At 30.9% G+C, this 60948-nt stretch overlaps 2 protein-coding genes across 3 annotated transcripts; one reads left to right on the top strand and one right to left on the bottom strand.

Annotated features, from left to right (window-relative positions):
• The first annotated feature begins 6119 nt into the window (after positions 1 to 6119).
• On the top strand, positions 6120 to 35843 carry LOC147066139 (aromatic-L-amino-acid decarboxylase-like). Of its 2 annotated transcripts, XM_085955731.1 has the most exons (6): positions 6120 to 6281; positions 15682 to 15766; positions 25661 to 25895; positions 31149 to 31398; positions 34105 to 34253; positions 34599 to 35843. In XM_085955731.1, the coding sequence occupies exons 2-6, from the start codon at positions 15687 to 15689 to the stop codon at positions 35340 to 35342; spliced, it is 1458 nt and encodes a 485-aa protein (XP_085811857.1). In that variant the 5' UTR covers positions 6120 to 6281; positions 15682 to 15686; the 3' UTR covers positions 35343 to 35843. The 2 variants fall into 2 exon arrangements, with proteins under 2 accessions (XP_085811857.1, XP_085811856.1); XM_085955730.1 differs by lacking the exon at positions 6120 to 6281 and having other exon boundaries at positions 15660 to 15766.
• A 2831-nt stretch (positions 35844 to 38674) lies between these two features.
• LOC147066138 (aromatic-L-amino-acid decarboxylase-like) lies at positions 38675 to 50305 on the bottom strand. The gene is made up of 5 exons (XM_085955815.1): positions 50128 to 50305; positions 49711 to 49831; positions 47118 to 47231; positions 41811 to 41930; positions 38675 to 39994 (listed from the first exon to the last, which is right to left on the bottom strand). Exons 1-5 carry the CDS (start codon positions 50205 to 50207, stop codon positions 38888 to 38890), a joined length of 1542 nt encoding a protein of 513 aa, XP_085811941.1. The 5' UTR covers positions 50208 to 50305; the 3' UTR covers positions 38675 to 38887.
• Between the last annotated feature and the right edge of the window lie 10643 nt (positions 50306 to 60948).

The following is a 60948-nucleotide window of genomic DNA, read 5'->3' as shown; positions in this document are numbered from 1 at the left end:
AGCCATCCTTGTGAACTGTCACAGTATATAGAATATTGAAGAAAACCTTTTCGTTCAGAGATGTACCCTAAACACCTAAAAGGTATAAATAATTTTCCTACAAACTCTGAAAAGTGATGAAACCTTTTACACATTTTTTTAAATCCAAAAGGGACAATTACACTTATCTCAGACTGAAATATTACAGAAAGCTATGAAAGCAGATGTTGAATCTTCTTGGGTCTTTTAATAGTAAAACGATAACACTTATCTGGCTTTGGGTCGAAGACATGCGTGCCCGGAAGCTTGTATGTATGCAGTTGGCCGTATCATAGTTTACTGTGAGCTGTTGCATAGGAAATATATGCCCGTCTAGTAATGAGATCAAATTCATGTATTAATAAAATATGAAATAATAACTACCGAAATACCGGGGAAGAAAATAGGAAGGTAGGCAAGTAACTCAGAAATATAATCGTATCGTATATTTATATAAAATCCTGAATGATTCAAAAGTAGGCTACCAAGTATGTGTTCGTACCCTGTCAAATATCTGATACTAATAATAGCGTCGTTATCAGATATTTGATACCAATAAAATATCAAATTAATGTTCTGACATTACTGTCTACAATGCTCCACGAACAGCGCCTCGTTTTTTGATCTGACTGCTATATAGAGCTATCTCGTTCCGGTACGACAGCTCACGGTGAAAAATGTATATGTAACCCATCGTTACATATATATAATATGTACAAAATAATTTTACTGTTTGTTTGGTTTTGAGTTGGTAAGCGATTGTGTCTTATTTATTCTTATCCTTCATCCAATAATTCCACTAAAATTCGATCCCGTCAGAGCTTTAAATTCTAAAAGAAAAGTGTCAAATTTGAGAAATCTAGATGCTATACGGTCATCTCTTTCCAGTACGATAACTCACTGTGAAATGTAATACGAACAATTTACATGTAATCGAATAAATGTGAAGCCTAGTACGACATACGCCTTCCCACAAACAAATTATTCAATTATTGTTTGTAAATTTTTGCCACTACACAGATGCACGTGTACAAATATTTGTATGAAACACAAAGTACGTCCACAACTCCAAATGTTGCTATAGATTTCAATGTAGTTTGGATAGTCCACATCGTAACAAATATTTGTATTGTTTTTATACAATAATTGATGTTAATCTCTATGGCAAATTCTGCTAGGCTATGGTGTCCCACGGAAACTGGTCGCCGTGATAAGTGCTCTCTACACCAATACAGAGTGTCGCGTGAGAGCAGCCGGAACATCCTCTGACCTCTATGATATCACGTCAGGAGTCAAGGAAGGATGTGTACTTGCGCCCTTTCTTTTTATCATCATGATGGATTTCATAATGCGTAAGACGGTTTGCCCCGACAGTGGGATACGCCTACATCATGATGACACAACCGATCTATGCGAAGAAAGACTTTGCGACTAGGAGTATGCAGACGACGCAGTCGTGTTTGACTCGACGATCGAAAGGTTGGAGATAATCGTGAACAGGCTCGCCGCGAACTCGAAGCGTGTGGGTCTTCATCTGAATGCCGCTAAGACCAAATTCATGTGGAGTGCTGCATGCATCGACGCCGACACTCCTCTGCGGGTTTCCGGTCTGCCCGTCGAGCTGGTGTCCAGATTCAAATACTTGGGTGCCACGGTTGCCGATGATGGTGGTATTTCTAGTGAGCTTGGGATCCGCATGGGTGTGGCGAGCTCTGCGTTCAACCAACTTGGAGTTGCATGGAGGTCAAGGCTGTATTCTGTGAGGACCAAATGTCGTTTGTTTAACGCGTGCGTGCTACCTGTGCTCCTGTATGGTTGTGAGACATGGCATCTTACTAAGGTTCAAGAGTCTCGGCTTTTGAGCTTTGAGAATCGATGTCTCCGTCGAATCTTAGGGGTACATTGGTACGACCGCGTTACAAACACCCGAGTTCGTAAGCATACACAACAGCCTTCGGTGATTGAAGTTATCACGAAGAGACGATTTACGTGGCTGGGACACGTATTCTGGATGCCGAGAAAGAGTGTGGCACTTCGTACCCTTGTGGCACAGCCTCAAGGGTTCCGTCGCCGTGGCCGGCCCTCCCTCACCCTGCAGCGATGCTACAAAAGCGACCTACGTGCTGCAGGTCTGACATGGCGGGAGGCGCAGGATTTGGCGATGGACCGTGGGAAGTGGCGCCAACTTGTACTTGCCCTATGCCCCAACGTTGGGACGTGACAGGCTGGAAGAAGAGAAGAAGAAGATGTTAACAGACAGTTTTTATACAATTTAAAAAAAAAGTTATTATTCTATGCTTTCAGGTAAAGATATGCAGGTCTGTAGGTACTAGGATTTTATAAATTAAAATTGTTGCGTCGCTTACTGGGGTAACCTCTTGGGATCGCGACATTAATAATCTCCATTTCGATTTGAAAAAGGATCGTTTTATTCAGAATTTTCCCTATTCGTTGGGGAGCGTTGTTTGCTAATTTTGTGGGAATTTTTATCGTTAATTTTTATCACCACTAGTATAATATTATGAAGTTCCTATAAATTCGAATTTTTATTTCGCTGATGGTTAAAATGACCTATGAAGTTCGATGACACAAACACAATGTCATATTCTATTTAAACCATACACAGGCAATAACATAATATAAACAAGGTAAATAAATGATCATTTTTGTTACTAATCTGAGTATAATATTATGGGGTTCACTATTATTGGCAGGGATGTAGTTATTAGACGTTCGCCCAATTAAACAGATCTCACTTACTTGACTGGACATGGCGGGTTCGCCGGTAGGTTCTATAAGCTTGGTCTTGTTATCCGTTCAATATGTCCACGTGGCAGAGAATTAATACAGGATGCAAACCACGTCCTCTCGGCATGTCTTAAAATAGGTTTGAAAAGGCAAAAGCTGCTCAAGTTTGTTCAACCACCTATTGGGCCCATCGGATCGTCCTGCTCGGGCGCCACAAAGGTCAATTTTGTTGCATTTAGAAAATTTGTGGCGTCATACTGCCAATGTGAAGTCTCTTTACTTAAACTGTTAGACAGTTTCAATGGATCCTTCTTCTCGATCCCAAAATCATCAATTTAGAGTTTTTATTTTTGATAACACAATATTATATTGGCATGTTCACAATGGTAGGAAGTCCTTGTTCACAAAGGCAGATTGTTGCAAAAGACAGCATCACCTTGTCACTTCCACACATGCAATTTTAAAATGCTTACTATCATTGTATTTTTGAAATGTATCTTATTAACCTTTATATGTATTTTAGGACCTTCGTTACCATCAATGATTTCTTGTTTGGCTTAATGTTCCCCAAACTTTGCTCTAGATCGCATTAAAAGCATGACGAGAATTTCGATCAGAAGTCAGATTTTGCCTGCCTCGACGACTTCTATACCATGGGGCACAATGGAATATTCTCATGTATAAATCATATACGTTAGTTAGTCCAACGAAGTTTATAGGAGAAGTATTGAATTGGTAAAAGGTGTTGATTTATTTTATTATAATAGAGCAATCTATCAATATCGTACAAATAAAGATTCAAATTTCAAACAGTCTAAAATGACAATTTGTTTTTGCCAAAGTTGATACAACAACATAAAATCGATGATTATCTTTCCTACGGTCAATTTATTTACTAAGATGAGGTATAATGCTATATGAATGTATAATTTAAATCTAAATATTCAAATAATACAATACTGTTTATCGTCAAAACATGGATGGACAATGGAAGGATGATCTACCGTGGTCTGCAATGGTGCATATTGGGAATAACATGAAAATATTGTGAAATAAATACGAACGGCAGTGCGTGTTATAATTATTGATGTCGTCAATTAATTAAATGTTTAATTAAATGGCAATGGATTTTTGATGTTGATTTGGGGAGTCGATAACAATATAATTATTGTACTCAATAGCGAGTAAACGGGACAAACCAAATTATTCTAGTTTGGTACGAATACATGGCAACAAGAAAATTATAGAGAGAAGAGGGAAGGATTGTGACGAGAGAAATGAGCTACGAGAGTCCTTCATCTTGGTTATGACTAGGGATCCCGAGCTATTTTCGATACATATGAATCCCGGGATTGATAAACATAATCCCGAGATTTCGGGATTGATTTTTATCAATTTTTATGGAATATAAAATAAAAGCGAAAATACGAGTATAACAGAAAAAATACTTTTAATAAAAAATAACTACATTAGAAATAAACTCAGTTTGAATGAAGTTTGACTTATACCCATGTGTATGTTGCCGATTCATTTTATTTTTTCACATAAATTATTAAAAATGAGAAAGATTGGAAAAAAACAATGCTTCGGACTTTTAACAAAGTAATTCCACCATGATCTCATACGTTTTACGGCAATTTCAAATTTGGCTGACTAATTAGATTTATGAAGCGGAAAGGCCATAAGTAGGTACGCCATGATTATTTGCTTTACTATTTTAAATCTCGCTAATCCATTCGTTCACTCCATTCGTTACTATCACAAACAGAAATCTCGTATTAAATTCACATTATTATTTATATATATATATATATATATATATATATATATATATATATATATATATATATATATATATATATATATACCTATATTTAATATTGTTTACTCCATTAAACTTATGTATTTCTAAGATTGAACGTAGATATACAATATTAACAATAAATGTCTTAAATATTATTAATTATACTAGATTTATTTTTGACCGATTTTATCAATGTTATGTGTAAATATATTTTTTTATATTAACAATGGAAAAAAAAATGCCAATCCCGGGATCAGTCCTGGGATCCCAGGATTGTCAAATTGTAATCCCGAAATCAGAATTTTGGCTCGGGATTGGATTCCCTAGTTATGACGTATTATAAATATATTTATACGCGATATTATGAATTACAAATGTATGGTTCCAACATCGTAAATTACTATTGTCCTCAAAATAATGTTTTGGATACTTATTTACCACATACGTAATAATGTATGTAGTATGTACGTAGTATTTAATTGTAATATTGCGTACAATGAATGCTATTCAAATAACATCACATCAGTTATCTAATTTATTGTAATATAAGTGTGTCAAAAAATGGTTTTGTTGGCATATTGTTACGAATGTTATGATTTATGAATCCCTTTTATGTATATAATAATTATACGCACTATCATATTGACACGTATTTTGCTATCGGAAATATATTTATAGCTCAATAATATGTCTATAAAATAATAAATTTAATGAAATGATTAATAATTATTTAGCTTTACACATTGGATAAAAGGTGAGGAACATGCTGAAATACAATATAATATGTCAAATCCTCTATTATTAACGAAAATAGGCTATAAATTAGTGACGGTTGCATTACTAATACTAATAATAATTCTGTACTTGAGAGACACTTTCAGAAAAATTCGTATGGACTATTTTTCGTTTTAGAAATTTCGGGTTTCTGTTATTTGGCTCTGAAACATATTATAGGTAGTTTAAGTACGAAGTGTGTACATTTTATGTATAATCGTACATATTAAATATTAAAATAACTGACATAATTACAAAACTTATAACATAGCGCTTTTTTGCTGATTTTCGTATAAGTAGGTACTTTGATAAATTCTTCTGATGAAATTTAATACGGAATAACCCAATGATTTTACTATGGCGTTTTCCTCTTGCCACTGATTCGATAGAATGCATTCGAAATTCGTGGAGAAAGATTTGTGATTGATAAAAATTACATATTTATTTTATTAATTATTTATTGAAAAGCTATTTTTTTATTGTAATGTGTTGTATTGAGGAGCATCATATTAATTAAAATCGCAGCTCTGGTTTTCGATATAATTTAAAACGCAGCGCATAAATTAGAAACCAATAATAATTTCCCGAGAGCGCGCCATTTTTCGGACATTCGCAACCGGCCAACGCGGCGGGATTTGGGTTCACGCGACCTTTCTCGGTGGACATCGTCCTTGCGAGTACCCCTGCCGGAGTTAGGGGGCTCTGGTGGGGCCGCGGACCCGTATAAAGCACCCCGGCAACGCTTTTCGCCTCATATTCGCTCGTGAAATTCACAACGGTCGTGTCTCTGCGCTAGTCACATCAATATATCGCGTTGTGGTGACAGTTCTTTTGTATTCTAAAACTCATTGTCACACTTAGTGACCCAGTAGTGATCGAGTATTCTTTTGATTATCGGTGATTTATTTGGATTGATCAAGTGACAGCAATACAAAACGTATGTACATACTTACCTTTTTAATTACTTTTCAGTGATCACTGATCATATATATACACTTATTATATTAATTATTATGTAGTGCATTATACGTTTAATATATCTTTACGATCACGTAGGTTATTATTATTTATTGGGGTATTTAGTTTGAATAAAATTAATAACCACTTTTAATTATAATATTAAGATTTATTTTCGTATTTTTGTATAAACCTACCAACAAATTTGTGAGTTTTGTTAGTTTACTTGATTTCAATATTTCAGTATATACTATGAAACAGCGTATTTTAACATATAAGTACCATGTTTTACTTACAATAATATATAAGTACAACATACAAAATATAGGCACCTACTACGATACTGTAAAATATAGGTAAATATATATTTTACAATGGTGACTTAACTGGAATATGTTTTAAAATAACTAGATTATTCCATTTCCGAATAAATATTATTTCATGACTGAATGTGTATTTTTTAAATATCGATATATTTTTAATATTCATAGTCAGAATTATCTAACATTAAATCGACTCCTAAGATCTTATGTTTTTTGATCAATATTTTTATTGTATAATATCTGTTTTAATATTGTATTTTTTTCGTATTTAGTTTAATTTACATTAGTATACACCGCAATATTGAATTTAGTAGTTTTATCATATCCTTTCTAATACATATTATACTCGAATAAAAATAGTGTCATTCAATGGTGTTAGTTCAATATTGAGTAATGTACACCTACACAAACTAAATGTTATACTAGCAATGCAAATAGGTACTAGAAATTTATTTTTATAACATACTTTGTTTATGTGAGATTTTAATGGATGCATGTTTAAAAAATATGATTGCATACTTACTTAAATATTTTTTTATAAAAATTCCTGGGATTGCAGACAATGCAGAACCCGAGTGGTAAGTACTTGGTGTCGTCTGTTGGTTTCTAGTGGATCTTTACTCCTATAACCTCATTAGACATTCTCAGTCCATGGTATTTGTGGATGTATCACTCGATTAGTGTCATCTATATCCTCTGATATAAACTATTTTAAGTATCTTTATTTTGTCATAATTCGATAGTTCAAAAATAATTGCCTTTTATTGGTCTAGATATTATATTTTATTAAAATAAATCAATTCACCTCATGATTCTATAGTATGCAATAGATCATAATCATTATTCAAATATTTGGATTATGCGTTTTCATTAATATTAAACATAGGCGAAAATTTTATTAGCAGAAAACTCTGAAGATGTTGAAAGATAAAACCCGGGTAGATAATCGAGAAATATCAAAAGAAACACCTTTGAAAATGTAATGACCTGAGTTTGCTAAACTTATCATCTGCATTTTATTGATTCTTTTTTGTTTGCTTTTCTAGTTTAATTTTTATTGTAAAAAATGCATACACAACTAAGGTTTATTATAGACAATTACTCGTAAAAAGTATAACAAAAAATGTTTCATATTCTTAGAATGGTATAATGAATATCTATCTACGTCATAGTGTTGCTTCATTTTTTGTATTGCGTTTATGTCTGCATTTTTTTACCCCTTATAAAAATACCCATGCAATCAATCTCCATAATTGATATCTTCTATTTATAATATGCCAATTAATGTCTTATTTTAGATACCTACGTAGATACATAAGTTAGATACTTATTATGTCGTACTGTAGAAATCAATATGTAACAGTACGAGTAAGTTTGCAGTAAAATAAAAAGCATGTTTTAAATATCAAAATTATGGAATGCTACACTTTTCAATTAAATATATTAATCATAATCGATACAGGTCAAAAGTGATTTTTGTTTTTGTGTGGGAAATTAACAAAAACGATCGACTTTGCAATTGATAATCTCTCGCGATATAGGTACATATTATTATGTATATCGATATATTGATTGATCATATTTTGATCAATCAATATTAATTACATAATGATGTTTTATTCTAATAATATTATGATTTATATTGTTTTATGTTTATATATTTTTAATAATAATAAACCAAACGCTTAATTGGTATAGTTGCCTTAAAATAAAAAAAAGTATAAGGCAATGAACTTCTTTCTGAAGTTGAACTTAATAAAAATATAATTATTTGCACATTTATAGTTTTCTGTATTTTTCCCGTAATTGAATAAACTTATAAGGACACAAGGAGTATTCTCTGAATAAATGTGAAATTAATATTTAGTAGGATGATCACAACTATAATTTGGGATTGATTCATTTATTTGCGATTAGAGTATTTTTTTTTAATTTCCGTGAAGATAACGTGAAAATAAAATCTGTTAATACAAACCTCCACTCTGTCGAGATCCATATGATCCTATTAGGATTGGACATGGTCGAAAGAAAAGAAAGAAGAAGGAGAAGATAATATTATATTTATTTATTCAGTGATGTGGTCTAATAATAAATTATTACCTAAGGGAAGATAATATTATAGATGATAAAAGAATTTTAATTATTATAGACAGTAAACGTAAAGAAAACAGAACAAATTACAAAAAAAAACTTTATTCTGCGATCGAGAAATCAGATAGTGAGATAGTTAGATACAAGTTTATAATCACTTCAATGGTGCTAATTATTGGCGATTCTTTGTGGAAAGACATTGTAGTAATTAAAATACAACACAATACACAATACTTATTTCACAAAATTTAATAACAATCATCTGTTAAAAATATATATTTGTTCATTAATCGTAATCTCTTAGTAATTGGGACCATCAGTTGTTTAGTTCTCCCAAGGTGGAGAACTAACTTGCCATTGGTGATACCAATTGGGAGGGCAATCACTCTGTTTAACTAAATCGCTTCGTTGTTTTATGTATTCTTAAAATAAGGTCCACTTAGCTCATTCGGAGTGCGTCCATGGTTTATAAATTTTGTACCATTTATTTTTTATACTGTTTTTGTGATACCTACTGCATATATTTATTTCATCTTTACACTGTTTTAAAACTATTTCCTTGCTTTTAAATATCATGTTGTGAACGTCTTAAATTTATAATTTGTAATGTTCACTGTATGTAACAAAATAAAAAAAAATAAAAAAATGAATTTTTGAATTTGAATTTTAAATTTGAATTAAATCGATCGGTACGATTACCATATCACAATAAATGAAACACGTTAAAATATTATTTCAATGTAGGTAATACAATGATAAAAATATTGAAAATACTGTATGGAGCCCTATTTATGTTCCACGAGTAAAATAGTACCTACATTACTGGATACATCTTCACTTCATAGATGAGGACCATTATTTGTTCACTGACCTAGCGGTTTCACAAGCGGACATTCTGCCTCTCGTCCATACCCAATTCAATCAATATATTATAACTTATAACTATTAAAAAAATATATATGTCGTGCAAACATTCCCACTATTAGTACACATTTTGCCATTTATATTTAAGTATTTTCTAATAATATAGATAAACTGGTTTTTCAAGTTGCCAGATGTAATAGTTTACCGCGTTAACGGCTCAAGGAAAATTAGTTTTTCCGCGTAAAGCGTAAGTAAAAACACAACGTGTTTTCACGAGGGAATCCCGTTCACACGATGCGGTCGCCGCCGGCATCCGTCCATTACACTCTGACGCATATTTTATTATTTATTTGTTATTTTTATAACTGAACCATTGCCAAAAATCACAGTACAACAACTATGAATGGACAGGTGTTTGACGTGTCTGATAAACAACCACGAGAAAAGAAGTTATAAGTCAAGGACTAAGTAGGTGTGTCATTTAACCGCAGTAACGCTATTTTACGTGGTGTACCTATTAGAAACGCTCTTGTTGTATTAAATTTGTTGAAAATTGAGATCATTTACGAAAATCTATTATTGTGTTGAGATTGAACTGTTCTATAATATGAACACTACCGTTAAAAAATTATAATGATTATTGTTATTTACCTTGATATTGAACATATTAGGTATTATAGAATTCTAAAAATATAGTACTTATAATAATATTCGTGTGTTGCATGAATGCGTTTAAAAATAATGGATTACATCAAGCCATGTTTATACAAAAACAATAAATATGTTTACTACAATTATAATTAGATAATATACTAATTAAAACTTTATATTGTATTATAATATTAGCATTAGCTAGACAGTGATAAGCAAATAATTTAATCTACATAGTAGTTATTAGTTTGATCCTATTTTATGCTGTCAATATAAATCTGTATTGGTTTCAGTGTTCAAAATAATATTAAATACACATGAATAAAAATTTCAGAATGTATTCAATTGTGTTTAACTAATCCTGTAATGATATTGTATTTACCACATAACAGATTAATAAATAGAATTCAGTTAGGCTATACCCCAATATACTTACTAAATTTTGAAGCAGGGTTTTCAATGTGTGAGTGTACTACGAAAATAAAGCACACATTATAGACGTGCAATTGTGTGTGTTGCAACCTTCAAATACACCAATATTGAATGAGTCTCAGTGCATAAACTGAGAGAAGTTGTCAGAGCGAAGGACAAGTTATAATGGCGTATTCTTGGCGTTTAAGTTTATCTCATATTCTTCCACACTCGTGATCGATTGCATGTTACTCCACACCCGTTAGGTATTTCAGTTTCCATTAATCCTATTTACACGTGAAATAAATTACCTATAAAGTAACATTATTATTTATATAAGGTTTACTTTCCAAGCAGTGTTAGATGGTTGTAGCTTTTTACAGCTTAATTTAATGTGTTTTTATTTTGTTATACTATTTGTGAAAATCCAATAAGCATATTTTTATTTAAGTCTTTACATTCATATTTATATTTCTCTTTACACACACTTTATGATATTTTTTATGTAATCTAAATTCTGTTGATAATGGAGATGTAGATTGTAGTGAGAATTTATTATAATATTTATTTTTAATGAAAATGTTTTATTTTCAAATATGTACATAAAAATAAATATACATATTTATAGCAGTTCATATAATCATACTTTATATAAGTTTTGAATTCCTTTTTTTTATTAAATCTTTACATCATGTCTAAAGAAGATGTCGATTTTCAGTTTGGTATGTGTATCGCTCGCTCTATTATAGTAACGTTAGATGTTGTGCTTTTGTTTTGAATTGATGTATGTACTAGTAAGAGGTTATCACAGTAGACAGTTATCATAATAACATAAGTGTTTCTTTTAATAATAACCATTTATTACGCTAAAATTTTTTACAGTGCACTGCAATACAACCTGAGTTATGCGTTTAACGAATGCGTTCTACAAAAGAGTAAAGCGCAGCCTATTTTATATGGGATGTGTGCATTCAATGTGCAAACCATGTCATAATAAATTATAACTAATATACACATTGAATGAGGCTGCCGCTGTGTAGATCACATTGAACGCAATATAATAAAATATTGTTAAATCCTCGAAAAGTAGTTGACAAAAAATGATCTATCTTCACTAGATATCATTGTTATTAATTTAACATACAACACACATTTTCAAATTTTGTTGCATATTAACTTAAATTATGACGTGTCTACGGTTTGATCGAGAGCATCTCATATAAATTTTGTTTTAATCTATCAGTTACCTTAAATATTTATGTAGTACTAGCGGAGTCAGCTGGTAGTGGCCAGATATCTTCGCTAAACATGAGATTCGGATTAGCGTTCTAAGCATATAGTGGTGGATTTTATTATAATAATGATATAGATCTAATAATGATACGCTTTGACATGGGCTGCTTGATTACGCACTGTGATAGGTATTTAAGATGGCAGCAGGGGTTTCGATTTAGGGCGGATTTTCAAGCAAAAGGTATTTTTAGTTGCATAGTTATCCAAATTACTGTATGATTGTAAACATTAAGGATAACCATATATTTAATATGGAAGTATGTAATACAAGACCTAGCGAGACATACTGGCGACCGCCAGCTGGCTCTGCTGGTGTAATACAAATAATCTTACGAAAACATACGTAATGTATAATAATTATAATGTAATTCCCAATATTAACAATATAAATAAGCTTGAAATTATTTTTTAGTAGTAATATTAAAATTCTCTATAATTATTAGTAATGCATATAAATATAGTATGTCTTAATTATTGATTATAAATGTTTTTATTTAATCTCCTATCTCCTATATATTATTATCCTAAGAGATTTTGGAAAATACGTCAACTTTTTTATTTAAATACCACTTTGTTGATTATTAAAGGAATTCACTTAAATTTTTGGAATCCCGAATCTACTTCCATTTGAATCGGGCACAATCTGATAAAACTCGACACAATCACAGATACTCGTACTATCGTTTTTAAATCGCGTTTTACATCCGTCACCATACATTTTCGCATCTTGCTGTCCGTGTACCTCAAATTGATTATAATGTCGTTTAATACTTTCTATATAATCAATATTGCAAAATATCTAAATTAATATTCCACAAAATTATTCAAATCTGTAAGTAGCACATTGGCGTATTCTTGAGTTTTAACACAAAATAAATACATATTTCCTCACTAATTATTACGAAAATATAATCTAAAGCTACTTCACTGCCACTTATCTGTCAAACTGAAATATATGATTGATTTTCAATTGTTTTCGCATATAACAAGTTCATTTAACGTGTCAGAATTCAAATTTAGAATTTGCAGAAACAATCGAAAAATGTGACATTTCTATTAGCATGTTAAATAATCAATTTCAATCAAGACATTTTTATCGTAAGATGTGTTTTCTATTAATTAATAACAAATTTGATTTTTTTAAATACTTCTTTGTGGCTGTTCACGATTTTTTTTTTATTGAATAATTAGGCTACTAATTTCGATAGATTACAATATAGTCATATTAAGTTGCCATTGCAAACAATGAAATAAATTAATACGAATTGTTATAGTTAACAAAATTTGTGATATTATATAATATCTACCTATTTTTACCATCCTTATCCACTGCTGGATGAAGGCCTCCTCAGCCTTATTATACTCCTTACTTACACATGAATTATTATATTTATCAAAATCAGTGATATTATACTATCTACCTATCTATATTTATAATGCCATTATTATCACGAGCCTTAATAAATCCACTGCTGGATGACGGCTCTCTACGTTGATTGTATTCTTGATAGTCTTGAATTTCATCATCATCATCAATCCACTGCTGGATGAAGGGTTTGTTTTAACGAATTTGTGATATTATACTTATTTCTATCATCTTTATCATCATCGACCTGAACCAATCTACTGCTGGATAAAGGCCTCCCATAGCCTGATTATACTCCTTTCTGTCATATGAATTGCTGTATTTATCAAAATTGGTTATATTATATTATATCTATTTATATTATATCATGAGCCTGAATTAATCCACTGATGGATGAAGGGTTCCGCAACCTGATTCTACTACTATAGGTTTAACGAATCTGTGATATAATACCTGTTTCTATCGTCCTTACCATCATCGACCTGAACCAATCCACTGCTGGATAAAGGCCTCCCTAGCCTGATTCTACTCCTTTATGTCATTTGAATTACTGTATTTATCAAAATTGGTGATATTATATTAAATCTATTTATATTATATCATGAGCCTGAATCAATGCACTGATGGATGAAGGCCTTTCTAATTTGTTTGTATTTCTGTCAGTCATACAAATTGCTATATTTATCAAAATTGCTGATATTATATTCACCCATTCATCAACCACGATCAATCCACTGCTGGATGAAGGTTATCCCAACCTAATTCTACTCTTCTTAGTCATATAAACTGCTATATTTTTTTAAATTTATGATTTATATACCTACTCATTTATATCGTCATTATCGTCATCAACCTCTATCAATCCACTGCTGGATGAAGGCCTCTTTAAGCTGATTCCACATTTTTAGGTTTTATAAATTCCTGTTTTTATCAGAATTGTTCTATTCCTCTCAGATATAATATGTATTGTTTTATTATTTATTAACATTTGTCTCAATATGAATGTCCCGCACTGGAAAACTATATTGATTAAGGTTAATTTTGAATTCAAAATTTGATTTTGTAAATATTATTCTATGGCTGCAGGCATTTATTTTTTATAGACAATGAAATAAAACAATGTTTAAATTTGTTTTTAATGCTGCTAACCTTTTTTTAATATGTAAATGGGACCCGAAAGAGATTAATATTTTGATATAATGGATCGCTGTTTAAGATAATCACATATTATTGCTGTATATTCGAACGAATGAGATGTATAATTATTTATCATATTTAAATGCACATACCTACACATATATTGTATTAAAATTTAAATGTCATTGGTAGCAATCGGCAATTCTGCTAGGCCTAGCAGCCTGAAGTGGTGTCAGACGATATTGTGAAGGCCAGACTCCAGAATAGACTACGCATACGACTCCAAATTTGTATGACAGTGACGACATGCAAATCGTAAAACTGACAAATCAGCGAAATGTCAAACTGTCTAACGTGAATGAAAATCCATCCCGAAGAGAAAACTATGGCGCCGTCTATACATACTTTACAATTATATTAAAATCCAACACCATGTCATTATAACGAAAAGCTGTCTGAAAGACCTAGCGAGACAGACTGGCGAGAGCCAGCTGGCTCAGCTAGTGTCACATTATTCTTCGATGTTTTCTCCGATTTCCGCAAATTCTAAATTTAAAAATGAACTGGCACGAAAAAAATAATAAAGGAATCCTCTATTATCGGTTTGCGAACAAACAAATGAAATTCATTTTTCTATTAGTTTGAAACAGTTTGAAAGATGAGTACGTACCAGCGTCGTATTATATATTTTCATATTTTCGTAGTATTTAGTGAGAAAATATGCATTTATTTATTGTTAAAACTTATACGTACACTAGTAAGTGTTCTGATTTCAGATTTATATAGTTTTGTAGAAAAATAATTTTGTGATTGAGTATAATATAGAAAGTATTAAACGACATTAAAATTAATGGTAAAGTATGGTGTCGGATAGAAAACGCGTTTTTGAAATTGATATAGGTAATCTATAATTATGTCAAGTTTATTTAATATTGTGCACTATTAAAATTTGAGTAATTTAGGGATTGTAAAAATTGAAGTGAAATCAAACAAACTGGCGTTTAATAAAAAATAAGTGTGTTATCCAAGATATCTTAGTATCTTAACCTAGATCATTATAAATGTCTATGGTGAATGATTGACAGTTTTTATATGTTGTCTTTTTGTTTTATTTGCATAATTATAATAATATATGGTGTTACCTTTGAGTGATCATTTTATAATATGAAGAGTGTTTTTACTGCTTTATTGAAATAACGAGAATAGAATATAAAATTTCCTCATGACGTTGTTGGAATTTTCAGAAACAATGGAGGCGCCAGAATTTACCTTGTTCGCCAAGGAGATGGTGGATTACATAACAAATTACATGGAAAACATTCGCGAAAGGTAAATAGATTTACATATTAATTTATTAAATCACTATGCATAAAATATTCATTTCACTAATAATAATTTGCGTTTCCTCTAAATTTTATATCTTGTTTGCGGACCATAAACTAATCAGTGCAGTGGATTGTGTACAAAAAAATATTTGCGCAAATATTTACCATGTTTTGCATAGCTAAATAAAACTCTTCAAATTACTATGCCAAAGTACATACTTAGCAAATAAGCAGTTCTTCAAACCAAAACTGTGAATACTAAATAGAAGAACAGAATTCAACCTGTGAAAAATTGTCTGGGAAGAATGTGATAATTTTGGTCTCTGTAAAAAATGTCGGTCATTATTTAGTTTATTTGGGAAAAACAAAAACCTGATAACATATTATACTAATATACTCCAAATTTTTGTATGTTTTTGGCTTGGTTGGAAACGTTGAAAATATTTGTGGAGACTTTAGAGAGAATGCTAAAAAAACAGTTTTAAATATTTTCGGTCGATCATGGGAAACAAATTCTTAGAAGGAAGACTCTTGAATATAAAAGTGAGTTGTACCTATTGGTAGTATATAATCTTTGTTTTAAAAAATAATATGTTTGTATTTATAATTATTGATTCTTAACGCTATCATCAACAGTAGTTTTTATGTAAACTTTTTCTAAAAAAACCTGATATTATGAATCAAAGATAGCTGACACATTAAAATGTCGTAATCTATTGTTTATGATATTATGTCAATATAGATGAATATCTATGAATAGGATTGCCCATCAAAGTTCAATATCATGCAACCATTCGATCAATTAATTTCAATCTGACACAGAATTTTAATTAGACAGATTGCAGAACGAATTGGTATTTTATCAGCTAGAATTTCCCTACAGATCAATGCTCTTATGCAGTCGCGTTTTTTCATATCTTATCATTCAGATTCACCTTTTGTATGGCAATTGGGGTTTTTTATTCAATACCTATGTTTTATTGATTATATTCATACTATATGTCATAAGTCATACTGTAAGTAATGCGAAATATATCTACTTACAAAGAGTTTTTTTTATCTAACATAAATCGTTGTTAACTAAAACTCAGTAGTTAAATTAACATTGATAATAATATATAGGTATTCTACTACCTTACTGATAGCAATTTAAAATTGAAATGTTGCCATAAATAAATATGAATATATATTGACAAAAACTACTATGGTTGATTCGTAAAAGATAGGAGATGAATTTCTGAGATTTCAATATTATATCATTTATAAACTACCCGCTTTCTTCAAATTACATTTTTGACAAAAATGTACCCTTTTTTTATATTTATAATATAAAGAGTAGATTTTGCAATCCCGGGATTCCAATATATTAAATTCTTGAATTTAGGATCCAAGTGTGATCCCGGGATCATAAGAAAAATCTTTTTTAAATAACATTTCATTTGAGTAATTACATATTATTTTCTAATTTATTTTACTGTCTATAAGTAAGGACATGGTCAACGTTGATCAATTATTATGTTGCGTAAATCATTTTTAATTTGTGGCAAAAAATACTTTTCCTCTTGATAATTAATTTATTTGTCAGGATCAAGGAACCCTGGTAATTGAGAGGACTCTCTAGCCCTATGCTATATCTAGACCTAAACATCATAAAAATCAAAAGTATCACACATAGCTATAAATACCTATGGATGTAATTGTTGAAAGTTTTTTTTATAGCTATATACCTAAACAATATCAATATGTCATGATTTAAAGTTTGATTTAGAGCCACGATTAGAAAAATAAAATACATTGTAAAGTCATTCAATCATAGTTACCTAAAGATTATATTTTCTAAAAAAAAATCCTGAATAATTATAGCTAAGCACTTTTAATACATAAGTACGCAAGCACTTTCTTTTCAAGCGAAACGGATTGACGTATTAATGGTGTGATAATAAAACTGCACTTTACTTTATGGATTAAGTTATTAGTCACTCATTACACAATGCATCGATAATAAATATTATAGAGAATAATGAAAGTGTATCCGTTCAATTACCACTTTGTTTTATGTATGTCAATCTTTCAAAAGTTTGACTTTGAATTTGGCTTAATATCCGAAAAGTATTTTTGTGAGTCATATTAAAACTAGTGCATGGTCACCAAATATGTCAATCGTACTTATAAAATTAATTACTCTAACTAGCCACTAACTATTACTGTATTTCTTAAACTGTTGCGCGTTCTTGAGACCCCGGGGATTGGCAGCCATTGACAGGGGGTCAAACGGTTAACAGATAAGTCGTAATTCCAGTATCTTGTCAGAAAATGTCATTTAACTGATTGCAATGAGGTGGTTAAATATCAAAATATATGGGTATTTAAAATACTGTATTTAATACGGTTAATGTATTTTTATTATGTTACCAAATTGGGTAGTAAGAAAATAAAATTTAGTAGGTTGGCAATATATGACTGTAAAATGTACCAATTTGTAGACAAAACAATAAAAAATGCCACAAATCTTTTCCATATTCAACTAATTATTAGTGTTTAAATTAAATTTAGGATTGGGGTTCACGAATGGAACCGTTTTCACCATTACATGCATCGAATAAGTTTAGGAACTAGTGCATGCATTAGTAATACAATTGTAGAATTACATTTATGATCGGCATTGAAAATCAATAATTACTAGTGGCGTATTTAAATATGTAACTAGGTATTTATAAAAAAATAACATTTGATTTAAAGTATATCAGATATCATAAAAAATTGCATACGACAGTAAATCATTTTATTTAAATTTAGAAATAACTCACTGATTTTAATGAATTTTAAATTGTCTAACTTCATCTATTATGTAAGACGTAATCATTTATTATGTAAGACGATTGGCAGTAAATATTTGAGATATTTATTTGGTATTAATAATACTAAAACAGTTAGCCTAATAGATTGGTTATAATGATGTTTTATTATAAATTAGAGTTAAACTACCATGAATATTGCAAAAGTAGTATTTTAATTTTCAATTTAAAATATGTAACATATTATATTTAAAAAATACCTACACATTTTTATTTCCGAATTTATTTGTATGTGATCAGTGATCACCATGGGTAAGATTACTACCAATTTTAAAGTGCCTACATAGATTATTTCAATGATATATTCTCGTATATTATTATAATAGTAGAAAATATTATCCACGTGATGATAAGTAAGTAGGTAGGTACCTATACTATTTTGCACACCTTTTGTTTGAAGTTAGTTCGTGAACGGATTATGTTGATTTGTGATTAAGCTAATTTGGTGGTAAGTATGTGTATTGTAGTCTTGATAATTGTGTAACAACCTAAAAAGTTATCGATTAAAAAATGGAATATAATAAATTATATTGTTTCGGTAGGTATCTACCTTCTTACTTATACAATGTATGATATTTTTAAATTTACATCAACATTTAAATATCAAAAACAACTTTTTTATTACTATGGGGTAGTATTTATTTTGGATATTAAATATTATAAAAACTCTCGAATTATCAGTACCTACCTTCATTTATTGAATTATTGTGATTGAAAACTAAACGCCTAGTTTACATACGTCCGATTAATTTCTAAGTAAATAAATACATAATATGTATTTGATGAAGGAATTCTAGTAAATGATAATACGATAAGTATTAAACCTAAATGCATTTATAGTCTGATAGCTAAGGAATTCCTTTCTCCCGGTGGTTTTGCAACATTTGGCTGCAAGGTTGTTAGCCCGTAGAGGCGGTTGCCACTACCAGTGCAGTGCATTAAAATGATAACTGAAATAATTAAAACACATCACTAATGTAAGGATATGGTGCGTTGCTCATCAGGTGGCCATTAGATACAATTAGCATGTTATTTAAATGTAGTAATTAGATATTAATTAAAAGGTCCGCAGCGAGTGGGATTTATTAAGGCAACGAATTTATTCCAGATGAATTATAGATGTCATGATGAAAGTGAGGTACGGAATATATTGTTTTGTAAAATGGAGTAGGTGGGCCACCCGTATATGACACTTGAATTACAATTCCTTTAAGAAGATCAAAGGGTGATCTTAATAAGAATATTAGATTTCCCCATTAGCGTTCATAATTACGTCATACTGATCGAATTTAATAATTTATTATTATTTGAGTTGAAAGTGGTTGCATATTGACTTTTTTCCAGAGATAATAAATTATCTAATGTAAGTATTTGCAAAACGTCCTTTAAATATTTCCTTATAATGATATACCTAATACAAACTCTATATATATTTTATATTTCTGTACCTACCTCAGACCCAGCGTGTCGTATGTACAAATTTAAAAAACGAGTTAAGCATATATTTTGTACCTAACATATTTCAGGAGCAATTCACCATAACAGAATTAATCTGAAATTTTAAAATTACGTTTTTCCATTAGTGCTCCTTTTCATTCTTCTTCGCTTACTTCTTCGTTTCCACACTATTAGGCACAGATTTTATTTTCATTATTTTAAATAAATGAATGCAACTTAATTGACTGAGTCAGACCACGTGACAATCCTTAAAATACATATTTACGGTAATTTTGAGAAGGTACAATATGTCATAAAGATAGTTAAAACAGGTTCAACATTTAAAATTAGTTTTGTTAATGTTATATTATGATCACGGAAATACTATTGGCAGTGGGGTGCTTTTAGTTGTTTTATGACATAGATCTAATTTCGGAAGGAATATTTTCAGTCAGTCTCTTGTCACGTTATTTATGCGACGAAACCTTTAATGAAAAAAACATTCGAATGTATTTTTAAAGATTTTTTGCATTATCGAAAACTTTAATTAACTCGTCGTTTCTAATATTTTGCCAAAATACATTTTTTATTGGGAACGCCTCTGTAGACTGCACGCGATATAACAAGTGCGGGAGCAAAAAACGGTGCCCAGTAAGTATGACGAAACTTGCATCATCAAAATAATTAATTTACACGGACGAGGTATCTGTATATTTAAGTAATCTATTTAAATATGTATTTGCTTATTTTATGCCGCTTCTGAACAAATCAATAAAACTTTAAGCTTACATTTTGAAACTCATTATTGTGTACCAATTTACCATTAAAATGAAACAGGCGAAGCAATGAAAATGCAAAATATATAATAATAAACACTATTTTAATTTTTAGTCAGAAGCTGTATGATTTTTGTGCTGTACCATTTAAAAAAACAATCAGCTGAATGTTAATAAAAAGTTTCCATTTTTAATATAGGTAATGTAAATGCTATTTGGCTATTTGTACGTATGGTTATTTATTATAAATGATTACATTTAATGTAGTTAGATAAGCAATCGATGTCAGTACTTATTATATAGCTTAAAATCAATTATACTTTATGTTTTAAACGCTGAGAATGTAGCAAAAATATGAACACTTGTTCTCTCATGTCAATGGGACTGAACTTAGCTACGTGAGTTTTTTTTGCCATCTAGGTACTTCCTGTTCTATCTTTCTTTTGGTCGTGTGTACCTTTTGGGTACTAACAGATGACTCTATTAAATTTATACAGCTATTGTGTTTTCTTCCTAAAATTTTAGCAAATTCTATTGAACTTTTTTGTTCCTATAACAAATTATCTGCTCTACTCTACGTTTACTGATCGTCCATGTTTCACATACGTATTATGTGGATAATGGAAGTATATACCGGGTGAATACTTTGAATATTAGTCTGCAATGGCAGGTAAATTTTGAAGATAGTGTAATACAGCATCATTAATAAAATACATACTGTCTATGCAAGTGTTCTATTAGTTTCGTAGGTTGGAAAAAGTTGGTCAAAACAATTTTAGTTTTAAAAACCTTGAACTGTTTGATAATGTGAAAGCCTGCGGAGTAATAAAATAATAATACGACTTAACATAACATACCTAATATTGAAAGTTTGCCTGATTGTTTCCTTGGCCTAACTAGCCATGCACCTTGGTAAACGGTAATGTGTGTATGCTACCACGCGCTACATCAGACCTGGACAAGACGTTGTTCGCGGTCCAGCGGCGTACCGCCAATAAATTTCCCGAATTGAAGTAAATTATTTAATTACTATCCAAATTGGCAGTGGAAGTCTAAAAATAATTATCGATCTACTTTAAACGAATTTTGACTTCTTTTAATTGTGTTGCAATATAGTAATTACTAATTTATATTAATTCCTATAGGTGCCGCCATGACTTATTGTTAACACAATGTCAGAAATAATACGATATAATTTATTTTGGTACAGTTCGGTTGTGAACTGTACCATTATTTTCTTTATCAATGAGGTGATATTAAATACCTTCTTTTTTATTTGGCATATATATGTATGTACATCTAAAAGTCACAGATCAGATCCTAACAATCACGTTTTGAATTTAATAGACCAATAAATGTATTCTATTTTTTAAGAAGATTTTCTTTTAATTTAACATTTATTTTGGCGCTACTTACGTACCTATGTCAGTGTACGTTTTCGATGACTAATATAAATAGGTATATTATATAAAAAATATTGTAAAAAAGGGTTGAAACATAATTTGATTTTTTTATATTGAGAGGTGTTTCCAGCTTTAATCTCATTGTCACAACGTAAATATAACTGTATTTGCGTTGTACTGAGAATACATAAGGTATATTTGGATCAGTATGATAATAGCTTTATAGTCTTAAACAGGAGTCAATAGAAACAACTCATATATAGTAAATAATTGTGTAAAATCTTTTCAATCCAACCAGAAAATGCTGGTTAATAAAAATATATTGTTCCTGTTTTATGAACAACCAATTTGAAACCTTTGCAATAGTAACAGTTAGTCATAATTGTATAATGACATCAGTGGGCAGTAAAGTTGTATGAAGATATGTCAATTATGATTGTTTCACTTATTTTAAAAGTATGTACATATTATAGTGACATTATTTTTATAATAAATAATACAATATATTAAACTGCGAGACTTCAGAGATTTGAGAATATTAAAGGTAAATAGCTTTTAATTAGCGAAAGTCTGCCAGGGTTTGATATAGATATTAATTACCTATGTATTATGACGTCGTTAACTATTGAAACAATTTGCTCATTATCAAACATTAAATAATATTATTTACATAGACTGATAATATGCATAAATGAATATGGAAGTTGTGGAGGCATTGAGCTAGCCACGATAACATTATATCCTGTCTAATAAATAAACCACAGCACCAATCAACTTACCGGAATCTTGTTAAACAAAAAATAAATATTATATCAGATTTGATTAAAGGTAAATGAATAAATTATAATAATATTATATTAGAGTTGCTTAGAGTGTTATTATTATTGATTATATTTGAACTACAAGTATTTCGCAAGTCTATCTTATGGTATTAACATTGCTAATTTTAAATAGAAATTATATAATTTGATTGAATACCTACCTAATATGTTAATATGTAAATAGGAACCATATATTTTGGTTGAATGTTATTATGTTGTTAATTCTCGATAAATTATAGGTGGAAATATTTATGTCCGTTGTCCAAGGCTCTAGGGCTTAGAGCAAGGGCCGTCTAAATTTACTAAGCGACAACAAATATTTTCGTTTTTGTTTACATTTTATGTTAGGTTTATTCAAAGATTAGTTAGTAAATATTTTTTTACAAATATATCCTCCCAGCAACGTTGGGCCTAATGTGCCTAAGCCTAAGGTGTGCACGGGCACACTAATTGTAATGTTTGCATGTTTGCAACCTGATTTCATCCTCCGCCCATCTTTTCAACCTCCGAACTAGGTACACATTTTAAAGATAATATATTTTTTGGTTTTCTCAGATAGAATAAACAATGTCCAATATTTTATTACACCCACCAAATGAAAACTACATATTATAGTTGGTTGATCTACTGGATCCTTTATTCCATAAAGTACATAAATCGGGCACGATTATTGTGCAGTTTATATAAAAATAACTACTTCTTTGCTACGTAGATAATTTCTTTGCGGCATAATAATTTTCATTTCAGTTCATTTACCTATACAAAGAAGGTGAATAGTTAGGCATATAGTTTGTTTTGTACAAAATTTACTGCTCAGATGAGGTTATGGTCGACAGATAACATATTAAGGGGAACGTTGCCTCCCAGTCATGCTAACAACAAATATAATCATACCACTTCTATGCAAAGAATGCACCAAATGTAAAACATATATTTTGGCGAAGTAATTTATTAGTAAATATTATAGCTTATACATATAAACGATTTCGGAAAGCTTTTCGCCGCCCCATGTATCGACTTGTTCTTATTTTAGTTAGAAACTATAATTTACAATACTCATACATACCATGCAGAGATATCTTACAGACAGTAGTATACGTATATTACTAAACATAGGTAATACTTAGCTGGGGAAAAAAATATTTTTGAACTCTTTTGTTCTTCAAAAAACTATGTGATGTTTAATGCGGAGTTTTAGGTTTTGCTCACGGGTGGCTGAGTACCTTAAAGCGGGTCTGATCTGAATTATTGAAAATTTTAAAGGAGATACTACAATTCGTATTAATAAATATTATTTGGTAGTTCCAATTATTATCGAACCACATTTTTCACAATAATAATTTTGTAATTTCATAGTGATTATTAATTTTCTTCAATATCGCAGTGAGTAGGTACTTATTAGTGATTTTAACACGCTTGTGAATCTTTTCCTGTCTGCTCATTATTTAATATCTTCTATTTTCCTATCTCATCTCATGAATAGTGAACGCTAACCAAACTATCCACGTCGAAAGCTTGAAGCAGTTCAATCGTATTTAATTCTTATATGTAGGTACGCATGACCAGACTATTTCATGAAATTAATTTGACTGTGATTGTAATAATATTTAGTTACTGTAAGTACCTAAGTAATTGATTATTTTATTAGAGGTCAGAATTGCCTGCAGGGTTGCCTTTGACTTACCTTGCTCTCAATTCATTAGACATGAGGACATTGGCAAATCACGAACATTCAATGTCAGAATTAGATTCATTATATTCCATTCAATAATGTGTCATATATCCGATAATCTGTTTAATTGAAACGTACATAATCACATGAGTGCAGTATTATGTGAGTTCATTAATGTATTAACTCCTAAATAATATGCGTTTTATGTTTAAAACACTGTCTACATTTTTTTTAAATATTTTTCTGGGTTTTGTGCAAACCTACGTTATAATTTTATATTGTACAAGAGAAAAAAGATATTTCCGAATTATTCGATTAATAATTTAAATTACTCTGGACAATAATCGTATTATAAAAAATACATATGTGTCTGCATAACGTTATCAAAGTCTTTACCATAAAATAAGAAGTCGTGGTTTTGGATGTTAATCGACTCTCAACATCGATTCCAAATATCACAGAAAATTATAATCATGGGCTTCCAATTGCAACATGTCAAGTTTAATTTCAAATTAGTAATCACGTCCAAATTGAAAATCAATCAAATCAGACGGTAATTATAGAGATCCCCCCCCCCCCATTTTAGAATGAAAGGGCTCCTGAGTAAATTTTGATTCGGCTTAATATCTTTAAAACCACCCTTAGGATATGCCAATTTGTCATGCAAAACTTCATGCTTATATAAAAAAGTGCACTCTTCTTTGGATTTCCGAGCTATGCGGCGAGACCTACTTATTATTTTTAATAATATTATGATCTAGTTGCATATAACTTAGTTATATGTCATTTAGTTTGCCTATCCAGACTTTTGCTATAGATGATTTATACCATTTAGCGTCTAACATACTTTATATCTAAAACAAGATAACTACAATTATTTCAGTTTTTCATTCATTTATTTTCTTTAATAATAAATTATCTATTTGTCACACAGACGTGTCCTGCCTCAAGTGGAGCCAGGATACCTTCGCCCCCTGATACCAGATTCAGCTCCCGAGCAGCCGGAGAATTGGCAAGATGTCATGGCTGATCTGGAACGTGTCATTATGCCCGGAGTCACCCATTGGCATTCTCCTCGGTTCCACGCTTACTTCCCAACTGGAAACAGCTATCCGTCTATTGTGGCTGATATGCTTAGTGGAGCCATCGCTTGCATTGGATTCTCTTGGGTAAGAAGACATCTATATTTCATTATAGAATATTAATTGTACCAGTGTATTTAGTTTTAGACACACTTAAACACCAATTAGGATTTCACGACACTCCAAAATTGTTAAATTAAAAAGTTTTGTTAGAAATATTAACCCATTCAGATTTATAGTTTCAAAAAAAAATCAAAAGACACACTTGAGTAGTTATCCTCACGAAACACTGATTTAAAATGGCTACACTAATTTTAACAACTTTATAGAGTATTACAATACAGCAGTGGCACACCCAGGGGGGGGGGGGGGCAAGAGGCCCTGGCACCCCCCAAACATGAAAATTATCAGAATGATTTTAAACATTGAAATTGAAAGCCAATAAACTATACCTTTGGGATTAAACAAATTAAAACACGGCAAAAAATGATTTGTAATTCTCCAGCAAGAATACTTTTTAGAATAATTTCTTAGATTTTAATTTCTAACATAAAAATTTCGAAACACTAATGTCGGGTTTTTTTTATAAACCCAATCCCTAATGGAACTGTCAAAAATTTCTCGGTGTCCACCCGAATTCCGGAGTGGTGTAGGTCATGGCTGGGGAGGGCTCTAGCCCGAAGGCCCGGGCTGTGGGGGCCCGGCGTGTTGGGTTGACCAGATAAGTGAGATAAACACACATCATAAATTAGCAAATAATAAAAAAAGTCGCCTGTGGCGCTATTATACTTCATGGCCATGAACATTTTCAATTATATAATTGTACAATATGTTTTTTGACTATTATATGTCGATACTCGACAGCTTCATTATTAAAGTAGATGTATTAAAAATCGCCAATAATTTACTGTATAAGTACTCCTAATTTGAACTAAAACACAATTTAAAAAACCTTAATGAAGTGTTTCACACTGCCTTTAATCTTAGCGGTAGGTAGGGGCCCGCCAAATATCGTAGCCTGAGGGCCCGTTTCAGGATGTGGGGACCATGCTGTAGGTACACCGAGTGCAATAGACAAAAGACCGATAAACGAGAAATTAGGCTGTGAAGAAGAAAAAGAGCCTATGGGACTAATTTACATTCTCCTCCTTGGGCTCCCCCCAATATTAAATCCTGAGTGCGCCACTGCAATACAGTATGCAAAGCACCGGGTTTTCACCTGAATTTTGATTCGGGTAAACGTAATAATTCACTAAAGCCTCGATGACATTGAGCTACTTTACAAGCTGCTTGTTGGCGAGTTTAAAAGCGGGCGAGTCAGCTATTGCGATTGTGATGATGACACAAAACAGGCTAGCGAGTTGAAACCGTAATTTTTGGTACTATTTTGACAGGACGTATTGAGTAGTTCGTTTTTTTACCAGGAGGTCGCCACTATCGCTCTACTGCATATACGCATATCGGCCCACACGCCAGCGTGTAGCTTAGCCCGGCTTTCAACTTTTCTCGGTAGATTGTTTACAATCTGCTTGTTAGCTAGTTCGATTATGACACTGGGCGAGTTTACAAGCGGATTGTAAATTCGCTGGCTTGCAGCTTGTAAAGTAGCTCAATGTCATCGAGCCATAACTGACAATAATAAATAATTTGTTTCTGAAATAATCCCGAAATAAAAGCCCTTTAAAACCACTTAGCAAATCATACTCTTCTGCAAGAAATTGAAAAGGATAAATAATTTATTTGTGTAGACATTGATTTGTGATTGCTTTTACCTTTAATAAATTATATTGTACCTTTATTGTAATCAATTATTAATTACTTTAGTGCGATCGATCCAAATTATAGATACGTCTGAAATTTTCCCTTTTGCACTCTCAATCCATTTGGATAATTATGTACTGATTTTAACTATCGATGTTTTCAAAGAAAGATAAGATAGTTAAAATTTTAATTTACATAACCAAACGGGCATGTTTTGTTAAACTAAATTTCCATCATAATAATTATGTATACGGCTCCAATCAGGAGTGGATATGATTCAGATATAAGTTTTCCTATCACAATGGCCAAAAGATCAACCGCTTTATAATCTAGCTTTATCAAAATACATAATGCAGATGAAATAATGTAATGTTGTCTTCATGCCTTAGCCGTTCCATCCCTTTCCGCTCTAATCTATACTGAAAACACGAAAATAAATTACAATACTGATCCACACATGACGCAAGTAAATGTTATAACATATCCGAGTCGTATTATGTTCTATGTAGGCATTTTAATATTTGGTCCATTAATTAAATATCTTATTTTCGCTTAAAATAGGTCGACTAGCTGCGAAAGTTTTTAGACTTTACAGATTCTTATATGCATAATGTGCATGTTTTGATTTAAAATAGTGTGATGTACTGTAAACATTTATTTGAAAATCGTAGCGATCGCAGTTTTTGTCAGCAAGTACCATACCTCAATGTTAACTGTACGACAATATGACATATTATAATTATGTAGGTAGGAACTAATAAAAAATAATATATAATAAGTAGAGGATAAATTCTATTTGATATTTTTTATACAAGGGCGTCATCTTATTAGTCCTATCAAGTAGGACAGGATCGCTTATACAAGAGGCTCTATTTCCGTTTTAATATCCGGTGTCCTTGACTCATGTTTGTATCAGAAACTCATTGGGAAAACAGAGAAAATAATATATAGCTGGCTTTATGAACATAATGATTAAAAATAATTATTTCTTATACTATATAACATTATTTAGTTTACCCTCGACAACGAATAAATAATTAAAATTTATATTCATGTAATATTTTTGTATTGTTTTTCTTCTTTATATCTCATATGACCAAATTGCAGTACCTACCTACATATTCCCATATTTAGTCAATTATTTCGGATTAACAATGTCTTGAATATTAAGCTACTTATGAATGCTGCATAACCAAGAGAATTTCTATCCAATTACAACGGAAGTATGCAGGTTTTCAGAGTGCTATGGTGGCTATAAGTATTGACTAGTATTACAAATTAAAACCTCTTCATAAGTGACTCTGACCGTGGAAGTGGTGTCTAATATTACTGTAAAATGTAAAATTAAATCACCATTATTTGTATGAAACATTAAACGTCTACTCAATATTATTCAATGATTGACAAAGACAGCTGGTTCCGTATTAGTCGAAAAAACTATGTATTAATAATCAATAATCATTAATATATGAATCATCAATAGATTAATACAGATTTTGATTTTCCGCGAATAGCTCAAAAACATGCGTTGATACAATACGGGAAATCCATTTTTTTAAAGAAATCAGTGAGTTGATATTTAATTTTCCGTGTTATCAACATACTCGCATGTATTTATTACCCATTCGTAGAAATCTGCATAACACGTTTGCTTTTTGTTGACATAACATTTTTTTTTTCATTTTTGGGCGTTGCTTGTCCTTGACATATTATTATAATTTGGATAACAGTTGGAAAGTTTTAATATCGATTACCGTTTCGGTCTATATAGCACGAAAAGGTAGTTGAACTAACATAATTCGCAGGTGTGCATAATATATTATTATCTGGCAGGTAGTGGTGGGAACGTAAAAAATAGCATTCGAATAGAGCAGGCATGTCCAATGCGAAATCGAATGCGAATCTTCAAAATGAGAAAATTAGAAATGTCAAAAATGATGATGATGGTAATATTGTTCATACTATTTTCCATGTATGGTGACATAATATCACTACTTATGCATTAGGTATTGAATAGTATAAGTGAGAGTTTATATGTAAAGTAGTTTTAGAAGTAAACATAAATGTATTGGGTAGATGTTTCACCAAAAAAGAAATTAGCATCCAAAAATAAAACAAATGAAAAATAATTGTGTGTTTTTCTAATTTGAAGTTATAGTTATAAGAACGTTTCAATTTTCCGACATGTCTAAGAGCGTATGTATAGGTTTCGTTCATTGATTTACTTTAATAGGCAAGCCCAGTCTTATTTGGACCGATTGGGTTCAGTCGGGCCTCGCGCCCCAAATGACTTCGGGCGTTACAATAAAAAAGGATGAAACGAGACAAAGAATCATAGAATTCTCGGGAAAATCAAGAACGTCATGTTTATAATAAAGCTATTCATGTACTAAATTGAAATTTTTTAAGAACATTAAAAACACAATCAAAATGATCTCATTGGCATCATGGCATAATAGATAACGACATTTGTACATGAATAAAAGGGGCTAACATTTTATTATATTATAATATGATTCGTACCCCATATCCAGGGGATTTACGCATGTCTTTCATTCGGGTCTCGCATTTGCTAGGATTGGCCCTGCAATAGAATGGCTGTAAGTAGTTAAAATCGCTTACGTTTGATGCGTACCTACACAGTTTTTGACGTTTCGTAAGGCAGTCGGTGCCGTTAATTGATCGAACTGTTGGCATTAATTAGCTGGTATGCGATTGGGCAGTGTGATTTTATGAAATATTGGAATCTCTTACATTGATAAGGTGTAAGTGAGTCAAACCTTAATAAGATTATGTACAATTTTACGCGTAAGGGCGTCTCCATAGCGGATCGACAAAATTTAAAAAGAGATTGGTTTCGCCAATTGTTCAGGAGATACATAACATTTTTCGACGACATCAAAATTTTAAACAGTAAAAACTGACCCTTGTTCTACATAGTTAAATTATATTTAAAATATAATAGGACAGCTCAAAGAACTATAACGTATTTTTGCATTATTTATAGAGTACAAGAAAACTGCATTCTAAAACTGAAAAAATCAAAGAAAAATTATCATATTAAGTAATTTGAAAGTTACCGAAACTTTGACCGAAAGACCACGATAGTTATTTTTTATTACGTATCCGATTTCAAATTACACCTTGAATTAGTGCACATAAGAAATATATTAATGTATATCAAGGTTATATTCATTGTACCTACTTATTTTTACTTTTGTGATACTGAATAAATAGACAAATAATTTTTGTTAAATATTATCAGCCTTCCACTAATAACTAACGTAATATGAAAACGCTTCATAATCATCCAATAATTATTAATAGATCATAATAATATCGTATTTCTTACAGTCCCCATAACGTTACGTTACATAATAATTCTTAGTTATTGCTAAAAACACTATTTTTATCCAAAAAATATAATATCTTTTAACATAATACAAAATATAAAGTATTAACTTTATTACAAGTGTGGGTAACAAAATAAAACAATTGTTCTGAACAAAATTTGATCGCATGAGTGCAATATTCTCCGTTTAGTATTGATTTTAACGGAAAATTGTATATTTTTGTCAGATCGCAAGTCCAGCATGCACAGAACTTGAAGTGGTGATGATGGACTGGCTGGGCAAGATGCTGGACCTTCCAGCGGAATTCCTCGCCTGTTCAGGAGGAAAAGGAGGCGGTGTCATCCAAGGTACTGCCAGTGAGGCGACTCTCGTTGCTCTTTTGGGCGCTAAGGCCAAGGCCCTCTGCACCGAGAAGGAGAAGAATTCATCATTGACTGATGAGGATATCATCCCCAAGCTGATAGGCTATTGCTCTGGTGAGTACCACTTTTCAATATACTAACATACACTTGGTATGTAGGTGTCAATATATTAATTCAATATGATTTATCTGCAAAAACCCAACTAGATTTAAATGTTAATTGATACATACATATAATAGTATGAGTGATATAATATGATGAACTGGAAAATATATAGCCACACCCTTCATTAATAATTTGTTGACATCGATACGTCAGCAATAATTATTGTAGGGGAAGAATATTATTTGTTAGTCAATGTTACCTACTTACTAATTTTTCTTGTAGAAAACTGTAAAAGAGGTTACATAACTCAAACATATTATAATAGGTACTGAATAATATACATAACTTGAAAACATCTCAGATATATATCTACTAGAAAAAAATCATATTTGAAGAAAATACGACGCCTGACGGGATTTTTTTTTCAAATGTGATTTTTTCTGGTAGGTATAAGTATCTATGTTAATTATAATTATTTTTCTAGGATAGCTGAATATTGTTATTTTATAATATATTCGCAAGTAATAATTATATTTATAAATTATAATATTAAATTTGATCTTCATAACTGTTCACTGATTTTAAAATTGTTAAAAATAAACACGTAGCGATAGGAATGTTTATAATTTTAATATATTATAAAGGAAAACGGGATAACATGTATTCTAAGAATCGGTTAGAATGAGTGATATTGTAGTTAAAAATATTTTTTTAGAAATGGACCGGATTCTGTTTGAATTAAATTACGTATCAATTCCATATTGAGCGCTGTGCAAAATTAGATTATTTTCGCTCGCTGAAAATCGGTAGATATGTACCTATCTATAGTCTAAGGTAGGCATAGTCGCCCTCGAAGGAGATTCGAGTGTCGTTTAACTCAATTATTTTGGAGTCCTGAACGGGACCTGACCTGGCCCGAGATCTATCTATCGCATACCGAGATTTTCCATAAAATATTTTGATAAACGAAACTTATATCTATTTTCATTATTATAGAGCGAAACAATAATTCGTTTCGTCACTGTTTGGAAATTATAAATAAAGTATAGGTATAGTTACTGAGACAATATTAAGTTTCAACAGTACTTATATACATTGAACAGAGTCGTCAAATAGTTTTCAAATTTTATTTGACATGTAATAAGTTTTGCATACGGAATCTACACAGCCTAGAGTAGTGGATTTAACATTTTTTTTGATTCACGGCGCTCTGTGTATACAATATACACAATGATTTTTCCACAGCGCACTAAAAATAAACAACTAAGTGACTAAATAAGTGAACATGTTGTTCAACTAAACTTGAGAAATTTAACCCTATTTTCCGTTCCACACTGGCAACAAGTTGATGGCAACCTAATTAAATTTCACGATAATTATCAAAATTTGTTTGACCAAAAAATTATTTTAATCGAAATTTAATGAGGTTGCCAGCAACTTGTTGCCATTTCTGGAGATAGACAAACATAGACCGCTCCAAATCAATCCACCCGGCATCATACCCGGTATTCATCAGGCGTATCATAAGGCCATTCGTTTGGGTGTGAAGCATAACCTATTGTTTATACCTGGGAATGTTTCGGAGCGGTTACCAAAGACTGACATTTCCATGCACTCAAGTGTGATTTGACTGAATTTACATGACTTTGAATTAAGAGTTCCCTTGGGAGAGGGCAGCATAAAAAAGAAAAATTAAAAATTGTGGTAAATAACAAAAGCTAATACAAAACTGTCGAATAATATAAGTAAAGAGATCTTCACGGAGACAATACGACGGCTCAAATTTTTTGAATATAAAAAAAATGGCCTTTGCGCCAAATAGGCCGAACGGTCCGATAGGACCAACAGCTGATTGAACCGACTAGAGTAGCTCTTTCCTTTCGGTAGCAGTTTTTATGGCTGGAAATGTCTCAGAAGTAGCTCTTTCTTTTACCTATTCATTTTAGGATATTTCCAGAGTGGGTATGTGGTGTGCTTCAAGGTTGGGCGAGGCCGAGTAGATAGAATCAGAAAATGACGACCCGTGCACAGTTTTAACTTTTAATTCAATAACACGGCGCTGTTATTAACGTACCTTACATCGGGACGACATTATACTGTGATGTAGCAACGGCGCTCGCCTCGCTCGACGGATCACTTTATTTAATATTATTCTCCCTCCGTATAGCTGTAATTGCATCATAAAATTCACGTTTGGCAGCAATTGCTCTTACTTACAGTGTCACAACTGACAACTCGAGGAATTAAGTATTGTTTAGCTGCCAAATAAAGAACGAAAAAACAAAGAAACCAGTGGACATGGCCTTATGAGATCTTATATGATTTTAGTTTCAGCACACAAAACGTTATTAAATTGATTATCTATATATATATATATATACATAGTCGATGTTTTGTTTACATTTGAATAATTGTCCCAGTGTCTGCTTACTTCACGAGAGTATCACAAAATCGGCTTCCACTGTTATTAGAAAACACTGCCTGGCCGCATGTTGTATCCATAGATAATATTTTGGACAGAAGGCAATAAACAATACAGGGTGTACCTATTACGAATTAAATATTATTTTCTATGGTCATTATTGTATTCTAATTAAAATTCTCTTGCTAAATATAACAAAAAAATCCAGCAGACGCTGATATCAAAAGTAGTTATTCGTTGGATGGAGAAATCGAATAACATTTATTAAAACTTTATCAAATTTTATTCTACAGCTCAGGCACATTCGTCAGTAGAGCGTGCAGGACTACTTGGAGGAATCAAACTTCGCCTTCTTGAGGCTGACGATAAAAACAAGATGAGAGGAGATACTCTTCAGAAGGCTATTCGAGAAGACAGAGAGGCTGGACTCATTCCATTTTTTGTAAGAACATTATTATCCATTGTGTACTACCAATACCTTCTTAATAATTAATAATTGTTATTTAACTTATATATTTGGTAATTATTGTTGTCAAGACCTGCCTACCCACGCGGCACTTCACTGAATTGTTGTATTCTTATTTCGAACCGCGTGTTTCCACAAAGAATTAGGAATCACGGAAAGAACAAAATTTAGCTGTATTATCAGGTTTCATCATATTATACTATTGATAAATTCAATGTCACACCATTCTCTCTTTGAATTTTCACAGATTATGGCCATTATAAAAAAAGTGTACTTTTCCATTATCGTTCATATAATTGAAACCTATTTATTTATTTAAAGGCTGTAGCAACTCTTGGAACAACTTGCTCGTGCGCATTCGACCCAGTCGACGAGTTGGGCGCTGTTGCAAACCGCGAAGGTGTCTGGCTTCATATCGATGCAGCCTACGCAGGGTCCGCATTCATCTGCCCAGAGTTCCGTTATCTGATGAAGGGAATCGAGACCGCAGACTCCTTCAACTTCAACCCTCACAAGTGGCTGCTCGTTAACTTTGATTGTTCCGCCATGTGGCTGAAGGATCCGAGCTGGGTAGTAAATGCTTTCAATGTGGATCCTCTTTACTTGAAGCATGACATGCAAGGATCAGCTCCAGACTACCGTCACTGGCAAATTCCATTAGGCAGAAGATTCCGCTCTTTGAAGCTTTGGTTCGTGATGAGATTATACGGTATCTCTAATCTTCAGGCGCATATTCGTAGACAGATTGCCCTAGCCAAAAGATTTCAAGAGCTTTGCAATGGTGATACTCGTTTTGAAATCATCGAAGAAGTCCTCATGGGTCTCGTCTGCTTTAGGCTGAAAGGTTCCAATGAGACCAATGAGGCTCTATACAAGAAGATTAACGCGCGCGGAACGATCCATTTGGTTCCTTCAAAGATAAAAGATACATATTTCTTACGTATGGCGGTCTGCTCTAGGTTCAGTGTGCAGGAAGACATTGAACTCTCATGGAAGGAGGTGGCTGCGAGCGCTGATGAACTGCTTTCTGTAAAAATGAACGGCTCCGCCAAGTCATTGAAGTAAACATTATAAGTATACCTAGCGTAAACATTAAATTTGACCACACGAGTCTTGGGGCATGAATCATTAAAATATGTGTTCGAATTGAAAAATCACTATGGTAATAAAATACGTTCTTAAATAAAATACCATTGGTATATAAATACATTCCTATGGCAAACATAGCTCTCAATGGAAAAGTTAGACCTAGTATTTGTCTAAATTATTATGTAGTAGATAATTATGTAAGAATCTTATTAATTTATTTTTTTGTCCTAAAACATGCAAGCTTTGCTTAAAATTTCATCATCCTACCTACCTACCGACACTCGACATAAATTAAATCACAATCTCATAATTGCATGTATAATTTATGCACCTACATTAATATATTGACAATAAAATACTTAACTAGATTTTTTGTCTGATTTAATTTTATATATTTGTAATTTATTTAGATGAATATAAATAAATATAAGTAAGTAACTAAATATTTAGTGGATTCTTTCACTTTACTGTGTACATTCTTCCCTTTGAGAAATACGTTAAAAACATTATGTATTCCTTAAATTGTGATTTTTTCTATGATTAGCCATAACGTATTAATAATCAAATATATTTTTTATTATTAAGTACATAGTCACCTTTTTATTCCGGGACCATGTACATGATAAATGTATTTCAGGTTAAAACGAAATACATTTAAAAAAAATATTTATGTTCCTACCAGTTAAAATTTAAATTTTTTTATAAAAACATATTTTTTTGAAAAATTTATTTGTTGAAAAAATGTCTAAAAAATGTTGATAAAATATTAAATATTTGATAAATTGTTACAATTAACTATGTGTGCATTAGTACTTAATGAAATGTAATATTATTCGGTAACATTTTTTTTGATATTTAACAATTTACCTGTATAGTGAAACACCGTTCTTGTGATGAACTCACAAATAAATTATTAAACCTATAGGTACCAATGTATCACATTAATTTATGAAATATAAAACTTTATTCTAAAGAAAAATTGTTTTCATTCATGTAGAATTGCGAAACATGCTATCAAACTTTGTTTAGATTATTTGTTATCTAGGGCTTTTAAATTCAAATAATATTTGAATTTAAAAGCCCTTGTACCTATAAATTTGTAACTATAAATATATTATTATACATTATGTACTCGAATGTATTACTTATTTATTGTTATGTTTCGAAGTAAAAGTTGGTCCAACTGTCTGTGTTTATAATAAATGGTATATGGGTGTATTTTTTTTTTGAAGAAAACTTCAAACTTACGAGATACAATAAAATTGTAGTCAAACAAAATGAAATGTCCTTTCAATATACCTAATTAAATACTTTGAAATATGGCACCGTTTCAAATTGTCCGGTTCTTTTCGATTGGAAGTTCAGACGAGTGCATGATAAAAGGTGCATGGCGGCACCTACAAGGAATTACGTGTAGAAATAATACATACTTAATAAATATTATATGAAAATCATCGAAACGTTTTCGTATTTTGGTAATAGATGTCACTGCTAACAGAAAAAATATTCCCAACGTTTTACAGCTGGAATGTTAGTACTTGCAGTAGTTTTCAAAAAACTCTCAGAAAACAATTAATACATTATGAATGAAGTACCTATATATATATATATATATATCATAAAATATATCTACTTACAATATTGTGTATATTGTGTATACAATAATTGAATCTAAATGACTTAAGTCTAAAAAATTAAAAAAATAGTTCGGAGCAGTTTTCTCATCTATTTAGGCGTGAAATATGTTTCAAGCATGTCACTGCGTTGCAGGATAATATGAAAGAATTCTATTCCACATATAAGAATATAATATTATACCATAGTGTGTGTATGCCCTGGGAATTGGTTTTATTCAAAATCAACAAATTCACAATTATGTGGCATATTATTGTCTTGCGATAACCCCTTCGTCTATGTATAGGTAAATTATTCCGATATGTATCGAAAAAACAAACAACCGAGAGTTAACATATAAGCAAAAATCTGCTCGCCGGCGAAAGCAATAACATACTTACCTAAGTGTTTCCGAATTTGTATCCAACCATAAATGATGTACGCATTATCAATGACCTACCCCTTAAATCAAAATCATGTATAGTTTTCTGCATTCATCGTAAACTAACATTAGCCCAGTGTCACAATACATACGTGGACCGTAGAGGTCCCATTTTCCAAATAAAAATCTGAAACCGGTATACAAACCCTAAGAAGAACATATTAATTTATTTATTATTTTAAAAATCAATCAGTGAACGAAACTCTTTTAAGATATATTTTTCTGAAATTAGTCGTCGACTATATAATATGAACTCTTTCATGTCATGAAAGAGATCATAATATCGTCTCTGTTCTGGCAGAACACACTAACTGGAGAATACTAGTTTTGAGTAATTTGACTTTGAAGTTGTTAAAATGTTTGAAATAGTCTATCATGTGAGTTTATTAATTAATCGTAAAAAGGATGAATTTAAAATAAAGAATATTTATTAAGAAGGTTTCCAGACAGTAAAGTTTGAAATAAGGAACATTTTGGTATAATAAACTCAATATGTCATTTTTTCGAATTGGTGTCTTCTGCCAGAACAGTGACTATAGTATTATTATTATTTTGCTCCCAAAAAGACAAACACATAGAAATAAACAGTTTATTTAATTAAATTCAATGTAGATAGGTTCAGACCTACAAACTTATCTGAAGAATGGGATGGAGGAGCCAATTTCGAAAACTAACCAATCAACACTCGTAACCGGACAAAATCTGACATTCGAATGAAATTTTCAAAATATATAATTCTAAATATATAATTGCGGTTATAGGTAAGTATTTACATGTATGAGGCGCTACTAATTAGTGTGGAGGCAGTTATGGCGGTAGTTAGGTTGCCAAGTTTAAAATCATTTCTTTTTGATTGGTTTTTATCTTCCGATAATTAAAAATTCAAAGTTTTTAAAAAATTTGGTAATTTAAAACGAAGCAACAACCGCGACAAATAATTAAATCAAATAACCCGTAGTTAATTGCTGAAGTATTTATTTACAATAATAAAAAATATACAATAGATTCTTAGTTTGACGATAACTCAATTATTGTCTATATTTTGTCAATACTCAATATCACAAACATATTCATATATATAAAAATATAAAAGCATATTATTTATTATTATAACGATTTTCTTAATTCATAGTAGCTAGCTACCTTATTTCTGTCATTTATAATATAGTTAAATTAGAATATCTACTTACACATATTATACAAATAACAGGTTTTATCACTGTGAATAAAAATGGACATTAAAACATAAAAAAAAATCGACACCATTTATTCAACAGCTCAATGCTTGAATATAATATTTATTAAACGACAAGGGTTCGTTTTAATTTAATTACAATCTTTATGCTTGGCATATATATGTCATTATTAGTTAATTGATAGGCAGTTTTAAAATATTGCGATTTTATTGCCTGTTTGTTACAAAAAATGCTATACATAAAACACGAACAATAAAAACATGAACAATTTATTTGGATTTTTCATCTATACTAGTGACAATACCAAAACTATTAATTGAAGTCATTTTGTCAACTGTGTCCACATTGTCTGAAATACTATTTGGTAAAATAACATTGCTTGTGATGTCTAATATCGTCGTTGCTTGGCTCTGAATCTCTTTCCAGGCGAAGTGGACGTCAGGTGATTCACAAAATCGGCTGCAAACTACAAACCGGATTAAGTACTTGCTCTTATACGAACACGACACCACGAATATATTTTTTCGCTCCATCAGTCTTTCGTGAAGAGTCTGCGTCAAGCAGTTGTCTCCTTTGATTCTAAAGCAGACAAGTCCCATCATCACTTCTGTGACAATTTCAAATCGACCATCGGCCATGACATATGCTTTAAACTGTTCCGCCAGTGATACTTGGTGCCGGATATGAGTTCTGATTCCGCTTGCGCCGTATATCTTCAGCACAGCCCAAAGCTTAATAGATCTGAATCGTCGTCCGAGAGGGATTTGCCAATGCCTGTAATCAGGGATACTCCCCCCAGAACGATTGTCCTTCAGATAAGCCCTCTGCACATCGAAAGCGTCTATCAAATAAGACGAGTCTTTCACCCACATTGCAGAACAATCAGAGTTTATTAACATCCATTTATGAGGATTGAAATTGAACGAGTCGGCGTACTGGACTCCGCTCATGAGGTATCTGTACTCAGGGCAAATAAATGCAGTTCCGGCATATGCGGCGTCAATGTGCAGCCAGATTCCTTCTCTCTGACATATTGGACCGATTTCGTCCAAGCAATCGAAAGCGCAAGTCCCCGTCGTTCCGAGAGTTGCAACCACGTAGCATGGAATGAATCCATTGGCTTTGTCCTCGGCAATGGCTTTCTCTAAGACATCACCGCGAAGCCTGCAGCGGTCATCGGAGGGAAGGAGCCGCATTGGGACTGTTCCGAGAATTCCGGCCTTTTCCACTGATGAGTTTGAATCTTCTGAAGAATATGATACGAATTTTGTTCTTGCAGCTGCCACATCGACGTTCGGGTCTTTCTCCTTAAGACGGTTGATGAGTCTTTCTTTGGCAGCCATTAACCCAACTAGTGTGCTTTCACTGGCTGAGCCCTGCAATTATAACAATAGAGATTGATTTAAGATATTTGAAGTAGGTAAGTACTCGTAGTTACGTGGTATATAAACTGTATCAAAATATTTCGGAATATACCTACTGAAAGAAATTTACATAAGCAGAAGATGTAGAAGTTACTGACTGTATTTTGTTTTGTTTCGTTTGTTTAACAGAGTTTGAAATATATGAAAATGCTATTATATGTACTAATATATAGGTATATAAAGAATAATCGTAATACATAATTTACCGCAGTCAAAAAATGGTAATCTATTAATGTTGCAGAATATTATGTTCTCTAGAAACATATTTTATCGTTGAATATCGAAAAGATTTTTTTAAAATATACTGTCTTTGATAGAGTTCATGGATGATGTAAATTATAATTCAAAAGACATTGGAGACTTAGAAACCATTTTTAAAAGGAAATAAAAATATTTTGCGGATACTAAAGGATCATAATATAATATGGTACATTAGTGGTGGAATTAGATTTTACGCGTAGATGCGATGAAAAATGATAGCTTTCAAAAATACAGTAGTACAAAAATTGGTAGTGCGAGTAGGGTCACCGAACGGTTAAATACACTCGTATTCGATATTAAAAATACGCATTGATATAATATAATATGATAAGATAAACTTTAATAATCGTATGTGAACCATTTCATAATTCTCATACGATTATATCGATATAATATACGAGTATCATAATCGCCGGCATCTGCAGGCGTGTCTGGCAATCATCATTATTTATCTAATAAAATATTCCCCGTACATCTACTGTATAAATTACTAAATTGTATAAATCTAGGACTAATATAACATTATGTAACTAACGTGTTTTTCTGAAATCGAAACTTGTTTGCAAAATAATAAAGATTTATGGATACATTGAACTTGACCATATCATTTTGTACATCATATTGTACTTTATTTTCAGGTTCATTGGTTGTTTACACACCGTTTTAAATCTTATTTATTAGCCATTATCATAATTATTATTGAAATATAGATGTCTTTAAACGTTTAAAAAGTGATATATAAGATTCGATAATTAAGTAGGTAATTATTAAAAATACTCCGTAACGGTTGCAAAAATAAAAAAATATTATTGAATGAAATAAAAAATACAAATTGCATTGAACGCTTCTGTAATAAAAATAATGATTCAATAATAATAATTATTTTGTCCATAATTTCGAATTATAAAGTAGTAGGATAGAAAAAATAATGGACCAATGGAATGTGTGGAACAATACGACTAATGGCAATTATTGCATTCTTATTTTGTATTCAGATTATATTATAGTTAAATAGTTAATTTTTCAGGTTTTGACCTTAAGGATACAAATGATTTTGAAATTTCGTTTTAAATACATTACTAGATGGTGGAAATGTCTCATCATTTAAAATGATTAGCATGACTAATTTATATTTAGGATGTCTTGAAATACCTACAAAGAGTTTTGACGATTCGGTCTAGCTTGCTTTTAATAATGTACGAATTAAGTATACGACGGCCGAGCGGCTTACGCGTCGAGTTATAATGTCGTGGGTCTGGCATATTGCAAATACACATATTGTTTTTCAATTTGGGTTTGGAGTCAGAGTATGGACCTAATAGGTTGAGCAAATGGCTGACTTCCACCCTGTGTAGGCCCATATTATGATCCTATTAGAATCGGACATGGTCAAAAAAAGAAAGAAGTATAGCGGAATTCTCATTTTTGAAAATGGCTTTAGGTTTTTTTAATAATTATTAAGTTGGAGAAATGTTATGTCGAAAATAATAAAACACTTTCAATTTACCTGAATGACACCACCTCCCGGACCCTCTGAGGAATTCAGAAAATCGTTTGGTAGATGTAGCAACTTTCCCAGCCAGTTCATCATCTCAACTTCCAACTCTGTGCATGCGGGACTCGAAAGCTGTAGAAATGGCAAACTCTTAAAAACATGTCCATAGTAATCTATTTATATTATAGTCTTAATAGGGATATTATACATAATTATATTGTTTAGTACTAGAAATCCACAGCCATCAAAAATTTATAACACATAAAATTATCTGATCTAATATGCAATACAATATAAATTTTGCCTTAATTTCTAATGGCGTATCGTAATTTTATTACCTAACCGATTAAACAGTACATGTTCAAACACGCGCGTTAACATCATTTTACTCCCTACTTCAATTATAGTTTGTCAATTTATGGCTACGGCCGTATGTTGTAGCTTAACCACTGGGGAATGCCAAAAGAAATGGCGTATTTCAAAAAAACTCTACCTTATTCTTAGGTCAATAATTATTATAAAGCAATCGTTATTCGTAGGATGTTTATCACACTTGAATTGTAAAAAATATAGCTTATAATGAGTATCTTTAGAATTATCCTCAAATGTGTTAATCTTGCCCATATTTTGAATAATAAAATGCCCAATTCTTGTCAAATTTGGGATAACAGAGATTATCAATATAATTTTTTATCGTAAATATTTCACTATAATAATGTCGATATAAATTATACTGATGGTTTTATAAATGCGTTTAAAAATTATTAAATGTAAAAAATCTTAACACACATTTATGTACTGAAATATGACTATATTCTAAAACATTAGAGCGAGAGGTTTAAAAGAATACTATTTTATGTAATAAAAATACTTTAATTTTATAAAGGATAATAAGGCTTCAAAATTATATAAATAGATTATCTACAACGTTTAAGGTATGTCCAGGATCATGCTTTGAAAATAGAACAAAAGCTCCAGTTTGACCTACGCTGAGCATGTCCCTCCTTAAGGTAAGGTTTTCCACCCCTACCCTACTTATATGTAAGTATATGGAAATAACTAAAAAAATATCGGGTTTGAATTGACAACTATTAATTGTAATTATTGTTATTAGTTAAAGATATAAGTTTTAAAAATCTCGAATACATACATTACTCTTTCTGGAATTATACATTATTTTTATACCCAACGTATGGGTTGGTTTCTTTTTGAACTATAAAATTTCATAAAATCGTAGGTACTAAATTTAGGATCGAAAAAAATGCTGTTTACATTCAAATTAGGTACTTATGTAGGTGATTTTCAAATTGTTATCTTATATTATAACTTGTTTTCATTTTTTTCAACAAGTAATAAATAATAAAAATTGTTTAACACAACATAATTGTTTTTTCAAAAGAAAGTGAAAAAAATGATAAAATTTCGATTTCGTTGCATGTATGCAATAAACTCGTTTGGTTTGAAAAAAACCTGTCGACACGTTTTTGGTTAAGAAAATAGATTTAAAAAAATGACTCGTGGCTCACTTTGATATAATAATCGGGACGGACACTGTTTTATAATACCTACCTACTATTTCTTACACAACATTACATGAGTGTGCTTATTTCGGCGTGTGTCGACGAACTTTTCGAGCAGGTGGAATTTAGCCTCAAGCGAGATCCATTGGACGAAAGCAAAAGAAAGTTCTGAAGTACTTGCAGTTAATGGACGCGATAATGGATTTGTTAATCATCGATGTACAGGGATTCACAATTTACAATAATTACAACATGTATATAACATTAACAGAACTTGCATACATCGCTTACTCATTTTAACATACGTAATAAACCGCTTGTAATAATAGTATTTCCATCAACGTTGTTATAATAGTAATTAGATATAACTTAACTTAACTTAACTTAACTTAACATGAATGCATTACCTATTTTGATTATTCGCGATCATTAAATAATATGTCTACACTTGTTCGCTTTCATCCTGTAAGCTTATAATTATTCTGCTTTTTAACATCGAGCATTTTTGCGCATGTCTTATATTGAAAGTGTTGGATGCACTCCTTCATTTGTCTACACTTGTAAGTCAAATAGTTTTTCTTTACGGAAGCATAGTACGTAGAATATTCTTCGTCTTAAATCCTTCAAAATAATGGTATTTTTGGATTATTTGGTGTAAATCCCAAATTTCACGGAATCATTCGGTTGAAACACTGACATGATTTTGAACAGAAATCTAATACTGGTGGAACTAGAAACTGGTTTAAGGCATGCTCTACAACGCGTTCCTCTAGAGTCAAGCGAATGATAAATAATTCAAATATTGGTGTCGAACATAAAGTACGTCAGTCACACTCTATGTATTTTGACCCCATTTCCTCCATTGTCACATTTCGTCAAAAAATCTTTTATCCTCATTCGTTAAATAATAAATTATTGTTCGATTTTAGTATATTGCTATCACAGAATAATTTATTATATTTTTGCTTATTGACGTCACATTTTCTACGACATCCTAGCTATCCCAATCGTCACAAATCATCGCAATATATTTCGCCAACTCCTATTCATTACAATTTGTCGTCATAATATGGACGAATCCATATTATGCTAATTTATTGATTGTGGTAATGCTATTCCTCAGATTATACGGACTCTAGGTACTTTATGCGCGTACAAGAGATAAATTTTGTGTTGACAGGAAATACAACTGCTAGAATAAAGTTGATGAATTTGAATAAATCGCGTCTTATCGAAGCAATTGATGTTGAACACAAAATCAAAAGCTATTCTGACATGATTTATTATCATTCTAAAAGATCATCAAAGACCTGTCTTATTATAAATCAGTCTATGCCATTGTAGGTAAGTTTGTCGCAGCCAGAGGAGATTAATAATTATTAAACTAATATTATTTAAATATCGCTTTCTCCTTTGCTTGCAAAAAAATGTTGATTAATGAACTTTTTCTGACACGTGTTATATAAAGTATTCGGTAAGCAAAAAAAAAAAAAATCAATAACCCCAAATATTTTATGATCCTAATAAAATTAACGCGTGTTAAAACTCTATTCTTTATAATAATAAACAGGGAACGCGTTGGAGGTGGGTATTTATTGATATAATATTACGTTAGTAGTGTAAGTATATAATAAAATATTTCCTTAGAAAAAAAATATTTAGGATTTAATTTTTGCGTGATTTGACTTTTTAAAACTTCACAACAAATATAATTTCTTATTAAATTGCTATTTGGTTAATTTTGCACTATGTTCCTTTTTAAATTATATTTTTTCAAATTGAATACTATTTATTAATAATTGCTTTACCGAAGATTTTTTTGACTCGTTAAATTTGTTAGTTGTAAGTATAGAACTACATAGAGAATAAGTTATACCAACAGTTCATAGCGAGGGTTGTTGAAAGTTGTTTCGACCGATCCGAATCTGTTGCAAAAAAAATGTCAATGTTCCAAATGTTCGTATTGACATCTTTACTGTTATTACCATGTCAGTTGAATGCAGAACTATTCTAAATCACATTTGATTATTTTTAAAAGAAGTTCTTTTGAAGCAACCTACTTCAATTTATTATTTATATAAATAAATGTATACGTAATATTTTAGTATAACTGTTGATGAAAAAAAAAATGACGAATAAATTGTTTATGTAAGTAATACATAACTTAAGTAGGCTGTATCAAAGAACACTTCTGTAAAATATTACAAATAAATGTGAGTTATAAGAGTTCTGCATTTACCTGATGTGCATATTATTATCTAAGTTTAATTTATTCATAAAAACCGTAGGTAATACAAATAATGCGGTCCTAAGATGTAGAACCCCTTTTTGTGCAATTGACCTTAATTATTATAGTGGTCGAAAGCTTGGTTCATCTCAAATATAATTAGTTATTACATCTTCTTCAAAAGATTATATATGGAGGAAGTGAAAGAGAAAAAATGTTGAGTAATGTTTTGTTTGTATTTTTTTACATGTGGTTTTTGATTGACCGCTAATCAACAGTTACAAAATCGACGCGAGAAATATTTAAGAAGATTTCATCATACAAAACAAAATTCGTTAAGACTTTTTTTAGAAAAATTAATAGAGTTTATGATATAAATTAAAATATATATATTTTTTAAATTATACAATTTATTATTGTAGTATCATTGGCCGAATACTAGCGGTATTTGTAGGCATAAATCACAGAGACATTCTGAAATATAGCAATCTGTCGCTGGTTATAATTGAATACTTTACGTGTAATATTATTGGAATGGAACAGTAGGTAGGTACCTACACAATATTTTGCTAAATTTAATTAAAATACTTCAAATTAAATTGATTAAGTAATACATAATGAGTTTGTATTTTATGTACCGTCTGTGTTTATATTTATAATGCTTAATAGTTCTGTAATACCGCAATATTTTTTCTACGTAAAAGCATTTAACATACAAAATACCATTAAAATGAAAAATATACAAATCCTAGATCGATATAATAATATTTTATTATATCCAACTAATACTTTATTACAGCAATTGAATTAAATACAAATAATTACATGATAAAAAGAACTTTTTATATACAACGTTTTTAATTTTTCTGTTGAATCATATAAACTTGACTTGACTAGCTTAAACGATCAAAACAATTTGTACTTGACATGTCATATTGATTTCCATAGTAACGCACGTATATATTAATAATTTAGTTGCTAGGAGCCCAGACCCCTAGCAACCAATAATGGTGTCGAAATAACTTTTCATACAAAACAGAATTAACTGAAAATGAATTCAATTCTACTTAAAGATAAAAAATGCATTGGCATCGTGTTCTGATGTATTTTAAAAGTTTCAAATGTCTAGCTAGTCGAGAAGTTAGTTCAAAATCGATTGCAAGATTTGTACCGGACAAATAAGAATACGAGCTAAGAAAAACGTTGTAAAAATGGCAAAATTATATTGAATTTTATATTGTCTACAACCGTCACTTGCAAAAATAAGTTTAAATAAATTATGCGTTTTTACCCCGCATATATTTTTGTATCAACCGGGTAAATAGGCAAGTCTTGTTTAAAGATTGTAAATAAAGCATATTAAAACATTGTGATATTTATAACGTATCAAACAAAGCTATTAAATATGTATTTTCAGGAAGATTAGGAAGATTGTTTTTATTTGAACCAATATAAAGGTCATTCATTAAAATTGTTTCGTGGAGGATGGCTCCTTGTAATATTATATATATATATTTCAGCCAAAGTAACAAGAGAAGTGAAAAATATTGATTATTGTAAAGGATGCCTTACCCAACTGAATCCGACGCAGCCAAGTCCAGCACTTAGCATTTCCCCCACAATGCCAGGATAACTATTTCCAGTTGGATAAAATGCGTGAAATTGCGGAGAATGCCAATGGGTCATCTGTAACACATTTTAACAAATAAAAATGAGGTACCGATATGAATAATAATAATACATCGTGAGAAACACACTTTGTAATGCATAAGGTAAGGAAATATATTTTTGTTGATTTCCAATTTTTGATATTATGACCAAAACTATTAAAAATACACTCAAATATCGATAATTATTATAATATAATTCACTGCAACTGGTCTTGGATGATTTTTATAGATGAAAAACTAATCCGAATATGAAAAACTGTTGAAGTAGGTACATAATATTTTCTGACCTAAGAATTAGATAGTTAGTGTTTTTCTATTTATACATTTTAAATTCTTCAATTCTGTAATCAATAAAAGGTGTTTCGATCACATAGTAAAATTGTCAAGTATGCACGAGTCTTATTAGATAGTAACTGATAAATGAATTTTATGAAGTTAACGTGAATTACTTCCATGCAAGTAATCGTTGAAAATATTAACATGAAAAGCATTTGATATTATGAAGATATGCATGAATACAGCATACCTACATATTAAATTACAGAAAAACAGTTTATTATTAATCGATAAAGATTTAAATTTTAGCACCATTATTAGTATTAATTGTGTTGCTACTAGAGAAAAAACCATGGGTAGGTATGTTCTTTCTTTTCGTAAATATTTGAAACATAGTGCTGCTGGGTGTTTTGTTAACACAATTAATATTCTTAGTAACCCATTTTAAAGCGAACTATTCAAAGCTGTTTAAGTTTTGATAATATTGGTGGTGTTGTAAACTAGAATTCGACATAGTACAAGCTATTTCAATTAATATACATGGTGCTATGGAAATGGATATTGAAATAATTATATTTGGTATATTTTGAATAACATGGTCTATAGTTTAAAAAAAAAACAGTTAAATAATTTTTAGCATACGTAATCCACGCATAGTAAAAAATATATAGAATTTATAAATACACAACCGTTATTGGGTCTTGCAAAATATAATCAGACTATTTAAAAAAGCATGGCGACAAAAAATAAAATGCGTAAAAAAATATTGATACTTATATAATGAAATCGGAAGCGGATAAATCGCAAAATAGATTGGCAAAAGTTAGTGTAGAAAAAGACTACATTCTTTTTATCTGTAGGTTATCTATAATAGGTTAGAATGTTTAGATTTTTCTATTATTATACCACAGTTTCAGGACTACTTGGTAAATTTGTAATGATAATACAACGATATTAAAAGTAAATTATATTAATTTCACCTAACTACGTAATAGTTTTGAGCATAACTTCAATTTAAGTCGATTGTGTTAATATTTAAAAAAAAAAAACTTCAAGAGTTCATTGAAAGTTTATAAAATTTATTTAAAAACAAATTTTTCGTTCATTTAATGTTTCCATTTTTTAAATTTTATCACGAACACCCTTGAATAAAATATTGTGGTAAGATTATTTAATTTAGATAACATTTATGAGAGGAATAATTTTGTTTGAAATGTTTTAATGAAGATAATAACAGCAGAAGCGACGAAATGGTTTCCTTTTTTCAGATAGTCCATTGTTGTGTTTTTAATTTTTATATTTAAAGACACATACATTTTACGCCGATAACAGATAAGCTAATAGGTAGATTATGGAATAAAACATCCCGAGTTATGTACTTTTTATAAATTATTAACCAATACGAAGAGTTTTGGATTGGTAGCTTAATGGTTAAAGCACCCATCTGGCAAGTATGTTTGTGAGGCTTTTTAAGTTATGTGTATGCAAGTACGGAAAGATAATTGAAACCTTTTCTATGCCTAACCTTAAATTGATTGCTGAGTATATGAACGATTTGATATTTTTATTTGATATACGTTTTAGAATATTCAGTAAAACAAAAGAAATTATGAGAAATTTTCTAGCCAATCGCGTACACTATATTGAAGGATATAGAATAACAATCGGCTAGTTATATAATTGGTTGACGTTAGCAATTTGATACGATATTGATTTTCTCTTAAACTAAGTGCCATTTCAACATTGATTTAGGTATTAATTACTATATTATATTATCAGAGTTTTACATGTGTAAAACATGAGCGTAATAAATTAAATTACTTTTTTCAAATAAGTAAGTTTTGATGGACAAATTTAAATAAATTCATTTCATTATATTATTGATTAATTTAAAAAAAAAACGCGAAAATTTTAGTACTTAGTCCACTTTTAATAATTTCATTAGACCGACTATAAGTGAATGGTAATGAGATAAATATGTATACAATAATATTATATATATAAAAACTAAATTTTAAATTTTAAATACAACAAAGATATATACATTTAAATAATTTTAAGGTTATGTTGATTAAATTCATGCGGCGATTAACAATTAATATGCCAACTATGAAAACGATGTTTCACGATAAAAGTTTTCGCTTCAGTTCGTCAATAAAATCAATTATTGTTTGTTCGAATGGTAACAAAACCAAGTCATATAATATTTAGATTTTTACCCCAGGCATAACAACTCGGTCCATATCCTTAAGGAAGTCCTGCCAGGGTTCTGGTTCTTCAGGAGCTTCTGAAGGAATAAGCTCTCGCAGATATCCTGGCTGGACTGAAGGCAGTACTGGGCTGTGGGTAGAAAAATATTCACAATAATTATGTATTCGTCCTTTATTAACTTATATTTATATTGTGTGTTTATTGCTCGTATTTATCACGACGTAAAAGTAACCCGATATGACTTTTATAATTGCTTATGTTAATTGTTTATGTGATAGTATAATTTTATTCCACAGTAATTCTACGGAAGGAATAACAATACGGTATTAAAAGATAACTAAGTGATGTTTTTCAAGAGACCATAATTAACCGTTTAAAATTTTCTATTGTCATAGCAGTATCAAAAAGAATATTTATGTACATACTGTTGCCTCAAATTTTCCAGGTATTCGATTATATAATCCACTGTGGCCTTCCCAAACTCACGAAACTGTTCGCTGTCCATTTTAACGTAAGGATTAGTCACTGAAATGTTTGGGAATACAATTAATTATTTGGAATATTATATGGGTAACCTATCACGACGCGAGCTCAAGAGCGAGTGCCGTACTATATGAATACTTCGCGTTATATCTTCTCACTTTCACATAACTTTCACGTAACGTCTTTAGGATGTATAAGTAATAATATTATCATTTCCTATTACGAGATGCGTTTTTTTCCCCTTTGAAGTAGGCTGCCTGCCGTCACTGTTAAGGTCTCGGCTTAGATATTATTATAATATCAGGTTATAAGTTGCGTGAACTAGTTAAATGTTACATCACAGCAATATTATTTATTATGCATACATAAATACATTTGCGTCAAAAAGTATTATAATACATTTTATTAACGTTAGCATTGTGCCATAAAGTGGTGTATCATTAAGTTTACTGTATATTATATTATACATTTATTTTAACGGTAATAGTAACGTGTTTAGCAAAAACTGCAATTTATTTAATTTTACCGATAACTCTTTTTAGTTAACGAATAAACATGCAGTTTTAAAAAAGTCTGGTTTGTATAAGTAGGTGCATATAATTTTATGATTAAAATGTAGATTGATAAAATTTCCAGAAAGTGACGAAATGATTTTTTAAAATTCCATAATTTTAATGTCCTATAAAAAATTTAAATATCGATTTTTAGAAAAAAAAGTCTTTTTTTTAAAATTTATATCGAATCGAGCTTTAATAAGGTTGCAATACTAAAGCATGAATTGATATGAATAAAAAAGATTCTGAGTTATATTAATTTACATTTAAAAAACGGTGGTTTTTTAATTTACAAAAAAATACGTTAAAACTATGAATTTTTCAAAAATCGTTTTGTCACATATCAACATTAATTTTAATGATACGATTTTTTTTTATTAATTTAAGTGCTTTAGATTCGTGTTAATTATTTATAATAAAAATTATCAATAAAATTTGTTAAACTGCAGTTTTCAAATTAGATTGGAGGTGTATTAATAATTAGTAATTATTGTCACCCTTAAATATATACAATTTAAAAATCAAAAAACAAACGTATTGTATAAAATAAATGCCTCATAATATTCTCTATAAATTAATTAGTGTAGTTATCTCTGTGTCACAGTAAATTATTTATATTGACGTTTCTAGCACCGGTCAATTTGGATTTATAAAATTTTAATGTAAACATCATATTCGCATTTGTAATCACGTTCGATATCTTACCAATACCTAAGTTCAAATGTTATTTGGAAGGAAATTAAAATTATTTATGATAAAAATACATGGGTAGCTGTGTAAAATAACAATGTGTAATTCAGTGGTTTCCAAACTTTATGTTACTATGCCTCCCTTTAAAAAAAATCGAATCTTGGTGCCTCCCCTCCTTTATTTCATTAAATAATACACCTATAATACACCAATAAGACACCTTTTTAAATAGTCAATAATGTACTAATAATACAGAAATCCAAATTTATCATCGTTCATTGACAAATGGATTCTATCATGGGCCCCACATTCTGAAGCGGGCCCCCAAGCCAGGATCTTTGGCGGGCCCAGCTACCTATCGCTGAGCTTGAGGGCAGTGTGGTGCTCTAATGTAGTTTTTCCAAAATTATATACGGGAGTTATCATTTAAGTACATCAATCATTAGTTAGGTACCACATCAAATTGCACCGCAAAACCACATATTTAATAACTCTGAAACAAATCAGCGCCTTATAGTAGCGCCTATTAATGAAATAGTGTGAAAAGTGCATTAGTAAATTAATCAAGAACTCAGTAAATAGATTTTTGTTTGCTTCATATATCTGGCGCAGAAATCATTTAAAAGTGAAAACATTGCGAACTTATTTTATTTGTAATTTTGATTTACAAAGCTCTAAATTTTTATGAATGCCTTTACTTTGTCTTTTTAAATCAGTGAATGTATTAGTGGTCCTTGCATTGATTTATTCACATTTTTTTTAATTTCAACCAAATAGACAAGCTTAACAATACAATTATCGTTTCTAAACACATTTGCTTCAAATTTCAACATTATGATTTGACCCTTTTATTTCATTTTTTTCACGAGATAGCCAGCGCGCTTCACAATAGTATAGAAATGAGTTATTATGAAATTAGTCTACATATCTTCAGACAGGTTTGCAAACAATCTAACTTTTATAGGACTGTTTTTTATGTAGTTTATAATTGGCGACCGTTTTATAAACTATGCACTTGCAAACTGCAAACCTGTGGCTACATTATTTATTGTGAACTGTTCGCGCCTCCCTTTGCAACACTCCGCGCCTCCCAGTTTGGAAATCGCTGGTATAATTTAATGTAAATGGATTTCTTGCGAATAAAAGTATTATATTTACTGGATATGAACCTTAAAAATATGCATAAATATGAATGAAACAATCAAACAGGTAGTATTAAATGTGAAATTTATAAAGTAAATCTATGTTCTTGGTATAATTTCAATTTTGTCGGTACCAGACAGAAAATATTTTTTTTATTGAAAATTTCACTGATTTTTGTTTAAAACCGAGATTGTAATTCTCACCTTCTCCGGAACCTAAATGAATGAAAATAAAATTAAATACAATGTTGCTAAGCTTAATAATTATTAAGTAATCATTTCGTAATGGATATTTAATTCGAGCAAATAATACTTCTTTGCTCGATGGTCGCATTTAAAAAGTTTTTTGTAGCATGGTTACCAAATAAAAGTAAAGACGCAAGTAATTATACTAAGGATACCGGCAGCAATTTTTTCATTTAAAAAATAATAGCGACAATATTATTGCTCTAATAGGTACGTAAAATTTAAGACTTAACCAATATCGTTCTGAAAACGTTATCGATATTATGATTGTTGTAAATTATAAAACAAAAAGTTAATAATAATGTGAATACATCTAGGTATAGTCAAACTATTGGGGTTTTGCACTATTAATTGACTTTAGCCAACGATGACCAAAATTATTATCAACATAATAATGCGTTGTATTTTTTTTATTCAGAATATACATACGATTAAAGAATGTTAGATTTTCTATTATAAAACAAAACACAATTTTGAAAATTCTCAAAAACATACACATTAGAAAACAAATCTAGTAAAAAAGTTCGAATGTAACTCAAACTCATGTCATCTCAAATTCTATGTGAGCGCTTTCGCCTATAACAGGGTCGGCAAACCTTTTTACGTACGCGTGCCAAAATTTCCCATTTTTCCTCACCACTCTTCTTTCATATTATATTCTCCATCGCTGAGCGGTTTTCTATTTTTAGAGATTATGATCGAGGTACAATCACAAGCAGTTATTATATTTGAGTGAGTGCCGATAATTAATTTCATAAGGTTTGTTGATTGTATATTTTTATTTTTAATTCCCCGATCCTAAGGACCGACCCATGCAATCGTATATTTACATTGAACGTAATGATTATTCTTTAAAATGCAATTCTTTATAGTTTTTATACAATGCGATTTGTCATTATTTATGGATGTATTTCGTCGTTTCCGTTTCCGCATCGATTAGTACCTAAACATAATATGAAAAACCGAAGAAAATACGCATGGCTATGTCGTCATTATTTTTTAATATCGTATATAAGTAAGTACTAACTGAAGTATATATTTATTTGTAAAACTTTTTTATACAATAAAAACATTTTTTAAATGTACTTATTTAAAATAGTAATATTTATTTTCTCTTCAAAATGAAACATTCGCGTGCCATGCAAAATCATCTCGCGTGCCACTGGTGGCACGCGTGCCATAGGTTCGCCATCCTTGGCCTATAACCTATCGATCCTTCTATGATTCATGCAAATTATTTCTTATGACTTAACTGTAAGATATAAGTTTTAACTGAGGTAATTCACATTCCACCAATCAGGATGCTATCAACGGTGTCATCAAAAGCTTTCATAATTTTGTCGTGTAATTATTGCCAATTTTGTTTCATGTAAGAAATATTGTTATTCTTTCCAAACTTTAGCACTCCAAAATCATTTGATTAGTACATGATAGATAGAGAAGGCACAAAAACAGAATGAAAATGAGAAAGCCTCTTTAATTTATTGTAGAATAATGCTTATCGGTGTCGTAATCTGTCATATTATAGCCTAACTTAGGGATCGGAAAACTTTTGAAACAGAAGAGTCAAGTAGTAGCACTTATAGTTAGACTTTTTCGAGATCCATTCATATATATTCAGAAATGGTTGGTTACTAATATTGGACTTCGTCTTTTTAGACGTTGCGGTAATAAGTTCCTTAATTCGAAGTAGGTTCGGGAGTGTGTATATTGTCTGGGCCCTACATTAGTTGAAGTACGGCTTAATGGTGGCGAGGAACAAAAATACATATTTGAGTCCTTAGCTCGAGGTTGTAGGGATAATATACGTGAGTTTATGCAACTGAATTTTGATAAGGTATGGATATACGAAATACTATTCTTACTACAGAACAGATTAATAAATATAATAAATATAATTCCAATATACTACATTTTGACACAGGGGTTTGAATGTGTGAGTGTCCTACGAAAATTAACCACGCATTATGAACGTAAAATAGTGTGTGTTGCAACCTTCAATACACCAATATTAATTGAGCGTCAATGGTTAAACCGAGAGTAGTATTCGACGTATGATATGATGTATTCTTGACACGTGTTTAAGTTTGTCCCGTATTCTTCCACACTCAAGATCGGTTGCCTGCTTCTGCACACCCGTTAGGTATTTCAGTTACCATTATTTCTGAGTTCCCTGATTCTAACTAAAAGTTAGAAGTGCCTAATCTATATTTGGCTACGATTTTTTCCCGAATCATACGTGATAAAATGAGAATTCTTCCGTTATAGGCAAAGTTATCCTGTGTATCACTGATATATATTAGAAAACGGGAAAATCAGTTGCCTGTTCTGCCAAAGTGCTGAACTAACCTGTCATTAATAATGTCAATTTGGTGAGCAATACTGTAGTCAACCAAATTAATATTTCACTTGCGCGATGATGACTTTAGGTGGGCTTGTTTTATAAATTATTATTAAAATTGTGAATACTTTCCTCATTCTGCATATTTCCACGTAGTACTTCTATGTTTTTTTGGCATTTACGTTTTTTGTTAATAGATAATAAATACTTTTATTCCCCGCCGTATCATGTTGTGTGAGTGTTGAATTTGTAATTCGTAAAGTTCACTATTGTACCTGAAATAAATAGATTTTAATGCATTGACATGATATTTGCTCTATATGTATATTGAAGAGATTGAATCAAACAATTGTACTAGAAAGCCACTTCAGCTATCACTGTTAAGTATAACTTCAGATTGTGAAAAATAAATACGATTTAAAAAAAAATGTTAGTCTCATTTTTCTCATTTTTCTCATGTTTTACTTTTTTTAATGATTTCGTGACTCACGATGAAGCTTGCAATATTATCATTATTGGAAAACTGTATCCACTATCCAAAAGGTAATAATTAAACACAGATCATGATTTTTTATAACGTAATAGATTTTTGGGTTTCCACCGTGTGTACTTTTTCCTTCTTTCCTCGACGTTTCGGGTTCGTTGCAAAGGCCCTCATAACACATATCTCTTGATAATGGCCTCTTCAACGAATCTGAAACGTCGAGGAAAGAAGGAAGATTTTCACACAGTGGAAACCCAAAAATTTATTACGATAAAAAACAACCGTGAAAGTCTGAAAAATTATAAGGTTTTTCATATATTTTATAAACTTCCTTAACTGCTTTCTTTTTCACCAGCCGTCCACTAGCACTTATAGCGCGTGGAAATATTTGAGAATCACCTCGTTGACAGTAATAATTATTATATATAATACATTTGAAGATAAATTAGGTACCAAATTGATAAGGTTGTCCTGCTAATGTCATTGAATAAAATCCCGCGATACTCGATAACACGGTGCTGAGACTGATGTAAATATTTATAATTTTAGACACATAATATGTACATTAATAATACTGACTACCGTAGCTATTGGGTAATAATTAATTAATCGACCATTATAGTCACGTACCTATATTAAATTTAAGAAAGTTAAATTAATATAATATATTTACAAATATTATTTGGACTCGATGGCGTCTCGTCTGATTACATAGATGTGGCATTTCGATGAATTGTCACAGAAACTCTCTTGATGAAAATAAGGGAGCCGATAAATTACGTCCTTATAAACCTTGGCTGGTTTTTTTTATGATGTATGTGACCCAGATCCACAATCTTTGATGTCTTCGCTAGCCGTGGCGCCCATACGGAGGGGGAAGGCTGACAGTGCTCTAGCCTGGGGCCCGGGATCAGGAGGGGCCCGGCGTGGTGGGTTAACCAGATAAGTGAGATAAACACACATGACAAATTTACCCTAATAGTAAAAAAGTCGCCTGTGGTGATAATTTACTTAAAATGTTAATGTTGATTATGGTTTTAAAACATGTAGTTATGTGATGCAATTTTTGATGTGTGTCGATACTCGAAAATAATTAAATAATTCAAATGAATGTATTAAAAAATACTAAAAATCGCTAAAAATATACTAAATGCTCTTAATTTTACCTCGAACACCATTTGGAAACCGTTACTGTAGAGCGCCATACTGCCTTTAATCTTAGTGATAGGTAGGGGGGGCTACCAAAGATCCTAGCCAGGGGGCCCGGTTCAGGGTGTGGGGGGCCATGTCTCTAGCAGTTACGAACCGAACAGTCCATTGGCCTGCGACTTTGTAAATTTTGAGAAGGGTATTTACTCTTCCGCAGATCAAATATCGTCGCCATAATAAAATCCCTGCATGAAAATAGTGAACGCCGTGTCAGAATTCGTGATACTGTCACAGAATATTGTGGGGTCATGGCTGCAGTCCGATAGGGTTGGGTCCTTGCTCCGTTTCTCTTCGTCATCCTCTTTGCGTAGTTTCAATTCTCGTGAAAATTTTGGCAGATTAATAAAAACCTTTAATTTATATCTTATAGATCTCTCAAATCATACATTTCAAAAATATATATAAACAGTTATTTGTACACTAATACAAAATATAAGTTATTTTAGAATTGATACGGTACGTATCAGTGACGTGCGGTAACTTTTGCTTGTTGAGATGCCGTAGAAAATATATATAGTATCCACTATATTTGCTACATACGAGTACTATCTTAAGGTCTTGTAATTAATTGAATCTTGGTGGGGCCGATAAAGTAATATAGTACGAGGTATTGCGGAGTGATAGCACTGTGATATTCTGAAAATGTTTAAGTAATATTAATAATAATATAGAGATTTTAGAAAAAGCATTCAATTTAAAATTACTATTCAATAGCACAATAAATAGGTACCTACGCATTATTATTACATATGACATAATCAATTCTTTCTACAGCATCTATGGACCACACGCCACTGGTAGTTACTTATAAGAAATAATAGAAATTTGTTTATTGATTTGTCAACATTTTAAGGTGATGAAAACTGATATAGATGATGATGATCCATTTGTTTTCAGAACCTCTTAAAATCATGTTCCTGTACCTACAAAAAATAAAACGAAAATTTAATATTAGACTAAATTGCAGAGCGTTACTCATTATCGCTACTATGATATTATGTAGGAAGATTATATTATAACTCATTGATCACTATCACTATCTGAGCATCTTCTAAGTACATAGTTTTCATGTATCATAATCGTTCACCTTTCGGATAGCCATTCGTCGCTACTGTCCCACTGGTACGTCCTAATATAATGCGCGATGTTTTATCTATAAAAAATTATAGGTGAAACATGGCGCATGTCACGTAGAGCCTCTTCTCATTTATCGTGAATGGTACGCATACAATTAATTGGTACCTACCGATGGTCGTTGGAGGCTGAATCGCCTGTTCACGAAAAACACATTTTTTCTAATGAGGCAATTGGGACAAAAGTTATATAACATTATAAAATACTGACGGATGGTGAAACCGTAAGTGTGAAAAAATAATGCAAACGCTCGATTTGGTGTTAACCCTTTTTGCAAAATCGTGTACGTGTCATGTTTACAATAATTAAAATTTAGTTTATTAAGTTTTCTCTAATGAAAAGATTCTTGACTACCAATTCATAGTTTTAATTTTTTTTATATTCATTTTAAATTTCTATAAAAAGAAAAATGTGTAAAACTTGAAATCTCTTATATTTATCAAATCGAACATCGGAGAGGGCCATGCGAGGGCTATAACCTAGAAGTTTTTACGACTTACGACCCTCGGTATAGATTGGTATAGATCCACCAGTACAAGTTGTCAGCTGAGTTAGGGCGCCAAAATGCTGGCATTTGACACATCATTCAATAATTTTTATAGCGTGATGAGCTTAGGTCTACATTCGACCACCGGCCAATTTATGACGGTATATCTATAACACCTATTAGAATACCGAAGTTCAATCGATATAGGTAGGTACATACATAAAAATGATTTCAAGTTCAAATCGATGATTTAAAATTTAATAAAAAATATATTAAATAAGTTACGAGTTACGACTATGTATTTTATTAAATCTCATCGCAATCTTCAAAAGAACTTATCGTAGAGGTAATTTCATTGATAAATTAAGTAATATAATCATACAAATTTGTATTCATAAAATGAACGTGTTGAATGAACATGCACATAATACAATAATAGGTTTTTGTAATCGTAAGATTATGTTTGCATTAAAAATATAAATGTTTCCTTTTTGATAATAAAATATTGTCAGATTGGTGAATTGTATTTAATTGTATCTTTCCTAGTTTGTCGGTAGATGCGCTTAGTAAAATACATTATGCACTTTGCCAGAATTACATTTTTATAATATCTATAATAATAATAGTAATATTGTGTCCCTACTCCCCACTGCCTATGCCCTATATATACTAGGTTGTAGGTACAGAGTTACAATACTAAAACAAAAATAATTCCTGTGTATATCCGTGTACCTATTCAGTTAACACATCAATTTCAAAAAATATATTATATTATACCTAGCAACTCGTATTGTGAAAGTACTAAGGGACATTCAAAAGAATGCATTTAAAATTAGAATTTTTCAATGTACCTATAGCTATATAAATAAGAGACGTAGTTAGTATAAAATAATTATTCATTTCACTATTAAAATAATAATTATCGTTGAACATTAGCTTGAAACTCAATTGGTACCATAGACTATAGATACATCCGTACGGTGTACCACTAACTACTAACCTCTATGTTTTGAAGCTAGAAACATTTTGTCAATGGATATAAGGAGGAATAAGTCGACGTATATTCTACATTTCGTAAAAGCTAAGAGCGCTATTTCATAGATGTCTTTATTAGTATCAAGCAATGAAACATCTATAATGTGGGGTTTTAGTTGGTTCGACTAGTAGTTTGAACATGGTACTAATTAGGTAATTCTGATCCCGGGATTTCGAGATTACAATTTGACAATCCCGGGATTGGCATTTTTTACATTGTTAATATAAAAATGTTATATTTACAAATAACATTGATAAAATCGGTCAAAAATAAATCTAGTATAATTTATACTATTTAAGACATTTATTGTTAATATTGTATACGTTCAATCTTGGAAATACATAAGTTTAATGGAGTAAATACAGGGCTCGAAATGGACCGGAACGCACCGGAGCGCCGTTCCTGTTCGTGAAATCGGTAAAATCATCGCACCGTCTCGTGGAATAAATAATTTGACCATCTGATCTGGATAAACCATATAATAGAAAATCTAACACACTTATTTTTATGAAAAAAAAACACATAAACTTTGATAACTTTACTATGTAAAAATCTTCAGAAATCTGTCGAGCGCTCCGGTTCGTAAATTTTTCCATTTCGAGCGCTGAGTAAATAATATTTTAATATAAATAATAATGTGAATTTAATATGTGATTGTTGTTTCTGATAGTAAAGACTTAATGAATGCGTTAGCGAGATTTAAAATAGTAAAGCAAATCATGGTGTACTTATGGCCTTTCCGCTTCATAAATCTAATTAGTCAGCCAAATATGAAATTGCCGTAAAACGTATGAAGATCATGGTGGATTTACTATGTTATGCATTGTTTTTTCCCAATCTTAAAAAAAAAAAAAATGAATCGGCAACTTATACATTTGTATAAATCAAACTTCATTCAAACTCAGTTTATTTCTAATGTAGTTTTTGTTATTAAAAGTATTTTTTCTGTTATATTTTCGTTTTTATTTTATTTTCCATAACAATTAATAAAATAATCAATCTCGAAAGTTTCGGGATTATATTTATCAATCCCGGGATTCATAGGTATCGAAAATAGCTCGGGATTGGAATCACTAGTACTAATCACATAGGTACCTACCAGTTTAATAAGATAGAAATTGAAAGCCGCTCACTATGAACCAATCAGCGCTCGAAATGGACCGCAACGCACCGGAGTGCAGCTCTTGTTCTTATTCTGCAGTGTATCGTGGAAAAATTAAATATTGCATCACGGTTCGTGAATCATTAAAAAATACGAAACCTGTCGGAATCAAATTAAAAATATAATATTTATGACGTGACGTAAGCCTTGATTTCCATCACCATCGCCGACACATTATAGCATTATACCATAATCATGCATGCCCCGAGTTTAAAGACAGTTACTTCATTTTATGGTCAGAGCTTGGTATTTATATTATATAATACTAGTACATAGGT

The sequence above is a fragment of the Rhyacophila brunnea genome, unplaced genomic scaffold (assembly GCF_057557595.1).
Source record: "Rhyacophila brunnea isolate RB1 unplaced genomic scaffold, BYU_Rbru_1.0 scaffold_5, whole genome shotgun sequence".
Classification (NCBI taxonomy): Eukaryota; Metazoa; Arthropoda; class Insecta; order Trichoptera; family Rhyacophilidae; genus Rhyacophila; species Rhyacophila brunnea.
Note: the sequence above shows the minus strand (reverse complement) of the source record. Positions and strands in the feature narration are given on the sequence as shown.

What these genes read in the sequence shown, in the direction of transcription:
- LOC147066139 (XM_085955730.1), top strand. Translation starts at nt 15,660, where the DNA reads ATGACGTTGTTGGAATTTTCAGAAACAATGGAGGCGCCAGAATTTACC. An exon ending in ATGGAAAACATTCGCGAAAG is followed by an intron (nt 15,767 to 25,660) that starts GTAAATAGATTT and finishes TTTGTCACACAG; the next exon opens with ACGTGTCCTGCCTCAAGTGG. An exon ending in CTGGACTCATTCCATTTTTT is followed by an intron (nt 34,254 to 34,598) that starts GTAAGAACATTA and finishes ATTTATTTAAAG; the next exon opens with GCTGTAGCAACTCTTGGAAC.
- LOC147066138 (XM_085955815.1), bottom strand. Translation starts at nt 50,207, where the DNA reads ATGGACAGCGAACAGTTTCGTGAGTTTGGGAAGGCCACAGTGGATTAT. An exon ending in CTGGAAAATTTGAGGCAACA is followed by an intron (nt 49,832 to 50,127) that starts GTATGTACATAA and finishes TTCTACCCACAG; the next exon opens with CCCAGTACTGCCTTCAGTCC. An exon ending in CGGGAGGTGGTGTCATTCAG is followed by an intron (nt 39,995 to 41,810) that starts GTAAATTGAAAG and finishes TTATAATTGCAG; the next exon opens with GGCTCAGCCAGTGAAAGCAC.